The 72,089-nt window shown below is 34.1% G+C and overlaps 3 protein-coding genes across 3 annotated transcripts; 2 read left to right on the top strand and 1 right to left on the bottom strand.

The window, feature by feature from the left end:
- Positions 1 to 15,751: 15,751 nt before the first annotated feature.
- Positions 15,752 to 18,449, top strand: LOC120122242. The gene is made up of 6 exons (XM_039141426.1): positions 15,752 to 16,364; positions 16,464 to 16,661; positions 16,746 to 17,059; positions 17,180 to 17,257; positions 17,342 to 17,623; positions 18,240 to 18,449. The coding sequence occupies exons 1-6, from the start codon at positions 15,752 to 15,754 to the stop codon at positions 18,447 to 18,449; spliced, it is 1,695 nt and encodes a 564-aa protein (XP_038997357.1).
- A 34,935-nt stretch (positions 18,450 to 53,384) lies between these two features.
- On the top strand, positions 53,385 to 57,112 carry LOC120121990 (SUPPRESSOR OF GAMMA RESPONSE 1-like). Its single transcript, XM_039141253.1, has 7 exons — positions 53,385 to 53,550; positions 53,927 to 54,056; positions 54,729 to 54,933; positions 55,000 to 55,511; positions 55,808 to 56,239; positions 56,320 to 56,368; positions 57,005 to 57,112. The coding sequence occupies exons 1-7, from the start codon at positions 53,543 to 53,545 to the stop codon at positions 57,019 to 57,021; spliced, it is 1,353 nt and encodes a 450-aa protein (XP_038997184.1). The 5' UTR covers positions 53,385 to 53,542; the 3' UTR covers positions 57,022 to 57,112.
- A 6,322-nt stretch (positions 57,113 to 63,434) lies between these two features.
- Positions 63,435 to 63,878, bottom strand: LOC120121989. Its single transcript, XM_039141252.1, has one exon. It carries the CDS (start codon positions 63,797 to 63,799, stop codon positions 63,659 to 63,661), a length of 141 nt encoding a protein of 46 aa, XP_038997183.1. The 5' UTR covers positions 63,800 to 63,878; the 3' UTR covers positions 63,435 to 63,658.
- Between the last annotated feature and the right edge of the window lie 8,211 nt (positions 63,879 to 72,089).

Below are 72,089 nucleotides of genomic sequence, written 5' to 3'. Positions count from 1 at the left end.
AGGCAAAACTATTGTAAAGGATTCGAAAAGGAAATAAAAGGTAGCATTTTCTTTTTTCTTTCTTTTGTATGTGCATGTTATTTTTCTTGAGATTTGGTTCGAATAACCCAAAACGTGGGTTGCACCGATGACCAAAATGGGTGGGGTTTCGAAGTTTCGAACCTAGATCTACCCCGAGGCTTATTTTTAAAAACCGGTTTGATTTTCGGTTAAAGGAGGGGAAGAGCTTTTTAAAAAATCTATATTAGTCCCTTTATTTATTATATGGATATTTTATTCATTTATTTTTATTATTCATGTTATTATTATTATATGTATATATATATATATATATATATATATATATATATTAAATTATTTTCATTTATTTTTTTTACTATATTTTTTTATTAATATATATATATTTCTTTAATATTTTACTTATAAGTCTAATATTACTATATATATTGTAATTATCTTTATCTAGTCGTATATTTTTTATACTTTTAATAGTTTATTTATATACCTATTATTAAATATATATTCTTAATTATTTTTATTTGATTATTTCTTTATTTATGTAATATATCTTATAACTTTATAACTTTATATTATTTTTTATTATTTTCATTTTTTTATTCATTATTATTATATTATTATTTTCTTAAAAAAAACCTTGTGTCTTTATCATTATCATTATTAAACATTATATTATATACTACTAACCTAGAGGGCCCATTTTTTTTGTCTTATTTCTTACTAAAGCCCCCCACTTTCGGTTAATTGGGAGGGTAGCTTTTCTATTTTTAAGTATTTGGTGTATATATATAGCTTATTTATTTTATTAATACTTTGATATATATATATATATATATATTTATATTTTTTTTCTTTTTTCAAATATTACTATATATAATTATTACTTTACTATTTTTTTTTCTTATCTTACTTATTTATTTTATTTTTCCCTTGTATCTTATTTGTTTTCTTTACCTTGTTTATCTAACACATTTCTCGATTCTTTTTAAAGGATATTTTCAAATTAATCAAGGGTAAGTAATTAGGATTGAAACTTTACCTTTTAATTTAACTTGTTATTTTTCTTAATTAAGACAACTGGAAATTACGTAGTACCGAAAGGGCGGTTCAAGGGTGCTAATCCTTCCTTGACCGTAACCGACTCCCGAGCCCGACATATTTCTGGTAAGACGCAGATCAGGTAAGAAATAGGGTATCCGATCAACCCATTTATTTTTAAATAAATGATCGGTGGCGACTCCAATTCACATTTTTCTAAGTCGAAGCCCAATTCCGGGAACCAACCGAAAGACGGTTACGACACTCTTGTTGAAGAATCAAACCTAGAATGCTCTAGATTCGATGAATAACAATGAGGAGTGAATAAGGGAAGGTGGCGATAACAAGTAGGATTCTTTAGGGTTTTTTTAGGTGCTGAAAACAAGGTAAAAAATAATATTAGAATAATATAAACAAAAGATAAAGAACTTAAAAATAAAGTATGATAATCAAGAAATAAAAAGATCTCCCTTATGAAGGTGGATGGCAAAAGTGATGATGGCAATGATGGATTTGTGGAAAATAGATGGATAATGTCCTATCGAGCCCTCCTAGTCGCAATGAAAAGACAAACACGATAATATGGCTCTAACCAATACTCCTAGTCTCGATGAAAAGACAAATTAGAGTGTGAAGATTAATCTCCCTCACAAGAACTTGAAAGAATTCTAGGAGAAGAAGTTTCGAAGGCACAAGGCAATCAACACTTGCAAAAATTAACTCTCGTTGTATTATTAATCAAAGAAATATGTTTTACAAAGTTGAATGAATCCTCCTTTATATAGGGGCTGAGTTCTAAAAGTCCTAAATAACTAATGAATAAAATAATAACAAACTAAACATGTCTTAACTTTAATTCCTAATAAAATAATAATAACTAAAATTAATGTTTTAACTCAACCTTAATTCCTAATAAAATAATAAATATAATCCTAAAATATAATGCATCATCCTATATTAAATTATATTACAAATAATCAATATAAATATTAAAAATTCGTAATATTTACAAAATCAAGTATTAATCTCGTATAGGAATTTATGCATGTTTTGTCTTCACTAAAATGAACGTATCTTGAGTTACCGATATCGGATTGATGCGATTCAAGAACCGTTGGAAAGATAAGAGATAGAAAGTTGTATATCTAGAAGACATGTTAACCAAATAAGATCAGGATCTCATTCAAAAAGTCGTCGCAAGTCTGTTGCTGTTCTGATCTTCTTTTCTAAGGCTTGGACGAGTGGATCATTTGGAAGAGTTATTACTTCTTCCTTTGATTTGATCCTTGCGATGCATGTATCATCCTCCCTTTCTTCAAAAAGATTCGACCTCGAATCTGAAGCATTAAAATGAGCAACATTAGAATCGTTTAATGATTCATTCACATTATGCTTACCGAATAGATATACTTTGAATCTTCGAGACTTTGTTCTTCTAATAGGTCCGAGTAGAAAAATTAGTCCAAAGAAGCATGTATTATGGACTCTGGTACATGTATCATTAGTTCTTCTGATAGGTTCGAGTAGAAACATTAGTCTAAAGAAGCATGTATTATGGACTCCGGTGCATGTATCAGATAGCAACAACTTGGTCTCCTTCGAGCGAGACAAGATTAAATTCAATGTGGATGGGGCATCGACTAAGGATGTAGTGGGCTATGGGGTAGTGTTGAGAGCCTCTTCGGAATCGGTAAAGGCTTTGTTTATGATCCTGTTAGATGCCTTGGGGCAGACTACGCGAAACTAATTGCAATTAAGACGATATTGGAAATATTCAGAGAAACAAGTTGGGTCAGGAAGGTGGATTTGATTATCGAGTTGGATTCTCAAGTGGTTATAAACTGGATTTCTTGTTCTTCGCTTCGACCTTGGAAGTGGGGGAGAGAGTTTTGAAGAAATAGACCGGTTAATATGTGTAGTGAGGAAAGTTCAGTTTGCCTACACCCCTCGAGAAAATAGTTCAATGGATGACTTCTTTGCAAATGAGGGTTTAAATATAAGTGTTTTGTTCAAGGCATGGTGGTAAGATATATCGGCTAGGGAGATGACAGTTCCTTGTGTTTTCCAGCATGCAGTGGGTTCAATTTGGTTGATGCGTAGCAAGTAATTTGATGGTTCTCTTTGATTCCCAGGTTGTCTCCAGGTTTGTGTTCTATAACTGCACTTAGTACTCTACGTTATAGCTAGTATTGAAGGCTTAGTTGTTCGCTGCACTGAATCAATTTCGGTGCTGAGTAGTCTTTCAAATTGGATCCCTGGGCTTGTCTAGCCTGTAATTTTTAGGTTGAAAATTACAACCTAAAAATTACAGCTAAGAGCTTGAGGTTTTGGGCGATTTTGTCTTCCGACTCTCAAATTTAAGTGTATCTGTTGGGAAGATTATATTATTTTCCTCCGTATAGATTTTAGAGAGATTTTTAATGAGTCTTTCTTCCTTAAGTTTTGTCTCATGATTCTAATAAAATCATTTTACTTAGTAGAAAAATATCATCTAAATCAGTCAGCTTTCGTTCAAGGTACTCGAGCAATAGGAGTTCCAAAAAATATTCTTTCAAATCAATGTAGAATTCAATAATATACCCTATAATTTATTATCGTTCTTGAGAATAATTTTCTCACCATAACATGACGAGAAAGAAATTACAAGAAAAAAACTAAAAATGGAAGGAAAACAAAACGAGGTTTGGAGCCAAAGCGACGGATGTCAACTTATTGCCCTGAAATTCAATTTTTTTGTTTAATTATTTATTTTGTTTACGGAAAGAAACAAGTTTTTATGTTGGGAGCGAGCTTCTAAAATTTTAAGAGGGGATGTATTTATAAAATTCTAGATGATGAAAATAAATTTTCATAGAAAATACATTGAAAAATATAAAATATATGATAATTTTAAATTTTCAGGGACGGTTGTCCCCCATCCCTTCAGTCCATTCTTGATTATATCAATTATGTCCATCTTGAAATTATATGTACTCACCGTAAAAAAATATTTCTGAATTCACCACATAAGGAAGGAATAATTTTGAAGAATACTTGCACCAGCCATGATCAAGATCTTGGAAAATCTGACTCCAATTCACATCGCCATGTTAATATTTTGATAGGTTACTTAAGAGAGCTGGTTAAGACCTAGTATTTTTTTAAGCATAATTATGAGGGAAGGAGGCGCTTAGTAGCTTTTCTTTGGCTTGTGATTCAAACCATGATTTATCTAAGGAAATACAGACTAATATACGATTAAGAAAAGTCAGTGTTTTCGTGTATGTTTTATTTGCTTGGGAAGGAGTAAAATTTGAAAAATAATATTATAATTAAAACTCATTAAAGAACATAAGAAAAATTACATTAACAATGGTCACACACAATTCAACATAAAAATACCTTAATATGTGGATCCTATTTTTATTTTGCATACATTGTTAACTGTTAAACTATATTTTGTTATAACAATTTAAGGCAAAATGATTTTGGAATTAAATTGAATTTATTCAAAGTTTTCAAAAATAATTCAAAGTCCTTAAAAGTGGATTTGAGCACAAAATGATTTTCACATACAAGAAGTACCGATACAGTTCTTATAGTATTGATGCCTCATGAATATTACTGATAATGTTCATATGGTACTGATACCAAAGGTAAGGGAAGTATAGATACTCACTAGGTCATATCGATACTACCAGCAATGCTCAAATTCCAGAATGCAAAAATGGTACTGATACCCAAAGGGGTACCGATACTATTTTGTATAGTAGTATCAATACCATATGCATAGTATCGATACCATCAGGCCCCAACGGCTAGTAACGACTAGTTGATTTAAAAATAACAAAGGTAGTATCGATACTCCCTTTAGGAGGATCGATACCCTCTATGCTGAGCAGTTTTATTTTGCAGAGTTTTCATCCCCAAACGGCTAGAAATCATCCCCAACGGCTATAAACGACCACAACTTCATTCCAACATATAAATACAAGTTGAGGACACTTGAAGAAGGGTTAAAACACCTATCCAAGAAATCAAACACAAGAGAAGAGTTTTTTCAATCTTCTCTCTTGTTATGTTTTTAGTGAGCTAAATTTTGTAAACACCCTACCTTTTGAGAGGTTTTATATGTTTACTTCTTTTTACCTTTATAAACCATATTGGTTATAGTTTAGCCAAGTTAAAAACTAGGGAGTTGTAAAAGTTACTCTTGATCCTTGAAAAAGAAATAACAAAATTAGTGAATTTGTTATAAAAATTCTTAGTGAGGAGCTAAGGTAATGGAGGTAGACTTAGTTGAAAAGTTAAACCACTATAAATCGTTGTGCAAAACTTTCTATATTTTACTCTCCTTACTCCCTAAACAATTTTTTTTAAATTCACCCTTTTTGCATTTTTCGGTTAATCAAATTGAGCCTCTTCGATCCTAATAATTGGTATCAAAGCTTGACTCATTAGAAGGTTTAACCACATTGAGACGATCCTAGAAGAAGCACTACTGATTCTCGGTGCAATCGACAAAGAGATGGTTTCATCCTCCGATGCCTATTACATTGAAGATTCACAACCGATCAACAAGCCACCCTACTTTAACGGAGCAAATTATGCCTATTGGAAGAATAGAATGATGTTCTTCATTCAAGTAAATGACATAGGAGCTTGGAACTCTATCATGAAATGATACACCATTTCAACCGGCGAGATGGGCGATTGGAGTAATGGAGAGAAGAAGAAGTTCCAACTCAATCCTAAGGCTATGCATATTCTCTTTTGTGCATTAAGCCCGGATGAATATGGAAGCGTCTCCTCTTGTTCCAATGCCAAGGAGATATGGGATAAGCTCCAAGTCATTCATGAAGGAATCGATGAAGTGACGGAAACCAAGATAAGCCTTTTCAACCATAGCTCTGAAAATTTCAAGATGAAACCAGATGAAAACATCAAAGCTATGACGGATAGATTTCCCGTGATTATAAACAGTCTAAAAGAATTTGGAGAAGTAATCCCTAATGATAAACTTGTGAGGAAGATGATCTATTCTCTTCTAAAGTCTTGGCAATCGAAGAAGACGACGATCATTAAGGCTAAGAATCTAAAGTCTCTCACTCTCGATGAGTTGATGGTGAAGGAAGAGAAAGAAGATAAAGAGAAGAAAAATAATAAGAAATATGAGGTAGGTGATAATTGTCGTTTTATTATTAAAATAATTCCGGCTTCTTAAATAGAAAGGAAAATGTAGTATAGAGAAGCATTGTCGATCCACAGGGACTATGGTTTTTGTGATTTAGTAAAATTGTTTCTTGATTTTAGAAAAAGATGGAATTTCAGGTAAAGTAGAAAATGTATAATAAAATAAATAATTATAAAAAAGGAAAAATAATAAATATTAATAGTAATAAATATAAAAGGGGTTTTGAATTATTTAAAGAAGTATAATGAAATAAAAATTAAATAAACAAACAAATAAAATAACTAAATTGAGATAAAAAAAACCTTATGGTGAAAGCAGCCTCAGACTTCAGCTTCGCCTCAAATTCCTCGGATCATCGAATCAGATTTTTACTTCAAGATTCACGTAAGCTTACAAGAGCAATTCTTCGTTGCCAACTCGGATTATGTCGTTTCAAAAATAACTGATTCCGATCTCAGTTTCCTCTTAGCAAACAATTTTGCTAAGTGTGTTCTCGGGAAGTTGAATATGCTTCAATAAGAAAATCCTTCTTCAAACTTTAACCATAACAATATACGGACCAATGTCGAAATCGTTTTGATTTGAAAAGTAAGCTCAGAAAATAAAGAGAAAAATCATAAGCGATTTAAGTACCTTACAATTCTCACGTTTGGAATTGAGCATTCGCTTCAGTCTTCGGCTTGAGAGAAAATTAGTTAAGCATTACCAAAGTCATACTTAGCATAATTGAAAAAAATGTGAAAAATAGAGAGAAAACTAGAGAGAAAAAAAAGATTTTATTCTCAGATGAGAGAGATAAGTTTCTAGGCTTACCTTTAGAGGGTGTTTATAGCCTTCAAATTCCTAAAAAAAAGGTAAAACATCTTAAATCCTAATTAAAACACTTAAAACTATTTAAACTAAAATACCTAAAACAAAAATAAAATATAAAAATAATATCCTAAAACTTAATTAAAATACTAAAACCTATTTAAACTAAAATACCTAAAACAAAGATAAAATATAATATTTAAAATATTTTCCTAAAACTTGAGTTTAATTCAAATCCGAATTCCAGAAACGTGTGTCCAATTCATTCGTTATTCTAGAAACGTTGATTGGATCTTCTAGAAGGTGCTGACATCATCGCCTCGTCAGATGTTTCATGCCCACTAGTTCATCTTCGATTTCGAAAATAAAAAAACTACAGAATTCCTTCCTTTTAGTGCAATTTCCAAAATCTAACGTCCTGTACAGAAAATGAATGAAAATGAACAATTAAGCCACAAAAACCAATGATTAAGGAGTAATTTAAAAGTAAAATGTTAAGTAAATTAAGCACTTATCAAATTTCCCCTCACTTATTCAATGCTTGTCCTCAAGCATTCATCAATTAACATATCAAAATCATAAGTTGTCATCTTCAATTTCATGTTATCCCTCAAACTTCCAATCGAACTAAGTCCATGATATTTTCCGAATTCGTTGTCATCTTCAATTTCATGTTATCCCTCAAACTTCCAATCGAACTAAGTTCATGATATTTTCCGAATTCAAGTAACAATCAAGCAAAGATACAACCAAGAAAATTTAAAGTAAGCAAGATATCCCAATTAATTGTCGACTTCAATGAAACATGACTCAATACCTCACAAAGATTCACACATATCCGCTCAAAGTGTTTGGGGTAAATGAAATCGCTCAAACCGAAACTAACCAAAATATTACCATAGGCTTGGAATCCGATCAGGTCTCCACTATGAAAAATGAACATAATGCAATAATCAATGGGTCTTTAAACAAGGTGTAACGAGGCTTAGGTTAGGGTAGGGAAAAGGCCAAAAGAAAGGTTTAAATTACTGAAACAATAGATCAAATTAATTAAGAACAACCCACGAATTAACTTGAAGCGCAACGAAAAACAAAACAAGGAAAAATAATAGATGAAAGACAATTGAAACGATCAAATTTTCATTTCCTTCTTTTTTTCCGAACAAGGGTATGTTTTTTTTGCTATTCGAAACAGTGAACAACTTGCTGTTTTTTTGAAACAGTGATTTTCCATCATTTTTTTCATGGAACAAGAGTGATACAAGATCTCAAGTCTGAGTAAGGGTGTTAAAAGAGAGGAAAAATAAAAAAAAGCTTTCGGGTTTAATTAAGAGGTGTAAAAGAATAAAAGGGAAATAGACTTATATATGGTTCACTCGTGGATATATAAACGGGCAGGCTTTTTGGGAAAAGTGAGTTTATCCTAGGTGCCCCTATCACATTAAAACATTACATTCAACGTGTAGTCTCGATATGCATTGCGATTACAAGTTCTAGAACATCCTAATTAGTTCGGCACACACAAGTCAATCAATGAGCAAGAAAGAAAATGTATGCTCGTTAGGCCCAAATCTCACAATAAAAGTTTATGTGCATTGAGTCAAGTTTATTTCTATCGACAAAAGCATGAAATATCAATACTAAAAAATGTCACCAGTTATACCAATCACCAATCAAGCAAATTTAATTCGATCAAAACATGATCACAATCCAAAAGGAAGCAAGAGCATAAAGCGAAATTCAAGACTAGCAACCAACGATCCCAACACATCAATATCAGAATATCTCAATTTCAAACAATTAAACAAGTCAAGGAAAATTATGATGACATGCTTATCCTTCCCCCTCACTTATTCTGTTTTGTCCCAAAGCATATATTAAATTGAAAAACAAAGAGAGGGAAAAGGAATACTCCCCAATCAAGTGGCGACTGCGGCCACGTTGAGACGAGCTGTTGTAGGGTAGAATGTCCGATAATGCACTGTTCTGTTAGAACTTTTCTGCACAGTTCGAACCAAATCTATTTTTTCGGCACTATTTTTTTGCATTGCATTGTTCGAATCTATGTATATTTTTCTGCACTGTTCGAATTAAATCAGTTTTTTTGCACTGTTCTGTTTGAATTTTTCTACACAGTTCGAACCAATTTTTTTCGTTAAATATTCGATCAGAATTTGGATATGTTTAGAGGAAAATAAAATAAAATTAATTAAAATAAAATAAAATAAATAGAATGAAAATAAAGTTTACAATAAAATAAAATAAAAAAATGAAATAAAATGAAAATAAAATGAAATGAAATAAAAAATAGAACGAATGGGTTGGTGTTGGGTTATGGGGTCCAGCGATCACCCTTAGTGATTCTATCGTGTATGGGCGTGATATCAGGTGCGTGACTGCCCAACCTGCTGAGGCCCACCTGTGCCTTGTGAAGCCCTTAGGCTAGCCCGCAACACGCTATAGATTTGGGGCTCTGCAATGCTGTGATGAACTGTGAGGGGTGCGCCACTAGAATCCATCTTGGCTTGGGGGAAATCAATGATCACCCGCTACAAAGATATGAGTTTAAAATGACCCATTTACTTATCACCAATTGGTTTTAAGAAGGAATGTTGACCATTTGCTTAAGAACTCTGTAGTTAAGCGTGCTTGAACCAGAGTAATCCAAGGATGGGTGATTCACTAGGAAGTTGTTCCAAAAATGAATGACTCGATCCTATCAAGTGGTATCAGATAAGGTTGAAGGTTCGAATCCCCCAGGTGTTGTTGGGGGTGATTGTTGGGTTATGGGGTACAGCGATCACCCTTAGGGATTCTATCGTGTATGGGCATGATATCAGGTGCGTGACTGCCCAACCTGCCGAGGCCCAAGTGTGCCTTGCGAAGCCCCTAGGCCAGTACGCTATAGATGCGGGGCTCTGCAATGCCATAGTGAACTGTGGGGGTGCCTCACAAGAATCCACCTTGGCTTGGGGAAAACCATTGATCACCCGCTACAAAGATATGAGGTTAAAATGACCCACCTACTTATCACCAATTTGTTTTAAGAATGAATAGTGATAATTCACTTCAGAAATCTATAGTTAAGCATGCTTAAACCAGAGTAATCCAATGATGGGTGACCCATTGGGAAGTTGTTCAAAAAATGAATGACTCGATCCTATCAGTTGCCTCCCATCAAGCGCTTTTGTTTAACGTCGTTAGCTCGACGAGATGATTTTTCAAAGTGTGGGTTCCTCTAGATTGATTCCTTCAATTAGACCAACTGGAGCATTTTCATAATACGGCTTCAGTCTCCGGATTTGATTCTACTTCTGAACTCTGCTTTTCTTCTTCTTATCTTTTTCTCTTTTCTCGAAGCGTTTGTGCGTGTATTCTTCGTGCTCGTGCGTGCTTCGATCTCCGGATCTAGATCTACTAATTCACCTGGGTTTCTTCTGGTCATAAATCAAAAACTAGAAAAATAAATCAGTACTTGCCGTTAGTCCCCTAAAATGGCACCAATTTGATAACCGTCGTTTTGTTATCAAAATAATTTCGGCTTCTTAAATAGAAAGGAAAAGGTAATATAGAGAAGCATGGTCGATCCACAGGGACAATGGTTTTTGTGATTTAATAAAACTGTTTCTTGATTTTAGGAAAGATAGAATTCCAGGTAAAACAGAAAAGGTATAATAAAATAAATAATTATAAAAAAGGAAAAATAATAAAATAATAAATATTAATAGTAATAAATATAAAAGGGTTTTTTTTAATTATTTAAAGAAGTATAATGAAATAAAATTTAAATAAACAAATAAATAAAATAACTAAATTGAGATAAAGAAAACTTATGGTGAAAACAGTCTCAGACTTCAGCTTCGCCACAATTCCTCGGATCATCGAAACATATTTTTACTTCAAGATTCACGTCAGCTTACAAGAGCAATTCTTCGTTGCCAACTCGGATTGTGTCATTTCAACAATAACTGATTTCGATCTCAGTTTCCTCTTCGCAAACAATTTTGCTAAGTGTGTTCTTGGGAAGTTGAATATGCTTCAATAAGCAAATCCTTCTTCAAACGTTAACCATAACAATATCCGGACCAATGTCGAAATCATTTTGATTTGAAAAGTAAGCTCAGAAAACAAAGAGAAAAATTTGAAGCGTTTTAAGTACCTTACAATTCTCACGTTTGGAATTGAGACTTCACTTCAGTCTTCGGCTTGAGAGAAAATTAGCTAAGCATGACCAAAGGTATACTTAGTATAATTGAAAAGTATGCGAGAAATAGAGAGAAAACTAGAGAGAAAAAAAAAGATTTTATTCTCAGATGAGAGATATATATTTTTAGGCTTACCTTTAGAGGGTATTTGTAGCCTTCAAATTCCTAAAAACAAGCTAAAACATCTTAAATCCTAATTAAAACACTTAAAACTAAAATACCTAAAACAAAAAACAAAATATAAAAATAATATCCTAAAATTTAATTAAAACACTAAAACCTATTTAAACTAAAATACCTAAAACAAAGATAAAATATAATATTTAAAATATTATCCTAAAACTTGAGTTTAATTCAAATATGAATTCCAGAAACGTGCGGCCAATTCATTTGTTATTCTAGAAATGCTGACTGGATCTTCTAGAAGGTGTTGACATCATCGCCTCGTCGGATGTTTCATGCCCACTAGTTCAGCTTTGATTCCAAAAATAAAAAAAATTGCAGAATTCCATCCTTTTAATGCAATTTCCAAAATCTAACGTCCTGTACAGAAAACGAATGAAAACTAACAATTAAGCCACAAAAACCAATGATTAAGGAGTAATTTAAAAGTAAAATGTTAAGTAAATTAAGCACTTATCAGTAGGCATTGCCTTCAAATCCACTAATGAGAGCTATGAAGATTCAAATGAAGAGGTGGATGAAGACGATGATGAAGAAGAAGAGATGACCAAGCTCTTCAAAAGATTCAAGAGATTCATGGAAGTGAAGCATGAATCGAGCAAGAAGAAGAGCCCTATAGTGTGCTTCAATTGTCAAAGAACGGGGAATGTAAGTATGAATGTCCCGTTCTAAAGAAAAATGGATCATCCAAGAAAAAGGCATTTGTGGCAGCTTGGAGTGATGAAGATGAAGTAGCCAACATATGCCTCATGGCCATCGAAGAAGATTTAGTGGTATCTTCTAACTCAAATGATTTAAATTCACATTCTTTTGATGAGTTACAAGAAGCGTATAATGCGTTGTATTTGGAATTTGAGACCATGAATTCCAAATATAAGAAATTAATTTCAAAATTTAAATTTGAAAATGATATGGTTTTGAAAGCAAATATTGATTTTGAAAAAATAAAATGAAAATTTGAAAAATGATTTAGAACTTTCAAAAGTCAAAATCAATGATTTAGAAAAACAAAATTTTGATTTAAAAGTTAAGCTTGAGAGCTTAACAAAAGAAAAAGAATTAATTTCTAAAAACAACTCATTATGTTTAAAAATAGCAAAATGCTCACATTGCCATTTTCATGGTCCATGGAACATGCTTGTCCTATAAAGAAAAGAAAATCTTTTAAAATTAGACAAATATGGGTTCCTAAGGAAACAAGGGGTGTTGAAACTAATGTTCAAGGATCCAAAACAATTTGGATATCAAAATCTACTTAAATGTCTCTTGTAGGTGTGTGTAGGAGCAATGGTGATGAAAATGAAGAAATCAAGATGCTCTTCCTACACTAAAAAAGGAATGGGTAACCTCTAATCTTAAAAGTTTTTTAATTTTGCATAATTGGTTGCTCATTTGGTTTGTGCATGCATGATTTTTTTAACTTAAATGATTTTGTGTTGATTTTCTATCTCATGTATGTTAAAAAGATTTTATGATGAACATTTTAAAGTATTTTTAATGATTTTTCATAATTTTTAGTTCATCATAATGAATTTTGGTCAAAATTGGATTTAAATGCTAATGACATCTCTCTAACAATTTATATCAATTTTCAAAATGCTTTGATTTTAAATATTATTAACTTTTTGACCTAAATTTAAATGTTTATGCATGTAATTTAAAAATACCAATGATATCTCTCTAACAATTGATATCAAATTTTTCAAATGCATAAGCTTTTTTATAGCTTTATGCATATGCACTTAATTTCAACATTTAGTAGTGCATAAAGTATTTTAGACTTGGATATATTGAATTTCATATGCTACTAACATGTTTGTTTTTCTTTGTTTAAATTCACTTTTGTTTTAATTGTCAAGTTCTTAAAAGTCAAATTTTTGTTTGGAATACACTTTTTTGAGGGGGAGCTTTGATTTTTCAAATGTTTTTATTGTCAAGTTTATCACTTTCTCTCCAATGTTATTTTAGAACCTTAAAGTTGAATTATTTTTTATATAACAAAAAGGGGGAGAAGTATGATTTGAAAAATTCAATTTCTTAATGAAAAAGGGGTAGCTGAATATTTTCAAACTTTTTCCAACAATTGGTATCTTTTTCATTAAATATTTTATTAAGGGGAGTTTTGTCAAAAACAATTTTTCAAATATATTGTTATATCAAAAAGGGAGAGATTGTTAAACTATATTTTGATATAACAATTTAAGGCAAAATGTTTTTGGACTTGAATTGAATTTATTCATAGTTTTCAAAAATAATTCAAAATTCTTAAAATTGGATTTGAGCACAAAATTATTTTCACGTACAAGAAGTACTGATACTGTTCTTACAGTATCGATACCTCATGAACAATATTGATATTGTTCATATGGTACTGATACCAAATGTAAGGGAAGTATCTATACTTACTAAGTAGTATCGATATTACCAGCAATGCTTAAATTCCACAATGAGAAAATGGTATCGATACCCAAAGGGGTACATATACTATTTTGTATAGTAGTATCGATACCATCAGGCCCCAACGGCTAGTAACAACTAGTTGATTTAAAAATAACAAAGGTAGTACTGATGCTCCCTTTAGGAGTATTGATACCCTCTGTACTGAACATTTTTATTTTGCAGAGTTTTCATTCCCATACTACTAGAAATCATCCCCAACGGCTATAAACGGCCCCAACTTTATTCCAACATATAAATACAAGTTGAGGACACTTGAAGAATGGTTAGAACACCTATCCAAGCAATAAAACACAAGAGAAGAGTTTTTTCAACCTTATTTTATCTCTTTTGCAAATATTTGTGTTTTTAGTGAGCTAAATTTTGTAAACACCCTACATTTGAGAGGTTTTATTTGTTTACTTCTTTTTACCTTTGTAAAGGAGATTGGTTCTAGTTTAACCAAGTGAAAAATTATAGAGTTGTAAAGGTTACTCTTGATCCTTGAAAAAAAAGAACAAATTAGTGAATTTATTAGAAAATCCTTAGTGAGGAGCTAAGGTAGTGGATGTAGACTTAGTTGAAAAGTCGAATCACTATAAATCGATGTGCAAAATTTTCTATCTTTTACTCTCCTTACTCCCTAAACAATTTTTTAATTCACCCCTTGTGCATTTTTCGGTTGATCAAATTGAGCCTCTTCGATCCTAACATTAATTTTTACAAGTAAACTGTTAAAGCAACTTGAATTAATGTGATTTATTTTTATAATTTTCATTCAATTATTTTTACATTTTTACTTTACTAAAATACTTCAATAATCAAAATATTTTTTTATGATATATTGTACTTCAATATTCGAAAGTAATCCTAAATATATTCAGAGTCTTTTGTCACGGGCTAGGAACTTGGGTCCGAGACACTGGTGCAAGTGTCCGACGGAGAGGTTCAAGACAGAGGATCGGGCTTGCTAAAACATTAGTGCAAGAGTCCGAAAGGGAATCTCAAGATAGTTATCGGGCTTGCCAAAGCCACCAGACTTGGCCCATCACTTGGAGAATGCTATGGAGTCCGTTCACATTGGCCGTGCAGAAAAGGAAAGTGGCATCATATCTGAAGATGATCACAGAAGCTCGGTAAATATGGCAAGAGGTAACAAAATCAGGAAGATATTGTGGGAAAATCTTACCATATCCAGTGTGAACACCTATCCAAGGAAAGAATCCTACTAATGGATGTAATTAGGAAGGATTTGGTTGTAATTCCTTGATTTAGGGGATTTGTCATTAATTGGGCAAATCATAGCCGTTGATGTAAAATGATCTAGGCCATTGATTGAGAGGGAGCTCAACTATAAATAGAGAGCTCTCCTCCTCATTTGTAATCACCCAATTCCATTCTTCTCTTTGTGAGAGAGTAATAAAGCTCTGAGGCATTTGCTCTATTCTTTCTGAGTTCTTAGTTCTTTGTTCTTGTTGCCTAGCTTGGTGGCCAGGAGTAGCCACCTTCGTGTTAGCACTTCCACACGATAGTCCGACCTTGTGGCTCCGAGTAGCCACGTTGGTGTTTTAAAGCTTCCGCAATCCGAAGCCTTGAGGGCTTGGTTCCAACCTTTGTGAGTTTGCACACTCACTTAGCTTGGGTAAGGCTTACTTAGTCGCCGGGAAGACCGAGGAGCGTCTAAAGCGTCTAAGACCGCACGACCCGTCAGACCTTGACTCTGATATTCCGACGGTGAGAGGCGTCGAAGTTCTGGGGGCGTGACAAGTGGTATCAGAGCGTTTCGTTGTGGGCAAGCAACGATCGTTTCGACCAAGTTTGGTGGAAGGTGCGAAACCGGGTAAGTTCTGTTTACTTACTGTTCGTTCAATTTAAATTGATAATTGAAATGGGGCACAAGAGAAGAGGAGTTTCCGCACGCAAATGCCAAGTGAGCCATGGTGGGAAACAAGATGAGAGTCCGAGGGGCTCAAGAGCATCATCGGTGTCCAAGCATGAGGATACCGTGACGAGTTCGCAAAGAATGCTCGAGGCAATAATAGCACACCAAGGGGAGCCGGTTCTCGAGGTAGAGAGGCTCAAGGGTGACGCCAAAGGCATGTCCGAGCGAGACGAAAGGTTCTCTCATGATGACGGGGAAAGTCTTCATGAGGAACCAGACGAGGAGCTAACGCTGAACGAGAAGTGGGCTTATTGGATGGAAGTTATTGCTGACCATACCGAGAAGCTCATTAATTTAGAGCATATCTCAACTTCGTGGGAACAAAGGGTCAGTAGACTTGAACAAGCCGAAGATGAGGCCAAGCAGACCCAGGGTGTTGTGGAGTCCCGCCTTGATCGATTAGAGTCCATGGAGGGCAGATTCAAGGTCGAGACGCAACGAGTTCTCGATGAGTTGGAGATGGTTCGAGGGAGAAATGCCCAAGAAGCCGAGGTAGCGGCTTTGAGAAGCGAGGTGGAGGAGCTCAAGAGGGAGCTACTCATATGCAAGGGAGCAATGAGTGAATGGGGTGCGCTCAAGACCTTCTTGGAAGGACTTAGACCAGGGGCGATGCTCGGGGAAGAGCAAGGTGATGCCCAGAGACTTTCGGGAGCCATAGCTGTAGCCGGAACGCTAACTGAGCTTGCTGATGTCAAGCCAAGTAGCAATGTGTCGTCCAGGCCCATGCCCAGGGATAGTGGCAACAATGGGGGAGACCGGGAAATGGTGCAGCGAGGAGATGGTATAGAAAGCTCTTCGAGTGGCCAAGTTGAGCCATCGACTGTTCGCGGCCAAGGAAAGCCATCGGGTAAGAATGGTAAGGCCAAGTCCGGGGAAAAGAAGAAGGCGAGCAAGGAAAAGCTGAAGTGCTACTTCTGTGATGGTCCTCACTTGATTAGAGGATGTCCCGAGAAGCGTCACCTTACAACCATCATGGAGAGGATGGGAGAAGGAGGAGTAGCAAGCATTGGCGGAGGCAGAAGAGTTCAAGCTGCCAAGTCAAGGGAAAGACTTGGTCCGATTGATGGGATCAATGCGGCCAAGCAAGGATCAAGACGAGGCAAGGCTGTCGAAGATGAGGCAGTCAAGCCAAGAAAGAAGCCAGATGCGATTGCGAATGATCGAGCAATCAAGTCAGGGGCAAGACTTGACGAGGCTACATGTTCCAAAGTAGCCGAATCAAGGGGCAAGCATGGTGAGACTACAAGTTCTCAAGTAGTCAAGCCAGGATCGAGACGTGACGAGACTGCGGGTGTCAAAGCAGTCGAGCACAGGAAAGGACCCGGTGCGATAGCAAGTGATAAAGCCGTCAAGCCGAGGGTGCAAAGTGAGCAGGTTCGCTCACAGTATGCCAAGATGGAGGCGTGGTCCAAGTTGAGGCGCCTCAGGCATAAGGGGACACTGAAGGAGTATGTGAGCCGATTCAGAAGACTCATGCTCAAAGTCCCAAGTTTGACTGAAGAAGAAGGATTCTTCACCTTCATGTTCGGATTGAAGCCGTGGGCAAAGAGGGCGTTGGAGCGAAGGGAAGTCAATGAGCTATCTGAAGCCTTGACAACCGCGGAGTCCATCAAAGAGTTTGGAGTCAAGAAGAACAAGACTTCCAAACCAAAGCCGAGAGCCGAAGGTAGCAGCAAGCGATCCCGCAATGAAGGCAAGTCGAAGGATGAGGAATGTTGTTCCTCGAGTGGTAGGGAAAGTCCACTCAATGATAAACCAGACGGTGGATCTGGTGATGATGTGTGCACTAGTTCAAGTGACACAGATGCTAAGCCGAGGGTAAGAGTCGAGCAAGCGAAGGGGCGCAAACTTGAGGTGCCAACAGTATTGCGAGATTACCCGAGGGGAGCCGAGTCATCCAAGGTAACGGATGAGCCCAGGATCGAGTTGTCCAAAGAAGAGGATGAACCAAGGATCGAGGGGGCGTTGCGACTTGGCTCAATACGGTTCATTTCTGCCAAATCAAGTAGAGGCCAAGGGCAGACCAAGTTGTCCATGTCCAAGGAGTCGAAGCAAGGGCTTGCCGAGGATGTTCAAGAGAGGAACAATCCTTCAAAGACTCGTAGACAAGAGTCGAAGGAGGCCAAGACGTTGAGGGACAAGGCAACCGTGGAGACACCACCCATTTCAAAGGTGGGAAGCGAGCTCCACCCTTCGTGTTAGAAGGGAGGATGCGAGGAAGGGCATCGGACTTTGCCGCGAGAAAGTGCCGATGCAGGATGGCGCAAAGAACTCCAATGACAAGGGTTCAATGCGGGGGAGTGTCAGACTTCATTGAGCAAGAAGGGCTGACGCAAAAATTTGAGCAAATGCCAACTAAATCAGAGGGGAAGGTACATCTCAACACTATTCTTGTGTTCTTGTGAGCTTGATTTGCAACTTTAAGTGAGTTTAGGTCGGGCAAGACCTAACTCTTAACGCGGATGGAACAAAGTTTGGATGGGATCCAAGACTTTGCCGCAAAGGACAAGGAGGTCCAAGTCGAGGCAAATCAAGACTTGTAGGAAGGAGTTCCTACGGAAGAGATGCACTTGTGGGCGTGTTAGCCCCATTTCATCACTTGACGGCAAGAGCCGAAGCAAGCACAGCCATTATGGGAGGCTGAGTCCTTATGGGGGGACATGAGCAAGCGAAGGCGTCGAAAGGCAACCAAGTTGATGTGAAGTATGGCGCGAGGGATCGTGAAGTTACATGCGGCAGAAGCCAAGGCAAGCAGTTCGTATGGGAGGACCGCAACAAGCCAAGGCAAGGAAAAGTATCCAGAGTGGTGTTGCCCAGGATCGTTGAGTGCAGTGACGAGGGCGTCGCTAAGTTCAGTGGGGGAGAGTGTCACGGGCTAGGAAAGTGTCCGACGGAGAGGTTCAAGATAGAGGATCGGGCTTGCTAAAACATTAGTGCAAGAGTCCGAAAGGGAATCTCAAGATAGTTATCGGGCTTGCCAAAGCCACCAGACTTGGCCCATCACTTGGAGAATGCTATGGAGTCCGTTCACATTGGCCGTGCAGAAAAGGAAAGTGGCATCATATCTGAAGATGATCACAGAAGCTCGGTAAATATGGCAAGAGGTAACAAAATCAGGAAGATATTGTGGGAAAATCTTACCATATCCAGTGTGAACACCTATCCAAGGAAAGAATCCTACTAATGGATGTAATTAGGAAGGATTTGGTTGTAATTCCTTGATTTAGGGGATTTGTCATTAATTGGGCAAATCATAGCCGTTGATGTAAAATGATCTAGGCCATTGATTGAGAGGGAGCTCAACTATAAATAGAGAGCTCTCCTCCTCATTTGTAATCACCCAATTCCATTCTTCTCTTTGTGAGAGAGTAATAAAGCTCTGAGGCATTTGCTCTATTCTTTATGAGTTCTTAGTTCTTTGTTCTTGTTGCCTAGCTTGGTGGCCAGGAGTAGCCACCTTCGTGTTAGCACTTCCACACGATAGTCCGACCTTGTGGCTCCGAGTAGCCACGTTGGTGTTTTAAAGCTTCCGCAATCCGAAGCCTTGAGGGCTTGGTTCCAACCTTTGTGAGTTTGCACACTCACTTAGCTTGGGTAAGGCTTACTTAGTCGCCAAGAAGACCGAGGAGCGTCTAAAGCGTCTAAGGCCGCACGACCCGTCAGACCTTGACTCTGATATTCCGACGGTGAGAGGCGTCGAAGTTCTGGGGGCGTGACACTTTGATACATTTCGATATTAATCAACAAATCAATTCTTAAATCAGACACTATTATAAGACTTAGGGTAAACTGCATCGATAACCACCTCATTATAGGAAGTTTACAAATGGATTATCCATTTATTAATTTATTATATCACTTAATTATTTAAATGATAATAATTAAATAATAGGGTAAAGTATACAAATTATCCCATGACTATACGGTATTACTTTGTTGAGTCCATCAACTATCAAAAGTTACAAAATGATCCTTTAACTATAGGATGTTGCTTTGTTGAGTCCCTCGACTATTAAAAGCTCACTTGACTATTCATTATGTTCCAAATTCGTAATTTTCCATTAAAATATAGCGGCAATCTGACACCATGATCCCAGAATCTCAAACGACTATCATATCTTAGACACTGGATTAACATCTAGCTCATAATACCATTAATTGTTTTTAATGGAAAATGATGATTTCAAACATAATAAATAGTTGGTGACCATTTTGTAACTTTTAATAGTCGAGAAACTCAACAAAATAATATTATATAGTCGGGGGCCATTTTGTAACTTTTAATAGTCAGAGGACTCGACAAAACAATATCATATAGTTGGGGGACCATTTGTATACTTTACCCTAAATAATATGTCGTTAATATTTAATAATTTAAAAACTGATGAAATTATACATTTTATCATTGTTATTTTATATATTCTATTAATTTTGTGTTAATCTTAATTTAATTTAACAAATTTAATTATCTACTTACATAATGGCTATTATATATCATAATGGTGTAGATCACCATTGGAAATTCAGATAAAGAAATAGACAAAGCAAATGCGAGAAATGAACGAATCAAAAGGAAAAAAACATGTACTTGCGAGAAATGAACGAATCAAGGTAAAAAATATGTTATCTTTTATTTCTTTTTTGAATCGTTTACAATAGTTTTACCTTTGTATTTTTTTCGTGCTTTCCTCTATATTTTGTATGTAAATCGTGTGTTACAATAGTGAGTTACAATGGCTATTTATAATGCTTATGGATCCTATTTTTAGGAGCTTGAATCATAGTAGAACTCTATCCTATTTTTAGGAGTTTGAATCCTAGTAAAACTCTATCTTATTTTTAGGAGTTTGAATCCTAGTAAAACTCTAACGTTATGTTTGTTTTATGAATCCCACTAAATCGAGATTGTTGAGAGTGTTGTACCCGGACGAAAAGATGTGTTGATAGCTGCCCATCTTTACCCATAGTCGTATAACAAGGATATGGCAAAGATTAAAAGACAAGTTTTTCATTCGGTGGAGTTGAAAATTGACTCTAATGTTTCATTAACTCCCTGTGGAATTGAGTTGTGGATGACTCCTCTGTCGTGAGGTCGAGTTGAACTGGAAGCTTCTGAGCACGATATCATTCGTCGTGAAGTTGAAATCGGACTCAAAGCTCTTTGCGAGTGGCCTCTGAATCGTCTTCTGGCTCAAGATACTTCGTCGTGAAGGTGAAACTTGACCTGAAGACTTTGGTATTGATGTGTTACATATGACTCATTCGTCGTGAAGTTGGGTCAATTTGTTTGTGAAGTTAGAATCGTATAGGACCTCTTCGTCGTGAAGTTGAGCCTGAGTATAGGATGTCCTTCGTAGTGAAGTTGAAATCCAATGTAAGTTGCGCTATTCCGAGGCCAATAACCTTCGTTGTGAAGTTGAAATTGACTCTGAAACTGGAAAGTTTGTTGACACACACTCATTCTTTGAGTTGGATATGGTGAAGTTGAAAGATTGATGCTGCTTGTGTGCACGATTCCCTTCGTCGTGAAGTTGAAACCGCGGGAGGCCCTTTCGTTGGGAAGTTGAGCCTGAAATTGGATATCCTTCGTTGTGAAGTTGAAATCCAAGTAAGTTGTATTGTTTTGAGTCCAATATCCTCCGTCGTGAAGTTGAAATTGGCTCTGAAACTGGGAAGCCCATTCATCGTGATGTTGAGCCTCAAATGACACGATATCCTCTGTCGTGGAGTTGAAATCGTGGATGTGTAGGTACGATATCCTTCATCATGGAGTTGAAATCGTGGATGGCCCCTTCGTCATGAAGTTGAGCCTTGACTTGAATATCCTTAGTCGTGAAGTTGAAATCCAAGTATTGTATGTTGCGGGTGGACACGATTCCCTTCGCCGTGAAGTTGAAACCATGGATGAGCCCTTTGTTGTGAAGTTTGGCTTCGAGTTAGATATCCTTCGTCGTGAAGTTGAAATCAATTCTCGAGAAAATTGTGTCGCTTCGAGTTCAATATCCTTCGCTGTGAAGTTGAAATTGACTCTGAATGAAACTGAAAAGTTGTTTGTTGACAGTCAGTCGCCCCTTCGCTGTGAAGTTGAGCTTGTGTTGTCTCGAGTCCAATATCCTTCGCTGTGAAGTTGAAATTGACTCTGAATGAAACTGAAAAGTTGTTTGTTGACAGTTAGCTTGTCTCGACTTAAGTTGTTCTGTAAATTTCCTCTAAATGAATGATGACCCCCATTCGCGGGTCTAAACCAATCATAATTCTTTGGATGACCCCCCTTCACGGGAAAGCCAAATTTTGTCAGCCGGATATCCTCCGTCGTGGAGTTGAAATCTAGCTTGAAAACATGAACTAAATTAGCTCTCGAACTTGTCTGAAGTTGATTCTAAGATCTATCGATCTTTCAATATGTCAAATTAGTTGAGGTGTAGCTCCTCGCTGCTGAGTTAAGTAACCACCATCGATTTTTTACAAACTCTTTTGAATCAGGTATCTTTCGCCTTGAAGTTGAAACTTGACTCTAAAGCTGCAAACATTATGTATGTGAAAAAATGATAAATATGATGCTCTAAAATGTATGCATGTGAAGGAAAGACCTTCAGAAGATCTGAACTTTTGCATCAGGATTTTGAATCCCCGAAGATGCCCCAATATTCGATGTTGAATTTCTAATAATGCCCTAACATTTGATGTTGAATCTTCAAAGGTGCTCCCATTGTTCCTCATTTCTTGCTTCAACGTTGATTCTAAGCATGAGATTAGTGTCTGATAGCCACATGTCATTTACCAAGATCCACTCTAGAGAGATTGTCTTGTTTGAAAAAATGTTCTTTCTCTTTTATTTTCAACGTTCTGAAAATATCAATTAAAAGAGTTTTGAAAAATGTTTAACCAAAAATTTTGAAAATATTGCCCCTTTCACGGTTTTACAATTGAGACAAATCATAAAACTAGAGTTCATTGGATATCAAAGAATTAATTACTTTGTTCATCCTTCAATAAATTATAGTTATTTGACAAGTGCCAAGATCAAAGCTATCTTTGGGAAATGGTTAAACAAGGAAATGGTTAAACAATGAAACAAAGTCTCAGGTTATTGTGTTTGGTCAACGGTTTGGCATTTTTGTTTATTTGATTCTCAATGGTTTCATGGGGTAGCTTGCATGCTCCTTTACTGGAAGTGTTCTCCGACTCCCAGCTTTCATGGTCACACTCAGATTGGGCGATGCCTTATCAAGGAATTTGTATGATCGCCTTAGCCGCACAATTTTTATATTCGAGCTGCCTTTTCAGGTTTTCAACTCGAATCCTCCTTTGGTTTCAAGATGTCATTCAGAATTTACGTATTGAACCCCCCCTTTGTTATTTTTCTCTACCATGCATTTACACTGTTTTTTGCAAATAAAGATTAATCCTGATGGGCGGGATGAAATCTTAAGATAGTCTCTTCTATTCAGAACTTCATGTATGATTAGAAGGGACTTTTAAGGCACGTAATGTAGGTTATGGTTCATGGTTATAAAAGAAAAGGATAAATAGGCCCAAACAAGTGTTTCAGGGTATCGAACCAAGGATCAATTCATTCTGATCCCTTCAATCCTATCTTGCCCAATTTGAATATGCTCGTATGTGTTTCTCTTGATTTTCTTTAGATATTCCATAATCTTCGAGTGAAGTGATTCTGGAATGATTGTGCTTGATCAATCTCATAATTTGAATCTCGACGCGTCATTTGAATCGAGTGAATCTTTGCATATGCATCTTGTCTTCTTTTTCTTCACTTTTTCCTTTGTTTTTATTTCTCTTTTTTATTTTCTCTTTGCTTTTTCTTTATTTTTTCTCTTTTTTCTTTTTGTTCTGATTGAATCTTCGCACTTGGCATTTGGTATCTCCTTTAGATTGATGTCTTCACTCATGTGGGCAGATTTCTTCCACCTTGCCCCCAGTGTGGAAGGTGATCCTTGGTTAGGGTAAAATCAGAAGAAAAATACTATAGGCTCAAAAGGGGACACAATGGATATATATTTTCTCCTGTTGTGATGGGATAAAGAAATAAAGTCGTTCATTATTTCATACATGGAAGTTTTCACAGAAGAGGTATCCCCAGGGGGATAGATTTTTAGGATTAATTTCATTTACATGAAAACAATGTAATTAAGGCATGATATAATTATTTCGAATAAATTCTTCTCTCTGCTTCTTGCTCTTGATATGTCTCAATGTTCAGGCTCCCTACGAGATGCCCCAAGTTGTGTTTTAGAAGAATGCTCATGTTCAAAAGAACAACTCAATGCCTTGGGTTTTAATGGTATAAAAAGGTCAATTTTGAGTCTAAAAAGAAAATGGTGTGAATTTATTTACTCAAAGAAAGGTTTAAAAGTTTCAAAGGGTGATAATGTCAAAATATGGTCTTTTGGTAATGACCATGAGTTATTTTGGGTAAAGAATCAAGGTATTTTATTTTGGGATTTGAGATAGGATAAGAAAGGTCTAATCTTGCCATATGTCAAAAATCTATAATTCTTGAAAAATTAAAAGAATCTTTAATTCATTTGATATTGAATAACTAAATATTAAAATTTGTTCAATTATTCCACCTTAGAAGGTAGCATAAATTCAATTGTTTAAAAGATTAAACAAACATGAAAGATCAAAAGCGTGTTCAAACAAAACAATGCTCTCAATGCAAATGTTAAATGTCATGCCCCCTTCTTCGACTGTCCATGCCACTGAATCCATCAGGGTTTTTGATCTTGCGCTCACAATTCTTAGATGAATGTCTGAAGCTTCCTATGCGGTAACTACAAACAACTTCAACATTATAGCCCTTAGGATATGTGGACTCTTTTCTCAAATCATCCTGGTAGGCTTAGTCCTATAATCAGCTGATCAGGCTCCCATTGTACTGATTTCAATTTTTCTTTTAATTGTTAAAATCTTGCTTTCATGTGGTGTCACGTGGTTAAGAACACTCCATCGAATCCTCCATGAAGAAATTTCATGTTTATGAGAATACTTAAAAATGAAATGTAGATGCAAAATGCAAAAATACATGAAATGTTTAAGGCATTGATCCGAAAACATGTCTGTTATTATAAATAATCCTTATTGGGTCAAAAGTGTTTTATCTTTTAAGAGACAATAAACATATTTAAAGGTACATCTGGACTAAATCTTTTAAACCAGAAACAAGTTGACTAGTCTTATCCCTTCATCTGTCACCGGTCGAATACCCTGCCAAACCGCTCCGACTTCTCTGGCCAAACCGTGCAAGTGACGAGCTGCTTTTTGTACATATTCCCAGAAGTATCGAATGACTGCGTCTCTAGCTTTCATTGCTGAACCTGTTCTATAACATAAACGCCATTGAAATCATCCATCAAAGGGATTATCTAAAATTCATTCGATTGTTTCTTGAATTTGTCGACGATGGCTTCCAATTCAGTTATCGTTTTGTCATCTTGTTCTTGTTGTCTTTGAGGGGACTCTCGAGGTCAGTAACATTTTTCTCATCTTGCCCCTGCCACATTTGTCAACCTATTTTTAAAAAGTTGACTTGTGATGTACTTGATTGTGGGCACCACGTCTTCTTGATCGAATATGACATATAGTTACCTTGCAGATTGTCCTTCTTTTCTTTCTGAGTCTTTTCTGACCATAGCCGGACTCCTGCATTTTTTTCACCTCTTGTAATACAACCCCTTTGTCCATTAATGTGAATTATTTACGTTTAACGAACACGTTTTTTTTGGATCAACACCTCTTTTTTTTAATGATGCAAATGATGAAAATTAAAATAAAAGAGAACAAAAATAAAAAGAGTTAGTGAGGTAAATCAAAACAAAAAATGAAAAATCCTACCCCACATGATATCTACCCCACATGCTTATTATTCCTACCCGGACATGATCTCTATCACGCATGCTAATTTCAAACAAATCCTAACTACATATTTGTCTAGTTCGCATGTTTTGAACAAAAAAGTAAAGCATGAAATAAAATCAAAGCAGCCTAGGGTTTGGAATGAGGTTTTGGGGTGGGCTCTAATTCCTTGTAATCTCCCGGTTTAGGTTCTAAAAAGGTACCTGAGTTCTCCTTACTGGTGCCCCCTTGGGCTTGCCAGACCCTTAGTCCTAAGCCCATTACAAGCTTGTGTGGACTAAGTTAAAATTAAGAGGAAACATTCCCTTATGTCCGCACGGTGAATAAATTCACACGAAGACATAAGCTATATGAATACTGAAGGCTACTTAAATAGCGTTTGGAGCTCGGGTTTAGAGCCTTAAGTGAGAAACAAGCTTTGAAGGCTGAAATCATTAGAAAACGGTTAGTACAACTATTTACTCGAAAATATAATCAAAAGTAAGCAATAAGGATCGAAATGATACCTTAAAATTTAAACTTACCATTTTCGTTAAATAGACAACTAGAAATTACCTTAGTTTGATTCACTTACCTGTCCCTAGTGGAGTCGCCAAGCTGTTAGAACCGTCTTTCGGTTGGGCCTGAAATTGGGCTTCGACTTGGATTAAACGAATTGGAGTCGCCATCGATCATTTTTTTTTTAAACAAATGGGTTGATCAGATATCTTATTTCTTACCTGATTTGCGTCTTTCCAAAGATGTGTCGGATTCGGGAGTCGGTTACAGTCAAGGAAGGGTTAGCACCCTTGAACTGTTCTTTCGGTACTACACAATTTCCAGTTGTCTTAAATTAAGAAAATTGTAATTTAAAATTAAAAAGTAAAAATACGATCCCAATTACTTACCTTAGATATTTTAAAGGTGTGCCCTTTAGAAGGTCAAAAAACATGTTAGATAAAAAAGTAAGAAATAAATAAATTAATTAAATTAAAATGAAGAAAAAACAAATTAAATAAAAGATAAGATAAAGAAAGCAAAGATAAAATAGTAAGTAAAATAAAGAAAAAATATATATAAAAAGTATAAAGAAAAAGAATATATAAATAAAACAAATAATAATAATAAAAAAGTAAAAATAACATATATATATATAATAAATAAAAATATAAAAAATAGTAAATATATATATATATATATTAATAAAACAGATAATAAAAAATAACATATATATATGTATGTAATCTAAAAAAATAAAAATATATACTAAAGTAAAAAAGAAAGTGCATAAAATGTAAAAAATATTACATGAAAAAAAAAGAAAAGAAAAATAACAAAGCAATTAAATAAAATGAGTAATAAGGAAAATGTACGTATAAATAAAGTTAAATAAATAAAATAATAATAATTAAAACATAAATGTAAGGGACCGAATCAAAAGGAAAAAACATGCACATGCGAGAAATGAACGAATCAAGGAAAAAAAGATGTTACCTTTTATTTTTTTTTTCGAATCGTTTACAATAGCTTTGCCTTTGTATTTTTTTGTGCTTTCCTTTGTATTTTTGTATGTAAATCGTGTGTTACAATAGTGAGTTACAATGGCTATTTATAATGCTTGTGGATCCTATTTTTAAGAGTTTGAATCATAGTAGAACTCTATCCTATTTTTAGGAGTTTGAATCCTAGTAAAACTCTATCTTATTTTTAGGAGTTTGAATCCTAGTAAAACTCTAACGTTATGTTTGTTTTATGAATCCCACTAAATCGAGGTTGTTGAGAGCGTTGTACCCGGACGAAAAGATATGTTGACAGATGCCCCTCTTTACCCATAGTTGTGTAACGGGGATAGGGCAAAGATTAACAGACACGTTTTCATTCGGTGGAGTTGAAAATTGACTCTAATGTTTCATTAACTCCCTGTGGAATTAAGTTGCGGATGAATCCTCCGTCGTGAGGTCAAGTTGAACTGGAAGCTTCTGAGCACGATATCATTCGTCGTGAATTTGAAATCGAACTCAAAGCTCTTTGCGAGTGGCCCCTGAATCATCTTCTGGCTCAAGATACTTCGTCGTGAAGGTGAAACTTGACCTGAAGACTTTGGTGTTGATCTGTTACAGATGACTCATTCGTCGTGAAGTTGGGTCAATCTGTTTGTGAAGTTGGAATCGTATAGGACCCCTTCGTCGTGAAGTTGAGCCTGAGTATTGGATGTCCTTCGTAGTGAAGTTGAAATCCAATTTAAGTTACGCTATTCCGAGGCTAATATCTTTCGTTGTGAAGTTGAAATTGACTCTGAAACTGGAAAGTTTGTTGACAGACACTCCTTCTTTGAGTTGGATATGGTGAAGTTGAAATCCAATCTAGAGATAAATGTTGCTTGTGTGCACGATTCCCTTAATCGTGAAGTTGAAACCGTGGGTGGCCCCTTCGTTGTGAAGTTGAGCCTGAAATTGGATATCCTTCGTCTTGAAGTTGAAATCCAAGTAATTTGTATTGTTTTGAATCCAATATCCTCCGCCTTGAAGCTGAAATTGGCTCTGAAACTGGGAAGCCCCTTCGTCACGAAATTGAGCGTCAAATAGCACGATATCCTCCGTCGTGGAGTTGAAATTGTGGATGTGTAGGTACGATATCCTTCATAGTGGAGTTGAAATCGTGGATGGCCCCTTCGTCATGAAGTTGAGCCTTGACTTGAATATTTTTCGTCGTGAAGTTAAAATCCAAGTATTGTATGTTGCGGGTGGACACGATTCCCTTCGACGTGAAGTTGAAACTGTGGATGACCCCTTCATTGTGAAGTTTGGCTTCGAGTTAGATATCCTTTGTCGTGAAGTTGAAATCTATTCTCGAGCAAATTGTGTCGCTTCGAGTTCAATATCCTTCGCTGTGAAGTTGAAATTGACTCTGAATGAAACTGAAAAGTTGTTTGTTGACAGTCAGTCGCCCCTTCACTGTGAAGTTGAGCTTGTGTTGTCTTGAGTCCAATATCCTTCGCTGTGAAGTTGAAATTGACTTTGAATAAAACTGAAAAGTTTTTTGTTGAAAGTCAGCTTGTCTCGACTTAAGCTGTGCTGTAAATTTCCTCTAAATGAATGATGGCCCCCATTCGCGGGTCTAAACCGATCATAATTCTTTGGATGACCCCCCTTCACGGGAAAGCCAAATTTTTTCAGCCGGATATCCTCCGTCGTGGAGTTGAAATCTAGCTTGAAAATGTGAACTGAATCTGTTCTGAATTAGCTCTCGAACTCGTCTAAAGTTGATTCTAAGATCTGTCGATCTTTCAATATGTCAAATTAATTGAGGTGTAGCTCCTCGCTGCTGAGTTAAGTAACCACCATCGATTTTTTACAAACTCTTTTGAATCAGGTATCTTTCGCCTTGAAGTTGAAACTTGACTCTAAAGCTGCAAACATTATGTATGTGAAAAAAATGATAAATATGATGCTCTAAAATGTATGCATGTGAAGGAAATACCTTCAGAAGATCTGATCTTTTGCATCATGATTTTGAATCCCCGAAGATGCCCCAATATTCAATGTTGAATTTCTAAAAATGCCCCAACATTTGATGTTGAATCTTCAAAGGTGCTCTCATTGTTCCTCATTTCTTGCTTCAATGTTGATTCTAAGCATGAGATTAGTGTCTGAGAGCCACATGTCATTTACCAAGATCCACTCTAGAGAGATTGTCTTGTTTGAAAAAAATGTTCTTTCTCTTTTATTTTCAACTTTATGAAAATATCAATTAAAAGAGTTTCAAAAAATGTTTAACCAAAAGTTTTGAAAATATTATCCCTTTCTGTAACCCCCTCAGACCGATAAGAGTAACCCGATCCGATCCGGGAAGTCACATTAGGGCCACCGGAGCGACCCACTGTAAAAATAACGGAAAATTTAAATTTTTTATTAAAACATGTAAACTTATAAAATCATTTGTCACTATTTATAAAATAAAACAGTTTTTCAGATACGTATATAAATCCAAATACAATTACATGCCCCTTAATTACATGTATCATACTCTACAAGCAATGCCGGAAGAACTCCCTTACTGATGTCGATATATATACTGGTACAATTCTTTTAACCTGAAAAGATGAGTAATAGAGTGAGCTTTGGAAATCTCAGTAATACAGAACTACCAGATGATGCTGAAGAACGTACAGATACAGATAAACATATATTTCCTTATTGGTTCAAATATCTACAGATTGCTTTGGCTGAGCTGAGGTCCCATTTGATATTTCAGGTATTAACAGATAGTATTTAGTTCTGATGGAAAATATTTGGGATGTTTAGGTTCATAAGATCATAATAGGTTTTCTATTGTGTTCCCAAAAATCATGTAACTTTTCAGATCTTTTTAAAACATATATATATATATATATATATACCCCCATCCGTCAAGTCCAAAATGTGTAGGTTCCCCAGAACCATACACCCACCGTCAAGTCTAGTAAGGCCCTGAGCACACAGCCGAGGAGTCGGTAAGTAAGGCCCTAAGCACACAGCCGAGGAGTCGGTAAGTAAGGCCCTGAGCACACAGCCGAGGAGCCTCCAGGTATACTTCCTCCAATATTACCCCCCAAATAAAACATGTTCCGTCCGTAAACGAATATATCAAAAATCAAAACACAATCCAGGTCAAGTATCAGATCAAAATCCAGGTCAAGTATTCGATCAGAAACCATGTCAAGTATCCGATCAGAATCCAGGTCAGGTATTATAATAGAAATCAAATCGGAAATAAGGTAAAATATCCAGGTGATTAGGGAACATACCAGAGTTTACAGAAATTATTCAGAAGTACTGGATAATCTTAGCATGTAGAGAAACATGAATCTTCAGTATACCAATAAGATATCGAAATTTAGAATCACTATAGGAAGAGTTCAATAACTAACGAAATCATCAGTTATTCAGAATATGACTTGGGCTATTAAGGAAGAAATGAAGATTCAGGACATTTACAGTCTATGTCGATTGATTTCATTATCAAACAACTTCAGATGAATATCTCCCAGAATTAATGTTTATTGACTATTCAATTCATTATCACTTTAATACCACAAATTCTAGTCCATATATAATCTTCGAAATCATCGCTGAATAAATCTTCCAATGTCTTTATTTCATGTTCACACTTCCACTATATCATGAAATGCTGACGTGCTTGATTGTAGTTCAAGACCCATAAGAACATTACATAATGTATGTTCATTAACGTTTTCGAACTCATCCAAATCACTTACTTAATCCTTAGTCTTTGAGGTTACTTAGTTCATTTAGCATTCAAGTCTATTCCAGTTACTTCGGGATTTTCCAGAGTAATTCAAACGTTACTGAATTTCATATATATATTGTACTTCTGTTCCATTCAATTTGGTCTTCGTGGTTGATTTGTCGAACAAACGTCCAATTCTTAGTACTGAATGCGATCTAGAGTTGAGCTAACCTGAATACTTACAAAATTTATCATCGAGCCAAACTTGAGAAGACGAACACGCATTCCAGTAATATCTATGCTATTCAGGTATTGATATAGCTTTAGGGTTGATCTACTCACTTAAATTATATTACATTACTTTTAAAGGTAGTCCAATACCTATGCTTATTTGGATTCCTTAATTAATCCAAGACATTTACTTAGTTTAGGCCATAAGGTTATTTTGGTAATTTTGGTGTTCAGTTTTATTCCATTCATTTCAGAGCTCGAGGATATCCAATCATTCCTGAGCTTGGTGATATTCTTGGGTCATTTCTATTACAGGGTATTCTGGTCATTCTACAGATCCGATGTATTTCAATCATTTCCTTCTATCCTGTCTTATTATTTAATTATGCTTTATCATCTATTTCAATCCATTCGAATAATTCTGATAAAAGAGCACCCCGATAAATTGTTCTTCAGGTATTTACTCGTAACTCGGATATTTTCGGGTCAAGTGCCTTCTCAGATTTTTACCAACGGAATATCAAGAGTTTTTTGTACTAAGTCAGGATCTTAACAATCAAATTCGTACTTAATCGAGTTAAGTACAAATCCTCAAAGTACTTTCTCATTCATGGTCAACTCGAACTATTTTACCTTTCAAGGGCATTTTCGTAATTTATTAACCAGATAATTTCGATATTAGCTCTTAACGAAAATAATTATAATTTAGAGATCCTATGATTAATTGTTTTCCCGAACATTCTCTGATCTTGAAATGATTCCCTTAACAGACTCCTAGATTCTTACTCAAATCCTTTCGGGTTAAAAACTGGTTATCTATATTTTCCAAGCAAAACTAGCATTTCTTGTAGTTTCATCAGATCAAAAACTTCTTATCCAACTTCCATAGTCAAATCTTGTCTTTTTATAACATAAGGGTATTTTCGTAATTTTCCCTTACCGGAGTATTCTCATAATTTCGCATCCAAGTACCTTTAATATTTGACCTTTGACGAAATAAATTATAAGATATAGATCCAGGTTGATTTCTTTATTACCAAACACATAACTTGAAATTTAGTTCTAATAATTCCTCAATTTCTTATAAAAGTCCTCTAAACCATAATCAGTTACCAAATTTCTACTGTATTCGAATCGAGTGTAAAAATTAATTAACTACACAAATGAGACCAACATTATCTTATTCATGCATTTACCAATATTCACATGTTCCATAAAGCATAAAGAGGTAGTAAAGTATTACCTCGATTTCTGTGCAATACTGATCGACCATATAAATTCTATTCGAACGCCCTCGATCTTGAAATCATCTTCCAATAATTCCTTAGATGCATATCAACATAAATTACATCAGAAACGGAGCTTAATTCCGAAAAACGGATCGAATCGGGTGATTAATCATTGAAAACTAACTTATCGGGTTCAAATTTGGCAAAACATACTTCAGAATCGGAATCAGGATGTCGAAAAACATAAAATATGACTTTTCAAAAATTTTGATTTTTGAGCTTCCAATCTTTCTCTCACGATCCCATACCATATCAATTTTGAATTTGAATCCAAATAAATTTCCCTCACCATAAAAATTAACTTATTAAAATCTAAAAATTGACGATGCTACTCGAATATTTATTTACTAAAATTAGGCTAAAGCAAACTAATCTAAACTATCAAAGCTTGGTTGAAATTATACTAAAACTAGGTGACAAAGTTAGAATCTTACCGAAAAATAAATGACTGAAGCTATGATTAGCCCATTCTTTATATCAACATTTTCAAACTCACGTTCTTGATGAACCCATTTACATTTATTTATTATTTTTTTTCAATTACCAGCTCTCAAACCTTGGTTGAGATAGCCACATGATAAGCACTAAACCATCTAGGACAATGAGAAAGCCGGTGGAGATTCCCAACTGTGAGACCAACCCAAGCATAGATGATAAGCGACGATGGCATCCCTCTTTGCCTCCCTAGCACGCACAACCCCTGTTGTCATTCTGAAACTTTCATGGAACACTCTTTCTGTAACATCCCAAAATACGAGATAGTGACCAAAATTGTAAAATTTTAGAATATGGAGATGAAAGTGTAATAGTTTAATAGTTTAATGATTTGTTCAGAAATATTTCCTAAAAGTTTATTGTAATTATCTAAAGAGTTAAAGGGCAAATTGGTCATTAGACTTGAAAATATAATTAAATGATATATATATATGGATAAGGATGGAGAGTTTCCAGAAAAATCTATTCTCTCTTTTCCTTCTTCATTTTCTCTTCACGTGTGAAGCCAAGCAAAAGGTAAGTTTTCTCTTGAGTTGATTATGTGCTGAAATTTAAGTTTAGTTTTGATTATTAGATGCTAAGTAAGATTAAGGAAGGATTAATTTGCTTTAAAACAACAAAATGAAGAGTTTATGAGGATTTAAAGATTAGGAGTTTTGGAATGAAATATTGAAATAAAGGAAATAAAGGGTAAAATGGTCATTTGATCATTTAAGGAATTATATACACGTGGGAAGAGAGCTATCTGGAAGCTTTCTTCTTCTTGCTTTCTCTTCTTCACGTGGGGGCTAGCTTCAAAAGGTAAGTTCTTTGTTTGTAAATGAATTGTTGATTTTAAGGTTGGATTTTGATTATTAGATGATAACTAAGCTTAAGGAAAGCTTAAATCATCTTAAAAACAAATGATGGAGGGGTTAAGAGAGATTAAAGATTTGGAGTTTTTATATGAAACTTTGGAAAAGAATTGATAAGTAGAATTTGAAGTTAAATTTGACTTGTCAATGGTTAAATTAAGAAGTAGGAAGTGTTAGAATTGGAATTAGAACACATTGAAAATTTGGTATGATTTTTGAATCTTATATGGAAGATAGAATTTTGAATTTAAAGAAGTGATTATGGAGTAGAAATGAGTTTAAGTATGTGTATGAAAGTTAGGAATATTAAAGGGAATGAAGTTTGATGTGTTGAGCTGAAAATGAAGGATTTTCGAGCTCAAAATATGATTTCTGGGCAAGGGGAATCGGTACCCATTCAAGGGGAACCGATACCCCTTCAAACGAACAAGAATTTCCAGTATGTCTTGAGGGAATCGATACCCCCATGGTAGGGAACCGATTCCCCCTAAAGAAAAATGTTAATATTGGTTTAATAAGTTCGTTTAAGTTGCTAGTATTCAATTACAAGGTGTAGGTATCTAATGATTACCTCGAAATGTACATTTATGTAGATTCTACGCATAAGAATTCCGGAACGTTTGGCAAGTAAGATTGATCAAGGGGAAAGACAAGAGATTTGAATTGACTAGTGAGGCCAGGTGAGTGCATATTAATTAGTTTATGGTGCTAAATGGAAACAAGACTTGCGACAAGTCTTTTCCTCTGTTAGAATGCATGAATATATGATTACACGTATATGAATGACATGAATTGTATGTATGCATGATTATATGTGTTAACATGCTTTTGAATGTAATGTTATGAGAAGTATGTGCTATGTAATGTATATATATATATATATGAACATATGTGAAACTGAACTATGTGACTGCATGAGAAAGATATGAGCCATATGACATGATATATGTGAACATGAGAAAACAAAGTATAAGATATGAACTATGTGATCCTATGAGAATATGAAAAGAAGCTATGTGACTACATGTATATGTGAAAGAAGCTATGAGCTTATATGGCATGTGATATGAAGTGTATATTGAAATGATATGAAATATATATGTGAAAACAAGTATATGTTATGAGATCAATGATTACACGTACATGTGATACATGACTGAAAAGAAAGATATGTGGTTATAAGAGAAAGAATATGAATAAGTAATGTGAACTGTTATAAATGATAATGCCCATGTTATGTGATATGAGAGCTAGGGGTATAGTTGGCATGCCAAGGGTCGAGGGTTACCTATGTTCTTCGGAACATATGGACTGTTTACCTATGTTCTTCGGAACATATGGACTGTTTACCTATGTTCTTCGGAACATATGGACTGTTTACCTATGTTCTTCGGAACATATGGACTGTTTACCTATGTCCTTCGGGACATATGGACTGATTACCTAGGTTCTTCGGAATCTATGGACTGGTCCTTCGGGACATTGATCGAGCTGTGGTGACAGCATATGTGTGCACAACCTCAATGTACTCGCATACCTTAAGTTCTCACTAGTGTACATGGGCTAATAAAGTGATTAAACAAGCATACTGAATGTGATATGTATACGATGGGTTTATAAGTGGTTTGAAATGTGTTACGTGAACCATATGATGTTGTGTGTGTATAGTGTTTGATTGAAAAGGTTAACAATAAAAGTATGTGATTACATGATAAACTGTTAATGATGAATTATGGGTCTGTATGTATTTACTGTAATTAATCTGATATGATTTTATATGATACGAAGAATGCATGGAATTGGTATAACATGATAGAACAGAACATGCATGTATTGATATATGTTATGAAGTGCATTGTAAGTTGTTATGCCTCACTAAGTCTTCGACTTAGCGTGTGATTGTTTCACGCGTAGGTTTCAAGAAGAGTAAAGAGTAATGCGGAGCAAGACAGGTCAGTTTTCCTTACCAAATGTCAGATCAGAAAAATGTAGGTACTGTTTACCGAGTGTAGTTGGCATGTAGTCTAAAGATATAAATGGTATGAACTCTGATATCTGTTGTAAACGTTTTGAAATAATTTAAATGTTATCAAAGTTTTTAAATTAACCACTATTTTATACGAATGAATGTTTAAAAAATCAATGTGACACTTCGGACTCGTATCCGGGTCGGATACGGGTTGGGGGTGTTACATTTAATGGTATCAGAGTTCATACCATAAGGACATGATATGGTTTAGTTATGTATAAGACAAAGGTAAATGGAATGGTTGAATTCGAACCAAAGGAATTATATTATGGACAAATGAGAATTAAGGTTTGATAAGTGAAGGAAATAGAGAATGAATTATTTTGATTGAGAATAATAAAGATATGGATAGTTTGATGAAGGTTTATGTTTTGATTGAAAGAAATTAGTTGAATAATAAAGTAGTGTGATAGTGAGCGTATTAAGTTAAAGGATTTGTATGTTTGACGGAAACTAAGGATTGATAGAAAAGTTGAAAAGGATAAAGAAGGAAAAGTATAAATGATATGAAAGGAATGTAAAAGCATAAGGAAAAATGTAATGAAAGAATTAAAGTAATGAAGTGAAGTTTATGATAGCACGAAAGATTTATTGAAGAGATGATATGTAAAAAGGAATAGTAGACGTGTAAATAGTATTGTGTATAAGAAAGAGTAATAGAAAAGTTTAAGAATGAATATGGATTTGACAAGTTAAGTAAACTATTATTGAGGTAATTATGGTTGGGAAAAAAAATATATATGATTAATTAGGGCTCGTGCCCTAGATTGAACAGTTGATATTTACTAACTGTGATAGTAAAGGTGATAGAGTTATAAGATTGGAAGAAAAGATAAAGTGAGTTAATCAAGTATGATCTGGATTTGAATATGGTTAGATATTTGGATCATATTGATATGATGAAGACAAAGAGAAGAGTATTTACAAGTTTTAAAGGGAGCTTTGAGGAAAAAGAATACAAAGTACAAGAGATGGTAAAGAATGAGGTTCTGTATAAGTGAAACTGCTTAACAAAGATATATTCTTATCAGTGTGTGCAATGAAAATTCGAGGACGAATTTTTATTAAAAGGAGGGGAGATTTGTAACATCCCAAAATACGAGATAGTGACCAAAATTGTAAAATTTTAGAATATGGAGATGAAAGTGTAATAGTTTAATAGTTTAATGATTTGTTCGAAATATTTCCTAAAGTTTATTGTAATTATCTAAAGAGTTAAAGGGCAAATTGGTCATTAGACTTGAAAATATAATTAAATGATATATATATATGGATAAGGATGGAGAGTTTCCAGAAAAATCTATTCTCTCTTTTCCTTCTTCATTTTCTCTTCACGTGTGAAGCCAAGCAAAAGGTAAGTTTTCTCTTGAGTTGATTATGTGCTGAAATTTAAGTTTAGTTTTGATTATTAGATGCTAAGTAAGATTAAGGAAGGATTAATTTGCTTTAAAACAACAAAATGAAGAGTTTATGAGGATTTAAAGATTAGGAGTTTTGGAATGAAATATTGAAATAAAGGAAATAAAGGGTAAAATGGTCATTTGATCATTTAAGGAATTATACACGTGGGAAGAGAGCTATCTGGAAGCTTTCTTCTTCTTGCTTTCTCTTCTTCACGTGGGGCTAGCTTCAAAAGGTAAGTTCTTTGTTTGTAAATGAATTGTTGATTTTAAGGTTGGATTTTGATTATTAGATGATAACTAAGCTTAAGGAAAGCTTAAATCATCTTAAAAACAAATGATGGAGGGGTTAAGAGAGATTAAAGATTTGGAGTTTTATATGAAACTTTGGAAAAGAATGATAAGTAGAATTTGAAGTTAAATTTGACTTGTCAATGGTTAAATTAAGAAGTAGGAAGTGTTAGAATTGGAATTAGAACACATGAAAATTTGGTATGATTTTGAATCTTATATGGAAGATAGAATTTTGAATTTAAAGAAGTGATTATGGAGTAGAAATGAGTTTAAGTATGTGTATGAAAGTTAGGAATATTAAAGGGAATGAAGTTTGATGTGTTGAGCTGAAAATGAAGGATTTTCGAGCTCAAAATATGATTTCTGGGCAGGGGAATCGGTACCCATTCAAGGGGAACCGATACCCCTTCAAACGAACAAGAATTTCCAGTATGTCTTGAGGGAATCGATACCCCCATGGTAGGGAACCGATTCCCCCTAAAGAAAAATGTTAATATTGGTTTAATAAGTTCGTTTAAGTTGCTAGTATTCAATTACAAGGTGTAGGTATCTAATGATTACCTCGAAATGTACATTTATGTAGATTCTACGCATAAAGAATTCCGGAACGTTGGCAAGTAAGATTGATCAAGGGGAAAGACAAGAGATTTGAATTGACTAGTGAGGCCAGGTGAGTGCATATTAATTAGTTTATGGTGCTAAATGGAAACAAGACTTGCGACAAGTCTTTTTCCTCTGTTAGAATGCATGAATATATGATTACACGTATATGAATGACATGAATTGTATGTATGCATGATTATGTGTAACATGCTTTTGAATGTAATGTTATGAGAAGTATGTGCTATGTAATGTATATATATATATGAACATGTGAAACTGAACTATGTGACTGCATGAGAAAGATATGAGCCATATGACATGATATATGTGAACATGAGAAAACAAAGTATAAGATATGAACTATGTGATCCTATGAGAATATGAAAAGAAGCTATGTGACTACATGTATGTGAAAGAAGCTATGAGCTTATATGGCATGTGATATGAAAGTGTATATGAAATGATATGAAATATATATGTGAAAACAAGTATATGTTATGAGATCAATGATTACACGTACATGATACGTGACTGAAAAGAAAAGATATGTGGTTATAAGAGAAAGAATATGAATAAGTAATGTGACTGTTATAAATGATAATGCCCATGTTATGTGATATGAGAGCTAGGGGTATAGTTGCATGCCAAGGGTCGAGGGTTACCTATGTTCTTCGGAACATATGGACTGTTTACCTATGTTCTTCGGAACATATGGACTGTTTACCTATGTTCTTCGGAACATATGGACTGTTTACCTATGTTCTTCGGAACATATGGACTGTTTACCTATGTCCTTCGGGACATATGGACTGATTACCTAGGTTCTTCGGAATCTGGACTGGTCCTTCGGGACATTGATCGAGCTGTGGTGACAGCATATGTGTGCACAACCTCAATGTACTCGCATACCTTAAGTTCTCACTAGTGTACATGGGGCTAATAAAGTGATTAAACAAGCATACTGAATGTGATATGTATACGATGGGTTTATAAGTGGTTTGAAATGTGTTACGTGAACCATATGATGTTGTGTGTGTATAGTGTTTGATTGAAAAGGTTAACAATAAAAGTATGTGATTACATGATAAACTGTTAATGATGAATTATGGGTCTGTATGTATTTACTTAATTAATCTGATGATTTTATATGATACGAAGAATGCATGGAATTGGTATAACATGATAGAACAGAACATGCATGTATTGATATATGTTATGAAGTGCATTGTAAGTTGTTATGCCTCACTAAGTCTTCGACTTAGCGTGTGATTGTTTCACGCGTAGGTTTCAAGAAGAGTAAAGAGTAATGCGGAGCAAGACAGGTCAGTTTTCCTTACCAAATGTCAGATCAGAAAAATGTAGGTACTGTTTACCGAGTGTAGTTGGCATGTAGTCTAAAGATATAAATGGTATGAACTCTGATATCTGTTGTAAACGTTTTGAAATAATTTAAATGTTATCAAAGTTTTTAAATTAACCACTATTTTATACGAATGAATGTTTAAAAAATCAATGTGACACTTCGGACTCGTATCCGGGTCGGATACGGGTTAGGGGTGTTACATTTAATGGTATCAGAGTTCATACCATAAGGACATGATATGGTTAGTTATGTAAGACAAAGGTAAATGGAATGGTTGAATTCGAACCAAAGGAATTATATTATGGACAATGAGAATTAAGGTTTGATAAGTGAAGGAAATAGAGAATGAATATTTTGATTGAGAATAATAAAAGATATGGATAGTTTGATGAAGGTTTATGTTTGATTGAAAGAAATTAGTTGAATAATAAGTAGTGTGATAGTGAGCGTATTAAGTTAAAGGATTTGTATGTTTGACGGAAACTAAGGATTGATAGAAAAGTTGAAAAGGATAAAGAAGGAAAAGTATAAATGATATGAAAGGAATGTAAAAGCATAAGGAAAAATGTAATGAAAGAATTAAAGTAATGAAGTGAAGTTTATGATAGCACGAAAGATTTATTGAAGAGATGATGTAAAAAGGAATAAGACGTGTAAATAGTATTGTGTATAAGAAGAGTAATAGAAAAGTTTAAGAATGAATATGGATTTGACAAGTTAAGTAAACTATTATTGAGGTAATTATGGTTGGGAAAAAAAAATATATATGATTAATTAGGCTCGTGCCCTAGATTGAACAGTTGATAATTTACTAACTGTGATAGTAAAGGTGATAGAGTTATAAGATTGGAAGAAAAGATAAAGTGAGTTAATCAAGTATGATCTGGATTTGAATATGGTTAGATATTTGGATCATATTGATATGATGAAGACAAAGAGAAGAGTATTTACAAGTTTTAAAGGGAGCTTTGAGGAAAAAGAATACAAAGTACAAGAGATGGTAAAGAATGAGGTTCTGTATAAGTGAAACTGCTTAACAAAGATATATCTTATCAGTGTGTGCAATGAAAATTCGAGGACGAATTTTATTAAAAGGAGGGGAGATTTGTAACATCCCAAAATACGAGATAGTGACCAAATTGTAAAATTTTAGAATATGGAGATGAAAGTGTAATAGTTTAATAGTTTTAATGATTTGTTCAGAAATATTTCCTAAAGTTTATTGTAATCTAAAGAGTTAAGGGCAAATTGGTCATTAGACTTGAAAATATAATTAAATGATATATATATGGATAAGGATGGAGAGTTTCCAGAAAAATCTATTCTCTCTTTTCCTTCTTCATTTTCTCTTCACGTGTGAAGCCAAGCAAAGGTAAGTTTCTCTTGAGTTGATTATGTGCTGAAATTAAGTTTAGTTTTGATTATTAGATGCTAAGTAAGATTAAGGAAGGATTAATTTGCTTTAAAACAACAAATGAAGAGTTTATGAGGATTTAAAGATTAGGAGTTTGGAATGAAATATTGAAATAAAGGAAATAAAGGGTAAAATGGTCATTTGATCATTTAAGGAATTATATACACGTGGGAAGAGAGCTATCTGGAAGCTTTCTTCTTCTTGCTTTCTCTTCTTCACGTGGGGCTAGCTTCAAAAGGTAAGTTCTTTGTTTGTAAATGAATTGTTGATTTTAAGGTTGGATTTTGATTATTAGATGATAACTAAGCTTAAGGAAAGCTTAAATCATCTTAAAAACAAATGATGGAGGGGTAAGAGAGATTAAAGATTTGGAGTTTTTATATGAAACTTTGGAAAGAATTGATAAGTAGAATTGAAGTTAAATTGATTGTCAATGGTTAAAATTAAGAAGTAGGAAGTGTTAGAATTGGAATTAGAACATGAAAATTTGGTATGATTTTTGAATCTTATATGGAAGATAGAATTTTGAATTAAAGAAGTGATATGGAGTAGAAATGAGTTTAAGTAGTGTATGAAAGTTAGGAATATTAAAGGGAATGAAGTTTGATGTGTGAGCTGAAAATGAAGGATTTTCGAGCTCAAAATATGATTTCTGGGCAAGGGGAATCGGTACCCATTCAAGGGGAACCGATACCCTTCAAACGAACAAGAATTCCAGTATGTCTTGAGGGAATCGATACCCCCATGGTAGGGAACGATTCCCCCTAAGAAAAATGTTAATATGGTTTAATAGTTCGTTTAAGTTAGTATTCAATTACAAGGTGTAGGTATTAATGATTACCTCGAATGTACATTTATGTAGATTCTACGCATAAAGAATTCCGGAACGTTTGGCAAGTAAGATTGATCAAGGGGAAAGACAAGAGATTGAATTGACTAGTGAGGCCAGGTGAGTGCATATTAATTAGTTATGGTGCTAAATGGAACAAGACTTGCGACAAGTCTTTTCCTCTGTTAGAATGCATGAATATATGATTACACGTATATGAATGACATGAATTGTATGTATGCATGATTATATGTGTTAACATGCTTTGAATGTAATGTTATGAGAAGTATGTGCTATGTAATGTATATATATATATGAACATATGTGAAACTGAACTATGTGACTGCATGAGAAAGATATGAGCCATATGACATGATTATGTGAACATGAGAAAACAAAGTATAGATATGAACTATGTGATCCTATGAGAATATGAAAGAAGCTATGTGACTACATGTATATGTGAAAGAAGCTATGAGCTTATATGGCATGCTATGAAAGTGTATATGTGAAATGATATGAATATATATGTGAAAACAGTATGTTATGAGATCAATGATTACGTACATGTGATACGTGACTGAAAGAAAAGATATGTGGTTATAAGAGAAAGAATATGAATAAGTAATGTGAACTGTTATAAATAATGCCCATGTTATGTGATATGAGAGCTAGGGTATAGTTGGCATGCCAAGGGTCGAGGGTTTACCTATGTTCTTCGGAACATATGGACTGTTACCTATGTTCTTCGGAACATATGGACTGTTTACCTATGTTCTTCGGAACATATGGACTGTTTACCTATGTTCTTCGGAACATATGGACTGTTTACTATGTCCTTGGGACATATGGACTGATTACCTAGGTTCTTCGGAATCTATGGACTTCCTTCGGGACATTGATCGAGCTGGTGACAGCATATGTGTGCACAACCTCAATGTACTCGCATACCTTAAGTTCTCACTAGTGTACATGGGCTAATAAAGTGAAAACAAGCATACTGAATGTGATATGTATACGATGGGTTTATAAGTGTTTGAAATGTGTTACGTGAACCATATGATGTTGTGTGTGTATAGTGTTGATTGAAAAGGTTAACAATAAAAGTATGTTACATGATAAACTGTTAATGATGAATTATGGGTCTGTATGTATTTACTGTAATTAATCTGATATGATTTATATGATACGAAGAATGCATGGAATTGGTATAACATGATAGAACAGAACATGCATGTATTGATATATGTTATGAAGTGCATTGTAAGTTGTTATGCCTCACTAAGTCTTCGACTTAGTGTGATTGTTTCGCGTAGGTTTCAAGAAGAGTAAAGAGTAATGCGGAGCAAGACAGGTCAGTTTCCTTACCAAATGTCAGATCAGAAAATGTAGGTACTGTTTACCGAGTGTAGTTGGCATGTAGTCTAAAGATATAAATGGTATGAACTCTGATATCTGTTGTAAACGTTTTGAAATAATTTAAATGTTATCAAAGTTTTTAAATTAACCACTATTTTATACGAATGAATGTTTAAAAAATCAATGTGACACTTCGGACTCGTATCCGGGTCGGATACGGTTGGGGGTGTACATTTAATGGTATCGAGTTCATACCATAAGGACATGATATGGTTTAGTTATGTATAAGACAAAGGTAAATGGAATGGTTGAATTCGAACCAAAGGAATTATATTATGGACAAAGAGAATTAAGGTTTGATAAGTGAAGGAAATACATGAAATGAAGATATGGATAGTTTGATGAAGGTTTATGTTTTGATTGAAAGAAATTAGTTGAATAATAAAGTAGTGTGATAGTGAGCGTATTAAGTTAAAGGATTTGTATGTTTGACGGAAACTAAGGATTGATAGAAAAGTTGAAAAGGATAAAGAAGGAAAAGTATAAATGATATGAAAGGAATGTAAAAGCATAAGGAAAAATGTAATGAAAGAATTAAAGTAATGAAGTGAAGTTTATGATAGCACGAAAGATTTATTGAAGAGATGATATGTAAAAAGGAATAGTAGACGTGTAAATAGTATTGTGTATAAGAAAGAGTAATAGAAAAGTTTAAGAATGAATATGGATTTGACAAGTTAAGTAAACTATTATTGAGGTAATTATGGTTGGGAAAAAAAAATATATATGATTAATTAGGGCTCGTGCCCTAGATTGAACAGTTGATATTTACTAACTGTGATAGTAAAGGTGATAGAGTTATAAGATTGGAAGAAAAGATAAAGTGAGTTAATCAAGTATGATCTGGATTTGAATATGGTTAGATATTTGGATCATATTGATATGATGAAGACAAAGAGAAGAGTATTTACAAGTTTTAAAGGGAGCTTTGAGGAAAAAGAATACAAAGTACAAGAGATGGTAAAGAATGAGGTTCTGTATAAGTGAAACTGCTTAACAAAGATATATTCTTATCAGTGTGTGCAATGAAAATTCGAGGACGAATTTTTATTAAAAGGAGGGGAGATTTGTAACATCCCAAAATACGAGATAGTGACCAAAATTGTAAAATTTTAGAATATGGAGATGAAAGTGTAATAGTTTAATAGTTTAATGATTTGTTCAGAAATATTTCCTAAAAGTTTATTGTAATTATCTAAAGAGTTAAAGGGCAAATTGGTCATTAGACTTGAAAATATAATTAAATGATATATATATATGGATAAGGATGGAGAGTTTCCAGAAAAATCTATTCTCTCTTTTCCTTCTTCATTTTCTCTTCACGTGTGAAGCCAAGCAAAAGGTAAGTTTTCTCTTGAGTTGATTATGTGCTGAAATTTAAGTTTAGTTTTGATTATTAGATGCTAAGTAAGATTAAGGAAGGATTAATTTGCTTTAAAACAACAAAATGAAGAGTTTATGAGGATTTAAAGATTAGGAGTTTTGGAATGAAATATTGAAATAAAGGAAATAAAGGGTAAAATGGTCATTTGATCATTTAAGGAATTATATACACGTGGGAAGAGAGCTATCTGGAAGCTTTCTTCTTCTTGCTTTCTCTTCTTCACGTGGGGCTAGCTTCAAAAGGTAAGTTCTTTGTTTGTAAATGAATTGTTGATTTTAAGGTTGGATTTTGATTATTAGATGATAACTAAGCTTAAGGAAAGCTTAAATCATCTTAAAAACAAATGATGGAGGGGTTAAGAGAGATTAAAGATTTGGAGTTTTTATATGAAACTTTGGAAAAGAATTGATAAGTAGAATTTGAAGTTAAATTTGACTTGTCAATGGTTAAATTAAGAAGTAGGAAGTGTTAGAATTGGAATTAGAACACATTGAAAATTTGGTATGATTTTTGAATCTTATATGGAAGATAGAATTTTGAATTTAAAGAAGTGATTATGGAGTAGAAATGAGTTTAAGTATGTGTATGAAAGTTAGGAATATTAAAGGGAATGAAGTTTGATGTTGAGCTGAAAATGAAGGATTTTCGAGCTCAAAATATGATTTCTGGGCAAGGGGAATCGGTACCCATTCAAGGGGAACCGATACCCTTCAAACGAACAAGAATTTCCAGTATGTCTTGAGGGAATCGATACCCCCATGGTAGGGAACCGATTCCCCCTAAAGAAAAATGTTAATATTGGTTTAATAAGTTCGTTTAAGTTGCTAGTATTCAATTACAAGGTGTAGGTATCTAATGATTACCTCGAAATGTACATTATGTAGATTCTACGCATAAAGAATTCCGGAACGTTTGGCAAGTAAGATTGATCAAGGGGAAAGACAAGAGATTTGAATTGACTAGTGAGGCCAGGTGAGTGCATATTAATTAGTTTATGGTGCTAAATGGAAACAAGACTTGCGACAAGTCTTTTTCCTCTGTTAGAATGCATGAATATATGATTACACGTATATGAATGACATGAATTGTATGTATGCATGATTATATGTGTTAACATGCTTTTGAATGTAATGTTATGAGAAGTATGTGCTATGTAATGTATATATATATATATGAAACTATGTGAAACTGAACTATGTGACTGCATGAGAAAGATATGAGCCATATGACATGATATATGTGAACATGAGAAAACAAAGTATAAGATATGAACTATGTGATCCTATGAGATATGAAAAGAAGCTATGTGACTACATGTATATGTGAAAGAAGCTATGAGCTTATATGGCATGTGATATGAAAGTGTATATGTGAAATGATATGAAATATATATGTGAAAAAGTATATGTTATGAGATCAATGATTACACGTACATGTGATACGTGACTGAAAAGAAAAGATATGTGGTTATAAGAGAAAGAATATGAATAAGTAATGTGAACTGTTATAAATGATAATGCCCATGTTATGTGATATGAGAGCTAGGGGTATAGTTGGCATGCCAAGGGTCGAGGGTTACCTATGTTCTTCGGAACATATGGACTGTTTACCTATGTTCTTCGGAACATATGGACTGTTTACCTATGTTCTTCGGAACATATGGACTGTTTACCTATGTTCTTCGGAACATATGGACTGTTTACCTATGTCCTTCGGGACATATGGACTGATTACCTAGGTTCTTCGGAATCTATGGACTGGTCCTTCGGGACATTGATCGAGCTGTGGTGACAGCATATGTGTGCACAACCTCAATGTACTCGCATACCTTAAGTTCTCACTAGTGTACATGGGCTAATAAAGTGATTAAACAAGCATACTGAATGATATGTATACGATGGGTTTATAAGTGGTTTGAAATGTGTTACGTGAACCATATGATGTTGTGTGTGTATAGTGTTTGATTGAAAATGTTAACAATAAAAGTATGTGATTACATGATAAACTGTTAATGATGAATTATGGGTCTGTATGTATTTACTGTAATTAATCTGATATGATTTTATATGATACGAAGAATGCATGGAATTGGTATAACATGATAGAACAGAACATGCATGTATTGATATATGTTATGAAGTGCATTGTAAGTTGTTATGCCTCACTAAGTCTTCGACTTAGCGTGTGATTGTTTCACGCGTAGGTTTCAAGAAGAGTAAAGAGTAATGCGGAGCAAGACAGGTCAGTTTTCCTTACCAAATGTCAGATCAGAAAAATGTAGGTACTGTTTACCGAGTGTAGTTGGCATGTAGTCTAAAGATATAAATGGTATGAACTCTGATATCTGTTGTAAACGTTTTGAAATAATTTAAATGTTATCAAAGTTTTTAAATTAACCACTATTTTATACGAATGAATGTTTAAAAAATCAATGTGACACTTCGGACTCGTATCCGGGTCGGATACGGGTTGGGGGTGTTACACTTTCATAAGAGGAAAAACCAGGATAAAAAAAATCAAACAATTCTTTATCTTCCTTAAACACCAAATAACATTTCCAAAGTATAATCCCAAACAACCGGTAAGACTGGAAAACGCGACCGACCACGTAAGTTTTGCTCGATCCAACTAACCAGGTCGAGTTTCATGAACTCACCCATGATTTCTGGTTTAATTACATTAACCCACGTCTTACTTACAACCACACACTCCCGGAGAAGTGTGAAATAGACCCAACCGCAACACCACTTATTAAGTAGCCCGGATCCAAAGCCATGCACCGTCACACCCTTTTCTCGTTTGATGATAATCTGTTCTCAGACAAGGCGAGCACTATAAATTTTCCAGAACTCTTAGCTGCTCTTTTCTTGTTCTGTTTCAACATCAAAGGACTCCACATTTCCATCACAATGGGACTTCCAAAGGTCGAGGTCTTTGGTAATCTCATTTACCATTGAGTTGAGGGTGCTAAATCTATGCTATTTCCCCCTTCTTCCAACTGGGAAGTGCCTGAAAAATGGACTGACAAGGAACCAGAAAAATGGTTTTTTGCTGGGATTGGCCATAGATGGAGAAGAAATAGATAAAGTGGAGTGAAAGCAATAGTGTAAACGAGAGGTGTTATTAGAGAAAATGAGTTATCTTTTGTTATAATGGATTATTATACAATCTCCATCTCTTTCATAATTGAGGAGTGGTTGGCTCAGTGCCTACATATAATAATGGCATTAATAGGTGGCCATAATAATTACTACGGGCCAATATACATGTGCTCTTAATAATTACAATAATTGGGGTGTTACACTTTCACGGTTTTACAATTTAGACAAATCATAAAACTAGAGTTCATTGGATATCAAAGAATTAATTACTTTGTTAATCCTTCAATAAATTATAGTTATTTGACAAGTGCCAAGATCAAAGCTATCTTTGGGAAATGGTTAAACAAGGAAAAAAAGTTTCAGATTATTGTGTTTGGTCAACGGTTTGGCATTTTTGTTTATTTGATTCTCAATGGTTTCATGGGGTAGCTTGCATGCTCCTTTACTGGAAGTGTTCTCCGACTCCCAGCTTTCATGGTCACACTCATATTGGGCGATGCCTTATCAAGGAAATTGTATGATTGCCTCAGCTGCATAATTTTTATATTCGAGCCGCCTTTTCAGGTTTTCAACTCGAATCCTCCTTTGGTTTCAAGACATCATTCAAAATTTACGTATTGAACCCCCTTTGTTATTTTTCTCTACCATGCATTTACATTGTTTTTTGTATATAAAGATTAATCCTGATGGGCGGGATGAAATCTGAAGATAGTCTCTTCTGTTCAGAACTTCATGTATGATTAGAAGGGATTTTTAAGGCACATAATATAGGTCATGGTTCATGGTTATGAAAGAAAAGGATAAATAGGCCAAAACAAGTGTTTCAGGGTATCGAACCAAGAATCAATTCATTCTGATGACTTCAATCCTATCTTGCCCAATTTGAATCTGCTCGTATGTGTTTCTCTTGATTTTCTTTAGATGTTCCATGATCTTCGAGTGAAGTGATTCTGGAATGATTGTGCTTGATCAATCTCATAATTTGAATCTCGACGCGTCATTTGAATCGAGTGAATCTTTGCATATGCGTCTTGTCTTCTTTTTCTTCACTTTTTCCTTTGTTTTTGTTTCTCTATTTTATTTTCTCTTTGCTATTTCTTTGTTTTTTTTCTCTTTTTTCTTTTTGTTCTGATTGAATATTCACACTTGGAATTTGGTATCTCCTTTGGATTGATGTCTTCACTCATGTGGGCAGATTTCTTCCACCTTGCCCCCCAGTATTGATGGTGATCCTTGGTTAGGGTTGAATCAGAAGAAAAATACTATAGGCTCAAAAGGGGACACAAGGGATATATACTTTCTCCTGTTGTGAAGGGATAAAGAAAGAAAGTCGTTCATCATTTCATACATGGAAGTTTTCATAGAAGAGGTATCCCCAGGGGGATAGATTTTCAGGATTAATTTCATTTACATGAAAACAATGTAATTAATGCATGATAGAATTATTTCGAATGAATTCTTCTCTCTGTTTCTTGCTCCTGACATGTCTCAATGTTCAGGCTCTCTCCCCAAGTTGTGTTTTAGAAGAATGCTCAAGTTCAAAAGAACAACTCAATGCCTTAGGTTTTAATGGTATAAAAAGGTCAATTTTGAGTCTAAAAAGAAAATGGTGTGACTTTATTGACTCAAAGAAAGGTTCAAAAGTTTTAAAGGGTGATATTGTCAAAATATGGTCTTTTGGTAATGGCCATGAGTTATTTTGGGTAAAGAATCAAGGTATTTTATTTTGGGATTTGAGACAGGATAAGAAAGGTCTAATCTTGACATATGTCAAAAATCTATAATTCTTGAAAAATTAAAAGAATCTTTAATTCATTTGATATTCGAAGAACTAAATTTTAAAATTTGTTCAATTATTCCACCTTAGAAGGTAGCATAAATTCAATTGTTTAAAAGATTAAACAAACATGAAAGATCAAAAGCGTGTTCAAACAAAACAATGCTCTCAATGCAAATGTTAAATGTCATGCCCCCTTCTTCGACTGTCCATGCCACTGAATCCATCAGGTTTTCGATCTTGCGCTCACAGTTCTTAGATGAATGTATGAAGCTTCCTATGCGGTAACAAACAACTTCAACATTGTAGCCCTTAGGATATGTGGACTCTTTTCTCAAATCATCCTGGTATGCTTAGTCCTATAATCAGCTGATCAGGCTCCCATTGTACTGATTTCAATTTTTCTTTTAATTGTTAAAATCTTGCTTTCATGTGGTGTCACGTGGTTAAGAACACTCCATCGAATCCTCCATGAAGAAATTTCATGTTTATGAGAATACTTAAAAATGAAATGTAGATGCAAAATGCAAAAATGCATGAAATGTTTAAGGCATTGATCCGAAAACATGTTTGTTATTATAAATAATCCTTATTGGGTCAAAAGTGTTTTATCTTTTAAGAGACAATAAACATATTTAAAGGTACATCCGGACTAAATCTTTTAAACCAGAAACAAGTTGACTAGTCTTATCCCTTCATCTGTCACCGGTCGAATACCTTGCCGAACTGCTCCGGCTTCTCTGGCCAAACCGTGCAAGTGACGAGCTGCTTTTTGTACATGTTCCCAGAAGTATCGAATGACTGCGTCTCTAGCTTTCATCCTTTGCTGAACCTGTTCTATAACGGAAATGCCATTGAAATCATCCATCAAAGGGATTATCTGAAGTTCATTCGACTGTTTCTTGAATTTGTCGATAATGGCTTCCAATTCAGCTATCGTTTTGTCATCTTGTTCTTGTTTTCTTTGAGAGGACTCTCGAGGTCAGTAACCTTTTTCTCGTCTTGCCCCTGCCAAATTTGTCAACCTATTTTTGAAAAGTTGACTTGTGATGTACTTGATTGTGGGCACCACGTTTTCTTGATCGAATGTGACACATAGTTGCCTTGCAGATTTTCCTTCTTTTCTTTCTGAATCTTTTCTGACCATAGCTGGACTCCTGCGTTTTTCACCTCTTGTTTTACAACCCCATTCTCCATTAATGTGAATTATTTACGTTTAACGAACACGTTTTTTTTATCAACACCTCTTTTTTTAATGATGCAAATGATGAAAATTAAAATAAAAGAGAACAAAAATAAAAAGAGTTAGTGAGGTAAATCAAAACAAAAAATGAAAAATCCTACCCCACATGATATCTACCCCACATGCTTATTATTCCTACCCGGACATGATCTCTATCCCACATGCTAATTTCAAATATATCCTAACTGCATATTTGTCTAGTTCGCATGCTTTGAACAAAAGTAAAGCATAAAATAAAATAAAAGTAGCTTAGGGTTTGGAATGAGGTTTTGGGGTGAGCTCTAATTCTTTGTAATCTCTCAGTTTAGGTTCTAAAAAGGTACCCGAGTACTCCTTACTAATGCCCCCTTGGACTTGTCGGACCCTTAGTCCTAAGCCCATTACAAGCTTGTGTGGACTAAGTTAAACTCGAGAGGAAACATTCCCTTATGCCCACACGGTGAATAAATTCACACGAAGACATAAGGTATATGAATCCCGAAGGCTACTTGCTAGGCCTGTACGGTGAATAAATTCACACGAAGTCGTTGCTTTCACCCCTACTTAAATAGGGTTTAGAGCTCAGGTTTAGAGTCTTAAGTGAGAAACAAGCTTTGAAGGCTGAAATCATTAGAAAACGGTTAATACAACTATTTACTCGAAAATATAATCTAAAGTAAGCAATAAGGATCGAAATGATACCTTAAAATTTAAACTTACCATTTTCGTTAAAAAGACAACTGGAAATTACCTTAGTTTGATTCACTTACCTGTCCCCAGTAGAGTCGCCAAGCTGTGGGAACCGTCTTTCGATTGGGCCCGAAATTGGGCTTCGACTTGGATTAAACGAATTGGAGTCGTCATTGATCATTTATTTTAAAACAAATGGGTTGATCGAATATCCTATTTCTTACCTGATATGTGTCTTTCCAAAGATGTGTCGGATTTGGGAGTCGGTTACAGTCAAAGAAGGGTTAGCACTTTGAACTGCCCTTTCGGTACTACGCAATTTCCAGTTGTCTTAAATTAAGAAAATTGTAATTTAAAATAAAAAGGTAAAAATACGATCCCAATTACTTACCTTAGATAGTTTTAAAGGTGTGCTCTTTAGAAGGTCAAAAAATCATGTTAGATAAAAAAGTAAGAAATAAATAAATAAATTAATTAAATTAAAATGAAGAAAAAAACAAATTAAATAAAAGATAAGATAAAGAAAGCAAAGATAAAATAGTAAGTAAAATAAATAAAAAATATATAAAAAATAAAGAAAAAGAATATATAAATAAATACATAAAAAATAGTAAATATATATATATATTAATAAAACAGATAATAAAAAATAACATATATATATATATATATAATCTAAAAAAAATAAAAATATATACTAAAGTAAAAAAGAAAATACATAAAATGTAAAAAATATTACATGAAAAAAAAGAATAGAAAAAATAACAAAGCACTTAAATCAAATTAGTAATAAGGGAAATGTGCGTATAAATAAAGTTAAATAAATAAAATAATAATAATTAAAACGTAAATGTAAGGGACCAAATCAATAGGAAAAAAACATGCACATGCGAGAAATGAACGAATCAAGGTAAAAAAGATGTTACCTTTTATTTCTTTTTCGAATCTTTTACAATAGTTTTGCCTTTCTATTTTTTTGTGCTTTTCTCTGTATTTTATATGTAAATCGTGTGTTACAATTGTGAGTTACAATGGCTATTTATAATGCTTGTGGATCTTATTTTTAGGAATTTGAATCATAATAGAACTCTATCATATTTTTAGAAGTTTAAATCCTAGTAAAATTTTATCATATTTTTATGAGTTTGAATCCTAGTAAAATTCTATCATATTTTTAGGAGTTTGAATCCTAGTAAAACTCTAACGTTATGTTTGTTTTCTGAATACTACTAAATCGGGGTTGTTGAGAATGTTGTACCCGGATGAAAAGATGTGTTGGCAAGTACATGACAATATCTGTTCGAAAATAATTATTAACTTTTTGACATTAATCGTTCACACCATTGATATCTATGATACTCGAATCTGGATCCTTAAGGAATAACAACAATTCCTTTATCACGTAGGCTACTTTGGTTCGTGCAATTGTCAAATATATTTTAAGAGAGAGTTGAAATATTAATTTGTTCGATTTTTGTTAAAAAAAAGAGTAGAATAATGACGATGATCATGGCTGGATGCTTATGGTGATAATTGATGATCCTTTCTCAAAGAAAATAAACTTTTTGCTCCTAAATATTGGTTTTGAAGAAAAAAGTGAAATAGATGGATTGCTGGCATAAAAGTCGGGAAAGTGTATTTTTCTTTATTAATGGGATTGGGACCAGGTAAGAACCACCAGCCGAACGGCCCAACAACAAGTAGACATACTGTTGTATTTCTTCTCCATTTCAGACATGAACCTGAATGTTCCGGGCTCTCTGTGAAGTCTAAGATTTAGGCTGTGATTTCAATCACAAGCCCAACGAGTCAATCCATGAGTCAACGTGATAAAAAAAAAGGCTAGCTTTTCAATTCTTAAGCATGGCTACAATGGGGGCGTTGATCGAAACTGTAGTCAACCGAGGTTCTTTGAAGGCATCGCATAAGATCTTTTTGATGTAAAAAACAGAACTTCCATCCATTATCTGCTCTGTTAGTGCTTACACATTGGCTATAAGACTTAAAAAAGGTTTTTTTCCCTATAATTTATAAAGTAAAAGTATGTCCTTTCACATTCCACTAATCCGGTTTCAAATTTCAAAACCAATGTAAAAAATAGTACATTTTATGAGTAAAATAAAAAAAAATCTAGTGCTACAAAAAAACTGAGAAGCTAATAGTGTATTCTGCTGTACAATATTCAAAATCCTTTTCCAGAGAACCCAAAGCTGAGAGAGAGAAGAAAAACACATGCTTTGATCCTTTGCTTCTTATGTCATGGCTGGGTAAGTTGACTGCCTTCCTCTTCTCTTGAAAAAAAAATGGTTACTTTGGGTACTCAGAGCAGTTTCTGCTCCTTCTATTGTTCTTTTGGATCTTTAGCTAAAATCCCTCCCTTTTTTTGTTGAAGATAACCTACTTGTTGATTTTCTGGATATTTGCTAGGAAGAGAAAAGACCATATGGACAGTTGTTAATTCATTCAAATTGTTTGTTTATGATCAGAGCAGCTCTTTTGTTGTATTCGATTAATGTAACAGATAGAGATGATGTTTTGATTTTCTTGGTTTTTAATTTACTGACGTGATGATTGCATACCATAATGGAGAACATAACTACCAATGCTGATGGCTTTTTGCTCACTTTTGGGTGCTTTATGCAGAACATGGTTGGTAGATGGTAACAGAATTGCAACAAAAATCAGGAGTGCATCTGATCCTGAAAGGGCAGCATGGAAAAGCAACCCGACCATATCTTGTCCGAATTGCCATCATATTATCGACAACAGCGATGTATAAGTTTCTATGTTTTTCCAACGATTTATGTTATATGCTTTCGGTTCCTAAAAGCGATTAGTTGAGCAAGCTTATCATGGTCTGTGCTGATCATCATTATGCATCACAAGTGTATATTAGTAGCTCAGGGCCTTTCTCAACATGATATAAGCAATAAAACAAAATGTTCAACCACTACGCCTTAAACTGCTACTTAATAGAAGCTTAGGATTTTACCATACAGAATCCGAAGTAGGTCATTTGTGTATCTCTTCTACTGGTCAGGCTCGGTACAATGTATTACAAATGCTTATCATGCTTTAAGTTGGAAAATTCTAATCTCAGCTGAGCTAAATTTTGTCTTACAACTATCAATATAAGAATTTACTTGCAATGTGGTTTATATCTAGTATCAGATGTAGATTTATTATTAGTATACCAATTATATTCAATGAAATTTGGAGATATTGTAGATTATTACTGTTTTGACATTCATAATCCAAGTATCAGTGTTTTCATGGACATGTAGCAAAAATCGTGATGTTCGGATTTCACTGTTAAAGTGATCATTTTTCTTGCTTGACTTACTAGTAACCATAAATATTATGGCATTGATTAATGTTCATAACAATGAACAGTAGGGCATTGGTACATGAAATGTACATCGCAACTAAAGGTGTGTGTTTCTAGGTGAATCAAGCATGGCCAGGGTTACCTCGAGGTGTCAAATTTGATCCGTCCGATCAAGAGATCATATGGCATTTACTTACAAAAGTTGGTGTGGAAGATTCAAAACCCCATCCATTCGTCAATGAATTCATCCCAACCATTGAAAATGATGATGGTATCTGTTATACGCATCCCCAAAAGGTTACCAGGTTGGTAAGGATTGAAGGTTTTCTCTACCTCTTTTTTTAAGCATCTTTTTTACTAACAGTAATTTTAAAAATTGAAACTTTAGGGGTTAAGGAAGATGGAAGTGTATCCCATTTCTTTCATCGAGCTATCAAGGCTTACAATACTGGAACACGGAAACGTCGAAAGATCCATGGTGATGATTTTGGTGATGTCCGCTGGCATAAGACTGGTAGGACAAAACCACTGTTGTTGGATGGTGTTCAAAGAGGATGCAAGAAGATTATGGTTCTCTATATGACCATGGCCAAGGGTGGAAAAGCGGAGAAGACTAATTGGGTGATGCACCAATATCATCTAGGAATTGAGGAGGCTGAAAATGACGGGGAGTATGTTATTTCTAAAATATTTCATCAGCAACAACAACAACAGCAACAAACTAAACAGGCTGATAAAACTGAGCAGGATTTACCTGAAGCGACCGACAAAATGATTGCAAAAGTAGATCCTGTGACTCCCAAGTCTGTGACACCTTATCCTCCACGAACAGGGAGGCAATGCCATGAATATGACCAAGGAAAGGACTATACCTTTTCTGGCATCAACCCCTCTGCTCAGGTAATTTCTTGTTCATGTTTTCCTAGCTATAGGCTTGGAGTTCTCTATGTATTGCTTTTTATCTACTTGAAGCCGTATAATATTTGAGATCATACTCTCTTAGGCTACCTTTCCTCAGCCAAGAACCATCTCATTGTTATTGGATTACTCCATATCCTTAAAATACAAAAAATTGTTTTCTAGGGGATATTCATGTAATGAATTGTGGTTATTAACCAGTGGAGGCAATGCATTCATGTGCTTTGTGATGTAAGTGGCCATTTAAAAAAGAGGTCCTGGTGTTCTCTTTCTCTCAGGATTTTTCAGCGAAGTATCCTACAATGCAGCATGTTGAAGATGAAGTTCAAGCTGAATGTGAAAGTTCCAGTCACGATGATCTACCTGGTCAGGAAAATCATGTTAATCAGGTGTTAGATAATGACAATGACAATGGCAATCATGTTGAGGAAGATTCAAAATGGTGGGATGGTGAATCACAGTTTTTGTTGGATTCGCAACAGCTAGTGGAAGGGCTGTCTCTTTGTGATGAGCTCCTTCAAAGCCAGTCACCAAAGAGGGATGATGCTAATGGTACTGATGGAATGCTGGACAGCAAACCCCGTCTTTCTGATTATGCTCGGTTAGGAGCAGAACATCTGAAGAAGGATCTGGAGGAGTGTCAAAACCTGGAAGATGATCCAATAAACATAGAGCTTGATACGCCACCTGAGTTCCGCTTGAGTCAGCTTGTATGTTATATCCTTTCCTGACTTGTTTCATCACTCGGTTAATATATCCTTGTTTAATGAACTTGTTACTAATCTCGCAGGACTTTGCATCACAAGATAGCTACATCGATTGGGGTTGGAGCAAAGGTAACTGACTAAATACTTATGTCTTGGATCATGGAGAAGCATGTGGAATATTTTGTAATAACTTTACCGTATCAATCACATTATTTTGGGGCAATGTCAACTGTAAATTTTGGTGGGAAGCTTGAACCATGTTTAGTGATGGTGGAGATACTCTTGACATTTTGCCCGTGGAGATTGCTGTTTCTAGAACTTGAATGCAACCCTTTTTGTTTTGGCTACGGATCAGAAACATCAGTAATAGCTTTTATTATGGGAAACTAATTCCCCTGTGATGTGTATTTTAATCATAGCTACAAAGCCTTGTGCTGGTTTGCTTTATAAATCTAGGTAACAAGATTGCTTCTAGTAACCATCATTATAAATGGTGATTTCTTTGCTTTATAGAGGCAGAACATGCAGCTGACTTGTCGTTGGCCGAAATAACTATTTCTAACATCACCAGTAAAATTGGAAAACGAGTGTTAAATTCGACTCTTCCTAACATCATTAGTAAAACCAGAGAATTATTTAGAAGGTTACATGACAGATAGGGCAATTGAAGGAACATTCACCCTTGCATTAATGCATGCGTACATGCATCTATACATACAATTATATTTGTGCAACAGAGAAGTTTCCTCATCACTTGATTGTCCGGCGGAAGTTTGGCAATTTGAACTGTCAAGAGCTTATCCATCGAAAAGGTTTTGTTGAAGAAAGAAGCAAAATGTAAGCAGGAAAATTTAATGCCGTGTGGACCACATTTAATCAAAGGCCAATGAGGCATCATCCACACTAATAAGATGCAAGGTTAATGAATCTGGGGAGCTTTACAGATTACATAGAAAGTTGGATTGAAAATGGCTTAGAGACGAGACCACTATGTCTGCCTACAAAAACTGATCAAACAGGTCCCCAGAAAAACCTTTTTTTCATCCATCTTTAGGGAGCATGATTTCTTTTGTGAAAGCCCTGCAACAAAACCCATGCTGGCTGGCAGTTTGTCGTAAGGAACCGCAGTAGCCAAATAAGTGTAGGGCACTTGCATGAGTCTTGGAAATGGGCCATATGGGTGTTTTGCTTTTTGAAGAATTTTCAAGTATATAACTCTGGGTATATTAAAACTAGTTGAATGCCATGATGCAAACTGAAGAACAGACATGAAGGACCACAATAACCTGGCCAGTAACCATGGTAACATGCTGGTTTTGGCTCAGTCCACGCATTCATTTCAAGTTGTTTTTTTATTTCCCTTCTTTTAACCAAAAGCCTTCCATTGTTGTACTCGTTACAGAGCAGAAAGCCAAAGGATCGAGTTGTTTTATCAATGGAACAATAGTTTAAGAAACAATCTGTTTAGAATGTTCCAATAATTTAATTTAAGACCAACAGTTATAATATGTAATTAAGGAATCTTAATCCATGTTTTGTTGGCTCAAACCACCACCGAAAAGGCTAAATTCATATTTTGATAACTGAATTTATATGATTGCCAATGACAAAAAAAAAAAACATAACCTTCTCTGCCTTTCAGACTGCAGTCCGTATGAGAAACTTTCTTCTTCTTCTTTTCAGTTTGAATATTAAAATTAAGGAGACAAGAAACTATGAAGCAACCGAATTGTCTATTTCATGTAGACAAAGATCTGACATATCAAATAGTTTTTTTCTTCTTCTTTCTTTTATTTAGTAATCAATTTATTGTATCTTTGTTAGCAAGCACCAAATATATATAATTTGTATTCGACATTTTCTCCAACAGTCGCCTACTTAATGATTTGAAAAAACTGATTACTTATTGATCAAAATTTACAATCACATGAAAAGAAATTCACTTAAAAATCCTCGTTATTATATTAAAAACTTTCAATAATAATTTTTTTTTGAAAAAAAATTTCAGTAGGTTTGTTAAAAAACCTCCTAAATTATCCATATATGATGACATCACGTTTTACGAAAAAAAGTTTTATGTATTTATTATTATATTTGTTTAAAATTAAATGACTTTATTTGAAAAAAATTGATGGGTCTCACGTTTTATAAAATGTGAGGTTTATTAAACGCGTTTTATAAGATGCGAGATAGTCCTACTTAATAGTTTGAGGATTATTTTTCTAACAAATCTATTAAGGGGTTATTTTTCAAGAAAAATAATTATTAGGGGTTTTTATATAATAAATTAGTAATGCCTTAAAAATCATTATGGCAACGTAGTTTGGATATAGGAATCAATTTGATGAGATGTTTAGGGAACTTTTCAAGGCAAAACCTTTTAAAAATAATAATTTAAACCAATATTCCAATCCTTTTTTTGTGAATGTTAGCTCTCATTACAACTTTGAAGAATTTGGTTGATGCATCATCATACATGCATATGAATTGCACGTGCTGATTCATTTTGTAAGTCCATGGAATATGGACGACACAAAAATCACATACAAACCCCCTTTTTCCTTCTAGATTTCTATGTTTGTTGGGAGGGGGGAATGGTTCTATTGATACAAGAATTAGATTGTGGTGATTAAGGTTGAAGAGCGTTCATTGTATAAAGTAATTATTTACAAATAAGCAGAAGAATAATGAAGAGCAGAGGGAGTAGAGATCCCATTTGACAAAATATACATACGTTTGCTCAAATGTAAGGCCTATAAAAAAATAATACTTCTTTTGTTGTTTTAAACAAGATTGAAAGGAAAAGGGACATGCACGTGTGGTGGTGGGGCTTTTAGGATAAGGAGGCGCACGTGGGCTTATGTGTTTTTTACCATTTATTTTCCCTTAGCCTGGGACCCTCACCTATTTTATCATTCTGTCAGTGGTAAAGTGGTGTTGAGTTTGACAAAATTGGCTTGTGCCCAACACCGGAATATTACATTTCCCTATTTCTTGCTCCTTAAACTTAACATAATCTTAAATTAAAAATATGATATTAAATAATTGGATTTTAAGTTAATTTTTTATTAATCTAATATAAACATAAGATAATAATTTTTTAAAAAAAATTCTCAATTATTTAACAGTAAACACTAACATCATTGATATTCATAATATTCGAATTCAATATATCAAAAAATAATATTATCGAAATTACTTAATTTATGATTAGATTAAAAAATATTTAAAAACATAAATTGATGTGACAATCACGTATAGTTTACACATATGGCCCACCTGACGTCATATATTTTTATTATTTTAAAGGTGTGTTTGATTCACGGAATTGAAGATTACCAGGGAATAAGATTACTGAAAATATTATATTTTGTGTTTGGTTGGCTTAGCAGGAATGTAAGATTACCGTGTTTGGTTAAAGGAATAAAAGATTATTCGAATGTATATTTAATCAAATTATCTTTATTATATATTTATTTTTTTTAACAAGTTAGAAAATATTTATATATTTTCTTTAAAAAATTTAAATTCATAAAATTTATATAATTTTTTTATAATATTTAAAATATAAAAAGGTTTAATGAAATGATAAAATTTTATTTTAACTCCTGAACTTCATTTAAAATTTTAATTATAGAATTTTTTTATAAATCTAAAATAGTTTAAGGATAAATTTGTAATTTAACATTCGTAAAACTTTTATTATTCAATAACAGAATAATGATATTTTTGAAAGAAAAAAAATTAAGAGCATTTTAGTCCAAAACATCAATAATCTAATAATATCTCAGGAAAATGAGGTAATAATATTCCCGGTAATATACCTCACAAAATTCACTATTAATAATCTTACCTTACTGGGAATGGGATTCCCGAACTAACCAAATGGGGAATATAAATTTTATTTCTATAAGAATCTCACATTCACACAACCAAACACACCCTAAATTCATAGAAAAAGACATGAGGGAGAGGGTTTCGGGTGGCGCACGTGAACATGGGTTGCGAGTTGTGCTCCTATAATTCAACTTTACCACATGTAGTTTTGACCCACTTTTTCAAAAAACTTGGACATTATTTAAGGAAATTTGGATAGAGTTGTTTAGGTTTATTTATATTTAAGGTTTTATATTTTGTATCTTAATTATTTAGATAAAACATGCAGTATACTTTTATGTAATTGGTGAATTTAGAAATTTAAGAATATATTTTAAAATTTTTAATTTCCTTTTTTAAAATAAAATTTTTAAAATAATGGGTATGTAAATATTTTATTTTTTTAGCACGTTAAGGTTAATTTAGTCATTTTCTCAAATAATGGTACAGAGGCCAAGTGCATCTGCCCCTGCTTCTATGTATGCAATAAATTTACACATATCACATAAATAAATAATTTATAGATATTAAAATTCGATAAGAAATAATTTTTTTTCAAATAACATGAGTTAATGCTGTTTGGTCAAAGACAACAAAATTAAAAAAGAGAGGTTATGATGGAGACCTAATAATAAATGTAATTACTTTAGTAGTTTAAGTTGACAACAACTAAGTTTTGATATGGGTTTGTTTTAGGCATTGTTTTGAAAATCGGATCGGATCGGTTGGTTTAATCGGTTCAATCGAGAATCGTTGTTTAGTTCGGTTCAAGTTAAACCGGTTGAACCGCTATTAGTCAACCGGTCGAAACTGTTGAACCGTTCGAACCGGACCGGTTGAAAACCGGAAAAAACCGGAAAAATGCCAATTTTGTTTTTTTTTTAAATTAAACCAAACGACGTCGTTTGTTAAACGAGCCAAGTCGAACTCGAATATTGCTGAACTCGACTCAAACTTTAAAAGTAAGCTCAATTCGACTCAAACTCACGAACTAAAAATTATCAAGTTCAACTCGAACTCGAAATATAATATTGAAACTTGAACTCGAAAAGACTTGAACTCAAAAAAAATTTAGAAGCTCGATTGAAGCCTAAAATTCGAGCTTGATTGAAGTGAAAGAATAGTTCACTCTATGCTCACCAAAAGGCTCCATGATTTTGAATGTCAAATTACATCTATTATTTATAGAAGTTAGTTGGGATATTCTTCTATGTTTCTTAGCCATATGGATTGTTTTGTTCTCATATTTTTACTCTTTAGACTTTTGGGATGTTCTTCTATGTTTCTTAGCCATATGAAATTGTTTTAAAAAAAAAAAATAAACCAAACAATATCATTTTGTTATGATTTTTTTAGCACCAAATTTATTTTTTAATTATAGTTATATAATTATATTTATTATTTAATATGTTTTATCTTAAATATTATGTTGTAGTTAATTTGAATCATTTTGTTTCACTTGATTTTATGGTTTTTAACTCCTATATGTTATGACTTGCTTTGAATATGACTTGTGATATACAAAATTATTTTTTATTATATATTTTTGGTATTTTTATTTAATTTTTTAAATAATTATGACGTCGTCCGGTTCTTCCGACCGATCGGACTGATTCAACCGGTTGAACCAGTGAACCGATAGCATGACCGATTCGCTAACCGGTCCGGTTCCGAAAATCATAGTTTTAGGGCATTACCTAGTTGGCTAACCCCAGTATTAATAAAATAGGGTCAAATTTGCCAATTTGTAACCTGGGAGAGAAAATAATTGGATAACTAAACTAGTTTGCAATGTGCATTATACCATCATTACTATGTTATGTGGTCATAAACATGAATGTAATAAAATATCTCTTACCCACTTTAAGTTGGTTGTTCGTTTCCTCCTAAAATGTACTTATATAGGATTGGTCAAAGCATCCATCATGTTCTTGTATTTACACATTTAAATAGGGATTATTATTAATTTAAACCTTTAAATTTTGATTTATTTTTATTTTACCCCTCATTTTCTGTTGTTAATTATACTTTGTCCCTGAACTAAAATCTAATTTCTTTTATTTTTCTAGAATGTAATTGTCAGTTTATTAGACCCGTCATCCTAGCACCCAACTCAAATTCTTTGATAATTAACCATTCAAATCAAACCCATAATAATGAGTGTTATATTTTTTATAATTTCGATGTGCAATAATTACATAAATTTTGATTATAATTGAAATTGAACTAAAGTTCTATAAATCTTAATTGAGTCTAAAATTAAGTTGAATTTGGCTTTAAATAAAAGAAAAACTCTACAAACACTGTTTTGTTTTGTCTATAACACTCAAACCCAATGGTGAAATCATGATCTTCTAGGGGTTAGAATAGAAGTATAATTTTTTTGGAGTCAAAGTGTAATTTTATCGTTGTACTAGTTTATAATTGGATAAACTGTGTATTTAGTAACTTAATTATTATTGTGGTTCTGGTTTGATCACCCAACTATCCAAATAAAACTAATAAGACTAAAGGGATTTTTTTTTTTTTCATTTTGAGACTAAAATTAAGGAATATCTAACTTTTTACCGTTTAACTCAATATATTATTGGTTTTTTTTGGAAAGAGGGAGTTTTGTATGTATTAATGGGGGAGTAAACATACAAAACGGGACATCGAGAAAGACTTCATTAAAAAACCTCCATAATCTTAATTGAAGTAAAAAAAATGCACCAATGTCGATACAATACGTTATTAAAACATAACACTAACTCATCGTACTCAATTTCAGGATCTTATTTAAATAGTATCGTGCATTTTACTACTTAACCTTACATATATTGGTAAAGGTATGCTTAATTAGCAATTAAAGTGAGTAAGGTGACATATATTTGTCAAAAGTAAGCTTATTTTGGCAATTAAAGTGAGTAAAATTACAAGAAATAATCTTGCTTAAGTTGTTTTCCTTAGCCCTATGGGCATCTCCATTTGTATGCACAACTTGTGCAACCAACCCCATTGTCTACAACTTGAAGCAGTTCATGTGAAGGCAGTCAAAAAGACTTTGGGAAAAAGCCCTAGGGCTATATCCCCATGAATTTAACATCTAACAAAACCCATGGAGTCAAAGTTGATTGGATCTCTTTTCCCTCAAGTAACCTATGTTTTTTACTTGCATCCCAATTTTGAAATCCTGGGAAGCTTATGAATCTCTCTACTTCTATTTTCACTTAATCCAAATGAAAACTGATGGAAGTTAAATATCAGTTGCTTACGGTAAGCATCTAAACGCATACGAAGTAATTCTCGACACAGAAAGCAGCAGGTATAAAAGAATAGATACTTTTGTTAAATAATAAACTAATAACGATTTGATTCAAGCTATCTAATTTACATGTAGGCCACAAGGCCAACGCATACAAAAATTGTTCCTTTTTTAACTCTCCGATAACATCTGCCGCCAGTATTTACACTCCACCAAAACAACAAGAAGAAGAAAGAAAGAAAGAAAGAAAGAGAGAGGGAAAAAAGAGCTCCCCAAGGGGAAAGGGGGGTGGGGTTTCAAATTCAATCATGCCAACAAAGGAGCATAACAACACATCTTCGGATAATATAAAGTTTAGCCCTTTGCTCTCGGAGAACACCTCCAAGACCTCTGCTTGATAACCTTCTCTTTGAGGATCCCATGGTAGCACTGCTCATCTTCATGTTTGTAGGAGCTAGGTGGTGCTGAGTACTTTTGATGATTGAAATTGAATGCAGAGAGAAAATGAAGTGATGGAAGCGATGTGGGAGTGGGGGGGAGTTCTTATAGGATGGAAGTGGGGGATGGCGGGTTTAACATTGGTCGAGTAAGACCCAACGATGGACATGAAAGGGCAACGTGCACTGCCCTCTAACCCACCCGACGACAACTCCTCCTCGACCCCACTGGTCCCCTTGGGAATCCACTGCCTTTTTTATATTCTCAATATCATCAACTTGCAGTTTATTGTTAAATAACTTAATTTAACTGCTAATTTTGTTTGTCTTTTTGATGCTATTATTGAATTTAATATTTTAAAAAATATATTTTCATAGGTTTTAAATATAAGATATTTTTAATTTAAAAATTAGATAAATATTAGAAATAACATAAATATACCTCATTAAAAAATATTTTCTAATATGACACTCAAAATTGATTAATTTTTAAATTGATATTTTTTGTCACATAAACAAATGTGCATTTTGAAAGAAGCATCTTCTATTGAAATCGGTGGGATTGTGCTAAAATAAAAGAAAAAAAGATGGGCCAAAAATATGAAAAATATATATGAATTTTGTCCAAAAAGAATAAATGCATGTGATGCATATCAAAGGCACATAATTATAAGAGCATGAGCTTGAGGTCGTGGGATCGAGTCATACGGAGGGCATTTCATATTTCGGAGATCTTCTATGGAAGCCGCTCTCAACCTGGTGTTGGGAGCAGCCTACTATCTTACCTCCCCTTACCCCATTATATATGAGAACAAGGGACATTCATTATGAGATTTAAAACCCTCCATAAGCTTCTTAATAATCATATTGTGTAGACGCATTGTTTCCCAATTGTTTAAATATAAATTTTTAAACATGCATCTATTAAGTGATTAAACATAAAGCTAATACACGCGCATTATTGTTGTTGTCTGGCTCATGCTCGTGTAATTACATATCTTCGAAATGTACCACACTTTTTTTTAATTAATATACTTTTATTTCATAATTTTTATCCATCTTTTTTCTTTTCTTTCAATTAAACCCAACCCAATCGACTTCAATAGAAAATATTCCTTGCAAAACGCGTCTACTACCACATTGAAAAAGACGCTTGCTAAAAATATGGGTGAGCAAAACTCGACTCAACTTGACAAATCGTTTTTTTTTCAATTTCGAGTTATTCTAGTCGAGTTATTCGAGTCAACTCAAATTTTTATTCAATTTTCGAGTTCAAGTCGAGTTGAGATTTTTCCAACTCGAATAACCGAAAAATCAAAATTCAAAACGACGCCGTTTTGATATTTAGGTTTAATATTTCAAAATTGTAACATCCTAAACACATAGTTAGTGACCAAATTGTAAAACTTCAGAATTTAGTGGTTAATGTAGATAAATTGAAAAGTTCAGGGTCTTATATGATTTTTTTTGTGTAGGATTGAATAGCAAAGAGGGATGATTTGAAGGGCAAAATGGTCATTTGACCAGAAAATGAATCAAAAAAATGTGAATGAGTTAAGATATATACACGTGGAGATTTGAAGAAGGGAAAAGAAAATATCTAGAGTTCTCTTCATCATTCTTCCTTCTTTCAGCCGTGCTCCCAACTTGGTTAAGGTAAGTTTCTTGTTAGCTGATTATTCATTGAATTTATATTTGGTTTATGCTCCTTAGATGATACTTAAGCTTAAGGAAAGCTTAAGTTGTCTTAAAATCAAAAGATAAAAGAGTTAGAAAGGATTAAAGATAAGAGGTTAATAAGTGAAATATTGGAAGAGAGTTAGTAAGTAAAGTTTGAAACTAAATTTGAATTGTCATCAGTTAGATTAAGGAATATAAAGTGTTAGAATTGAGATTAGAGCATATTAACAAGTTATAGAATTCTTGATTTCAAGATAGAGGATGCGATTTTGAAGATAAAGATATGTTATATGAATATAAATTGATTTGAGTATATGTATTTAAGTATATGAAAGGGGGTGAAGGAATGAAAGGTTTAGGTTGATATTGGTAAATTTCGGGTATAAAAAGTGATTTCTGGGCTATGGGTATCCGTACTGATTCATTCAGTACTGATACTTCAAAGGATAAAAGAGTGATATTTAGAGTAGAGGTATCGATACTAGTTGAACAGTATCGATACCATAAGCCAAAAATTAGATAAGCTATTCAAGGCTATCGATACCTAAAGGAGTAGTATCGATACATAGGGTACCGATACCATAATGCAAGTATCAATACCATTTTTGAAATAAGGATTCCATAATCGAAAATGGGCATCGATACCCAAGCTCGGTATCGATACCAAAACTAGGGAAGTATCAGTACCATATTTTGGGTACCGATAATACTCAAAGTGGAAAATTGAATTAAGCCTTTCTTTCGGCTTAAGTTATTAAGGATCAAATTATAATACCTAAAATTCTGATATGTATATTAAATGTATAATTATGTAGATATCGAGCATAATCAAGTTTTGGAACAATCGAAGAGTTAGAAACAGTCGAAAAAGAGATAAAGTCATAGAATCAATTCGAATAAAGTGAGGCTAAGGTGAGTGCATATTATAGTTAGTATAGATGTTGTTTTAAGGAAATAAAACTTGTGATAAGTCTATTTCTTATACTTGATTTCATGATTCCATATTCATGAACATGTATATGAAATGATTATAATGAGTACATGCATAACTTATACATGCTTTAATATGATATGATATGTGATGAATGCAAACATAAGATAATAAATCCAAGCTATATGTTATAAGAAAAGTGATCATATGTGTACATATGAAATATGAGATGTGGATATATGATAAATGATAGAAAATATATGAAAATATGAAACGTATCAATATTTAAGCCCATGTTATGTGATATGAGAGTTGTAGGTATAATTGGCATGCCAAGAGTCGAGGGTTCTATGTGGTCCTTCGGGATATGTATGTAATCATTTGGAACATATATGCGATTCTTCAGGACACATATTTGGTCCTTTGGAATATATATGTGATCCTTAAGGAGTTGTCATTCGGGACAAATTCTATGTGCCCCTAGTATGAATTTATACGAGTTGTGGTGACAACATATGTGCACAACCTTAATGCACTCACGTACCTCAGGTTCTCAGTAATGTACATGGGCATACAAAAGAGAAATCGATTTAAACACCTCATAAGATGATATGTATTATTTGTGCATTCCATGATTATATATGTTATGGTTGAGTAAATATATGCAAATTGTAATTTCATGTTGGAATTATAGGATTGCATATTTCATGAATTCATTAGTACATGATATATTATTCCTCACTAAGTCTGTGACTTAGCGTGTGAGTGTTTCACACGTAGGTACCAAAAACAGGAAGACCAGAGTTGAAGTCTAGGAAGGCAAAATCTCTTTTGAAGACGATCAGATCAGAAGTGATTTAAAACAGTATATCATTTTGTTACAGTAATTATGTTGGCATGTAATTACAGTTTAAATCATATATGCTATGATTGATTTTGTAATTATTTTGATGATATTTATGTAAATTATTTCACTGTTATTTTAATAAAAGTTTAAATTTTATGAGATTTTGTGAAAGTAAATGTTTTAAAAAGTTAATGTGACACCTCAGATTCGTATCTGGGTCAGGTACGGGTTGGGGGTGTTACATTTAATGGTATCAGAGATAAGGTTTAGCCGATTCTAGGCATAAAATGAAGTTTCTAATGTCTTTAAATGTATACATGCTAACAAAATAGTGAGAACTACTGATATGATAGAATAATGAGTATATTGTCTTGCTAATAGAATTATATAGTTGTGTCTTATTAGATGTCCGAACATGATAACTCCCAAAGTAAAGCGGAAGATGATAGGCCCATTGAGAGTAGTAATTCACCTGCCCTGGCCAGGCAAGGTGAAGAGCATGCACCTTCTAGAGTGCATGTAGGAGATCAATATGTTTTCTTCAGGACGTTGGACTTTATCCTGACGCTTTTCCAGCCTCATGTCTCTTCAACTCATAGAATGAATGTTGCGAAGGAGTTAAATGGATTAGGAACTCCAGAATTTAAGGGTGAAGCCGAGGAAGGTCATGTTGTTGCGGACCTTTGGCTCAATGATGTGAAGATTGTGCTTGATGGACTCCACTGTTCTGATGTGGAGAAGCTAGATAGAGTGGTCGTCTTGCTCCGAGGGCAAGCGAGAATATGGTGGAACAATGTTACCTTGAGGATGACCAGTGATCAGGTGACTTGGTCCTTATTTTTAGAGGAATTCAAGAACAAGTATATATGAGATTAATTTATCCGACAGTTAAAGCAAGAGTTTATAAATTTGAAGCAATGGAATCGCACAGTGTATGAATATAAGCGTGAGTTTAACAAGTTAAGCGACTTTACTGTCGAACTTATTCCGACAGAGAATGATGCTTGTGAGTGGTTTGTGGAGGGCTTACGTCCTTGATTGAAAGAGGTATTGATTGTGTTGAATCTGTCCTCATTCTAAGTAGTAGTTAATCATGCCAAAGCTCTAGAAAGGGCTCAGAATGAAAGGTTTAGAGATCAAAGAGACCAGACATCTAAAAGAATGGGTGTTTCTTCGAGTTTTGCACCATCAAAAAGGGGAAAAGATGTTGGTTCTCGATCCAGGCTAGATCTGAGTCAGTTGCATTCTCTGCTATAGGATCAAATCCGATGAGAGCTAGACAGACTCAATCTGTAGGGTCTGGAACTGGGAGATCTAATCAGGGCCAAATTAGACAGTGTCCACATTGTGGAAATAATCATCTTGAGATATGTAGAATGATTTTTGGAGCCTGTTTCAAATGTAGGGACACCGAACATTTTATCCGAGACTGTCTAATGATGGCCTGAGAGCCTGCGTAGTTAGAGCGATCTGCTTCGATGACTTATAGAGAAGGGGAAGAGGTAAAGGTAGAGGAAGAGGTCAACCTGAATCCTCTACTCAATAGGAGATACGCTTGACAGCTCGGGTTTACAATCTAAAGACTAATGAAAATCGAGATGACCCGGAGATTATTGCAGGTATTTTTCAATTGTATGATAAGCATGTTTTAGTATTGATTGAACCAGGTTCTACATATTCTTACATTAATAGTAAATTGGTAGGGAATTGAATATTCATTTAGAAGCTACTAGTAGTGATGTGGTAGTGACAAATCCATTAGGGCATAGTTCTCGGGTAAATAGAGTGTGTCAGGGTGTCCCATACAGATTCAGGGAATTAAATTCCCTGTTAATCTGATGGAAATCCTTTGACAAATTCGAAGTGATACTGGGAATAGACTGGTTATATCGTTATCATGCTAATATTGATTGTAGATTGAAGAGGGTAACGTTGATCAGTTCTGAAGGTTTGAAAGTTATAGTATTCAGTAAAAGATGGAATCCAGTGGCAAATGTAATATCAGTGATGTCAGCAAAGAAGTTACTGCTATAAGGATGTCACGGTTTCATTGCTAATGTGATGGATATTAGAACCAAGAAGAAAAGGATTGAAGAAATTCCCATAGTCAGAGAGTTTCCATATGTATTTCCTACAGAATTGCCAGGTTTACCTCCGGATAGAGAGGTGGAATTTTAAATTGATATAATGTCTGGAACAGCGCCCATTGCAATGGCACTATACAAAATGGCTCCAAAAAAGTTGTAGGAGTTAAAGATTCAGTTACATGAATTGTTGGATAAAGGATTTATTAGACAAAGTGTATCATCCTGGGGATCTCCAATGTTGTTTGTCAAGAAGAAAGATGGTTCAATGCGTCTCTGTATTGATTATAGGCAACTCAATAAGGTGACTATCAAGAATAAGTATCACCTCCCTAGAATTGACGATTTGTTTGATCTGTTGTAGTTTTCTCTAAGATTGATTTGCGGTCTGGATATCATCAATTGAATATTCAAGAGAAAGATATTCCGAAAATGGATTTTAGAATGAGATATGGTCATTATGAGTTCATTGTTATTCCGTTTGGGGTTACAAATGCACCTGCTACTTTTATGGACCTGATGAATAGAATATTTCAACCCTATCTAGTCCAGTTCGTAGTGGTATTTATTGACGATATATTGGTGTATTCGAAGTCGGAAGAAGAGCATAATACACATTTGAAGATAGTTTTACAGATTTTACAGGATAAGAAACTATATGCCAAGCTATCTAAATGTGAATTCTGGTTGAATGAAGTGACATTCCTTGGACATGTAATTTCTGCAGAAGGAATTCAGGTTGATCCCTAAAAGATAAAAGCCATTCTAGAATGGGAAGTTCCAAAGTATGTGCCAGAAGTTCAAAGTTTTCTGGGGTTAGCAGGATATTGTCGAAGGTTCGTTAAGAACTTTTTGATGATAGTTTTACCCTTAACTAGGTTGATAAGGAATGATGTAAAATTTTCTTGGACTCGGGAATGCCAAAAAAGTTTTGAAACTTTGAAGAAAATTTTGATAGAAGCTCTAGTATTAGTTCAACCTGAATCTGGTAAGAACAACGTGGTTTATAGTGACGCGTCCCATAACGACTTGGGATGTGTACTGATGCAAAAAGGTAAAGTAGTGGCCTATGCGTCTAGATAATTGAAACCACATAAAAAGAACTATCCAACACATGACTTAGAGTTGGCTGCAGTAGTGTTCGCTCTTAAGATTTGGCGTCGCTACTTATATGGTGATCATTGTTACTTATACACAAATCATAAGAGCTAATACACGTTCATTTTTTTGTCAATTTCATATGACAAAATATGGATATTAGGTATGGGTTGTTATGATGACTAATATTAATTGAATTTAGTTTAAAAATATAGGAGAATGAGGGTGAATATCTTACTGTTTTTTCCTTTTATGTTTTTTAAATTCATCACAATTCTTGTTCTTTATGATATTGTAGATGAGTGAATCACAAGGGACTCAAAGCTCACAACCATGTGGTTATAGTTTAACTCAATGTTCACAAAGTTCTACTACATATAAAGTCAATGATCAAACGAGTAATAAAAGTTCTAAAAAGAGGCAAAAATCAAGAGCAATATGTGGAACCATTTCAAAAAGTATGTAACTGAAGATGGAGAAAATAGGGCAAAATGCAATTATTGTGACACGACTTACTGTATGGAAACATGGAGTTCTACAACCAATCTGAAGAATCATATGAAGACATGCTTTAAAAACCTTGAGATAATACTTTAGATTTTAAGCAATCATAAATAGCAATACTTTAGACTGGCCTTGAAAATGAAGCGACAAAACTTTCAACTTGAAAGTTTGAAGAAGATGCTATTAGAAAGACGTTGATTTACATGACAATTGTGAATGAGTTACCTTTTCGAATTGTAGAGTGTGAAGGGTTTAAGTCTTTTCTTTCTCTGACATGTCCAAGGTTTCATCTCCCTTCTCGTTTTACAATTAGAAGGGATTGTCTTGATTTATTCAACTCCATGATGAAGTTAATGAAGAATGCTTTTGAAAAAGATACAAGTAGAATTTGTTTGACAGCTAACACTTGTAATTCACTGCAAAGGGTATCTTACATGGTTCTAACGACACATTAGATAGATGATGAATGGATGTTGCAAAAGAGAATCATAAACTTCTGTCCGATATCTGCTCATAGAGGTGAAAACATAGGTCAAGCCCTTGAAAAGTGCATCCGGGATTAGGGGATTGAGAGGGTCTTCACTATTACAATTCATAATACATCTACTAATGGTGTTGGTATTGAAAATTTGAGAAAAAAGTTAAACTATAGAAATACTTATGTTACAAATGGGAAATATATGTATATGAGACCTGTTGCACACGTTATTAATTTCATCATGCAAGAAGGTGTTAAGTATGCTTCTTTTTATGTTGATCGAGTTAAAGATGTTGTGAGACACATAAGAGCATCACCATCAAGGATGAAAAAAATTCTATGATCGGATAGAAGAATAAATGATAGTAACTAAAGCTCATTTTTGTTTAGATGTGTCTATAGGTGGAACTCAACGAATATGATGTTGAAGGTGGTTGAAAATATGAGTATGCATTTGATTCATATGCTCGTGATGATAATAGCTTTTTTCTCGACCTCGCAGTTGGAGATGGAGTCCCTATATTTGTTGATTAGGAAAATGTTCAAAGAATTGCAAACGTTCTAGAGCCTTTTTATGATCTTACGTTGAAGGTGTCCGGATCATTGCATGTTACCTCCCATTTCTTTTGGAAACCTTGATAGAAATGTATTATTTACTTGATGGATGGATAAAT

This window comes from Hibiscus syriacus, unplaced genomic scaffold, assembly GCF_006381635.1.
Source record: "Hibiscus syriacus cultivar Baekdansim isolate YM2019G1 unplaced genomic scaffold, ASM638163v2 tig00110384_pilon, whole genome shotgun sequence".
In the NCBI taxonomy this organism is placed as follows: Eukaryota; Viridiplantae; Streptophyta; class Magnoliopsida; order Malvales; family Malvaceae; genus Hibiscus; species Hibiscus syriacus.
This window is presented reverse-complemented; position numbering and strand designations above follow the sequence as displayed.

Bases quoted from the DNA above. Each gene is read 5' to 3' on its own strand.
- LOC120122242 (XM_039141426.1), top strand. From the start codon at position 15,752: ATGGGGCACAAGAGAAGAGGAGTTTCCGCACGCAAATGCCAAGTGAGC. The intron at 17,258-17,341 runs GTGAGCCGATTC...TTCGGATTGAAG, and splicing joins AGGGGACACTGAAGGAGTAT to CCGTGGGCAAAGAGGGCGTT. The intron at 17,624-18,239 runs GTAAGAGTCGAG...AAGTGAGTTTAG, and splicing joins ACACAGATGCTAAGCCGAGG to GTCGGGCAAGACCTAACTCT.
- LOC120121990 (XM_039141253.1), top strand. The intron at 55,512-55,807 runs GTAATTTCTTGT...TCTTTCTCTCAG, and splicing joins GCATCAACCCCTCTGCTCAG to GATTTTTCAGCGAAGTATCC. The intron at 56,240-56,319 runs GTATGTTATATC...CTAATCTCGCAG, and splicing joins AGTTCCGCTTGAGTCAGCTT to GACTTTGCATCACAAGATAG.
- LOC120121989 (XM_039141252.1), bottom strand. From the start codon at position 63,799: ATGAAGATGAGCAGTGCTACCATGGGATCCTCAAAGAGAAGGTTATCA.